This window comes from Panthera uncia, assembly GCF_023721935.1.
Source record: "Panthera uncia isolate 11264 chromosome A3 unlocalized genomic scaffold, Puncia_PCG_1.0 HiC_scaffold_12, whole genome shotgun sequence".
Taxonomy (NCBI): domain Eukaryota; kingdom Metazoa; phylum Chordata; class Mammalia; order Carnivora; family Felidae; genus Panthera; species Panthera uncia.
In genome coordinates, this window is record NW_026057579.1 from 16175184 (window position 1) to 16247066 (window position 71883).

Here is a 71883-nt window from a genome sequence, read left to right on the forward strand (position 1 = left end):
TGTTTGCATCTCAACACATGGAGGCTGACTTCCCCCAGGGCAAATGATTCCAGAAGCTGAAGTGGGAGCAGCCATGGCTTTCTGACTTGGTCTTCCGCTGTATTCACACTAATTCACACTGGCTGTGATTCGGTATGGGAGGAAACTACATGAAAGTAGAAAGTACGAGTGCCCGAGGGTGAGGCTCCCTGGGGAACCATCTCGGAGGCTGGCTACAGTAAGCATCTATCATGGGCTAAGCAGTGTATAAACAATATATAACAACAGCTGGAGCATACAGTTGGCAATTATCTCATGTTAAGTACTTTCCCTAAGTTAGCTCATTTATCCTCGCAACGACCTGACAAATCTGGTCCTTCTATTACACGTTGGAGAGATGAGGAAATTAGGGCTTGGGGAGGTTGGGGACTGAGGTCACACAACCAGTAAGTGATTGATTGAGCATTTAAGACTTTGGCCTGTGTTCACTGTGCCAGAATGCCTCCATCGGCGTTTAGAACTAACAACCAGAGACGTGGGCACAGATGAGGAAACTGAAACTCAGAGGTCAAACAACACGGTCAAGTTTACCAAATCAGTAAATGGCAGAGCTGGGGTTGGAGTAGAGGCCTGATTCCAGAGACCATGCTCTGTCCAGCCCATCGCATTGCTCTGGAATGGGGGAGAGACACACAGAAAGGAGAGAAGAATGCAAAGAACAAGGTGGCCAGCCCATCCAGTGCCTCCGTGTCTATCAGAAAGAATGCTCCCTCCTTGGTGACTACAGTTCTGCAGATGCTTCTGGGCTTGGCAAGCTCTGCCCCCACTATCCTCCTGGTCAGGGCAAAATGTGAGTGTGGCCACCCTGGGGCAGGAAGGTAACATGAGAGAGATGTGGTTAGAGTGTAAGAGGCAGTTGCAGGGGCTAGAAAAAGAGGGGAGAAAAAATAAGGAAGAGAGAGAGGGAGAGGGAGAGAGGGAGGGAGAGGGAGAGAGAGAGAGAGGGAGGGAGAGGGGGAGAGAGAGAGGGAGAGAGGGAGGGAGAGGGGGAAAGAGAGAGAGAGATGAGATTGTGAGATGAAGCAAGAGGGGGAAAAATGGCAAAAGAAAACCAGACCAAGTACATGGGGTCTGATTAGTCCTCCGTGGCAGATGCTTGGGACCTTCTCTCCCAGTGGCTGGGAGCTCCAGCATGGCTAGCTGGGGAAGCAGAAGATCTAGTGCATGGGGTCCTGAGACTCCAGTTCACAAGCTCCTCCTCACCTCCATCACTAGTTGGAGGAACGGGGCATCAAGAAGACACTCCAGCATGTAGCTGGCTGGAGGAACACCTAGTTTCAGGGAAAATGGGGTGGCTGCCAGGTCAGCAGCCTCCCAGGAGAGCCAGGGAGACCCAGTCCAGATGATAATGGTTATAGCATCAGAGAGTTGATTGACAGATTAACTAGAGCTCAGACTGGAAGGTGTAACTGGTGGCTTCACTATTGTGTGTCTGTCTCTCTGTAGTTTGATCCCCAAAAGGAATTGTTTAATTTGTGGGTTCAGCTTTGTTACTGACCACTGTTCAATTAACATCTGCTTGCCTTTGCATCTGAATTTGTCAAGTACGACTTTCACACCACACATGGAGTCAGAACCCACCCGGAGTTGCTGATCATTTGAAGTAGGAAGGTTATGAGACTCGGAGGCAGAAAGTCATGGCTTTGAGTCCTAGTTTTAGCAGCAGCTGTACATGAGGGATCCCCCACCCCAGCAGCCTCAAGTGCTCCCACAATCAAGCCTCACTGGGGCTGCCTGTCCTGAAAGTTCAGCAGCCTCCTGGAGGCCAGTATCTGGCAGGAGGGCAAAGAGGAAAAAACACTTTTTTTCCTGCCTCCAGCCTCTCTCTACTCCAGTAAGATCTTACGGTTGCCAACTGGTTTTCCAAAAAAAAATGTGTATTTCACCCTTCTGTGTTATACTCTTCCAATGCTTTCCATCCACTTACAGCTCAAAGTTTAAATTCCTGAGCACAGCAAGTTGGGTCCTTCCTGGTCCACCTTTTCAAACTTCAAACTGATTATCCAATCATCCTTCCAACCGTCCAACCATCCTGCATCCTGAAACTCGACTTCAATGTTTCCCAAGCTTATCTGCACATTGGTTCACCTGGGGAGATTTGAAAAACATACTAATGCCCTGTGTCCCACCTTCAGAGACTGTGTAACTTAATTCATCTGGAATGTGACCTGGGCTTGGATTTTTCAAAGATGGCCAGGTGATTCTTTTTAAAACAAAACTTTTTTAATGTTTATTTTTGACACAGAGAGAGACAGAGCATGAGCAGGGGAGGGGCAGAGAGAGAGGGAGACATAAAATCCAAAGCAGGCTCCAGGCTCTGAGGTGTCAGCATAGAGCCCGACGCGGGGCTCCGACTCACAAACTGTGAGATCATGACCTGAGCCAAAGTCGGACACTTTTTTTAAAAATTTTTTTTAACGTTTTATTTATTTTTGAGACAGGGAGAGACAGAGCATGAACAGGGGAGGGTCAGAGAGAGGGAGACACAGAATCTGAAACAGGCTCCAGGCTCTGAGCTGTCAGCAGAGCCTGACGTGGGGCTCGAACTCACGGACCGTGAGATCATGACCTGAGCCGAAGTCGGCCGCTTAACCAACTGAGCCACCCAGGTGCCCCCAAAGTCGGACACTTAACCGACTGAACCACCCAGGGGTTCAATGCCCAGGTGATTCTAACGTGCAGACAAGTTTCAGGACCACTGCCCCACCCTGTACCAAATACTGTAATAGCCCCTGAGGACTTAAAGGTACAAGTTGGTTTAGACTAGATATTTAGTATTGGAGAAATATATCAATAAATATATAATTACCCAACAATACGCACAAGTGTTATGACAGAGGTAAGCCATGGACGGTACTCTTGAGAAGGTAGAGGAGGTATACACAGCCCGCACTGGTGGGATTGAGGGGTGGCCAGAGCTGTTGAGTCTTCTGGGACAAGGAGGTGTGTTCCAGGCAAAGAAGGGGGTGGGTACCCTAGTCAGAGGGAAAACTGAGCATAGCATGGTGAGCCAGAGAAAGGTCACTTTCAGAGGTGAACAAAAACTCAGTAGGACTACAGCTTTGAGGCTCATGAGCCTGCAGAGTCAGACGTGGTCTTGGAGGGAACAGGGAATGGACAGTCAACAAAGGGGGTGTCAGGGATGTGACCTGGTCAGACTTAGTGGCTGTGAATGCCCAGGAGATAACAGCAGTTGGTGAACAGGGAGGGGAGACAGTAGGAACCAGTAGGAAGGCCTTCCCTTCTTCAGAGAAGTCTCCCTTACGTCTTCTCCACCTGTACACTCCAGCTCATCACAGACACCCTATCTTGGTGCCTCCGGCCCATGGCAAGGTCCTGGTGGAGAGTAAATGCTCATGCCTCACGCCACATGGGGAGGTAGAAACGCCACAGGCTTCCGAGTCAGGCCGACTTGATTCAAGACCCTGTTCCACTCCTTACAAATGGTGTGACGCTGAGGACATCAGCCACATTCTCTGGGCTTGGTTTTCTCCACTATAGCATGGAGAAAATGCCAAACTCATATGATTCTTTTGAGCATTAAAAAAAAAATGTGTATCAGTGTTTTTTATCGTGTAGGCCCCCCCAGAACAGCAGCTTCAGCATCACCTGGGAATCTGTTAAAATGCAAATTCTCAGGCCTTACCCAAGACCTGCTGAATCAGAAAGCCCGGGAGTGCAGCCAGCATTCTGTGTTTGAGCACACCCTCCAGCTGATTCTAATGCACGCTAAAGTTTGAGAAACACTGGTGCGTGTAAACCGCTTCATCCCTGGACTTGCTTTCTCGGAAGCCTACACTATTCCTGAAAAGTAGAAAAACCCACCCAGCCACCCAGCTCTGGCCTCTGTTCCAGCCCCTCCCTTTGCAATTCTTCCCAGGTTGGTCACTGAGGATATAAGGCTGAGGAGGCCAGGAAATCCGTATGTCTGAGAGGGAGTGCCATACCCCCTGCGTGTGCATTTGTGCATGCCTGCAGATGCAGATTTTTGACCTCTAAGGAAAGCTGTATGACCTTGACCTCTAAGCATGCATGTGTCTGTACGTGGGAGGGGTAACGCTAACAGGCTAGTCATTGCTCTAAGCACTTTCCACATTTTAACTCATTGTATCCTCACGACAGCCCTACGAAGTTAGTGCTGTTATCAGCACCATTATCATTACTATCAGATGAGGGAGTCGAGGCACAGACAGCTTAAGTAACTTGCCTAAGGGCACACAGTTATTAATTGTTAGAGCTGGGATTCAGGCACAGGGACTCTGGCTGCAGGGTCCATGCTCTTAACCAGTCTGCCTTCCAAGGCTGCTGTGAAAATGTTAGTGTGCTCAGGCTTTAACATACTCCTGTTGGGCTCTCTGTTGTGTTAAGATGCCTCACCCCGAACAGAGTCTTCTCTCTGCTACTTACAATGAGAACCTGGCTTTGTCATTTCTCCTCTCCTGGCCTTAGTTTCCAAATGTTTAAAATGTGCAGTTGGGCCAGATTAGGGATATAAACTGGAGCCCCAAGGCCCCAGAGAATAAGCTGTGTTTGGCCAGCTCTCTTGATCGGAGTTGAAAGTGATGGTCTTGAAGTGGTATACGTTCTCGCTCTCCACGCTGCAGCCCTACCTTCCGTGGTCTTACACGGGCCCACAGGCCTCACCTCAGTGAACTGTCCGGCATCCAAAGGCACTTGAGTTTGAGATCACTCATCAGAAAAATGCCTAAATCTGAGGGCCCATGAATTTACAACTTGCCCCAACCCCCCGCTCCTCCAATTTAAAGAACACTTTACCTGAGATGTTTCTTGTGCAAAGAAGGCCCTGAGGCTTGGCTCCCACCTTTACGGACATCCTCTACTTGGAATGGCTGTCAGATGTGAGCAGTGTCCTTTCTTATGGCCGCGTGCCCTGGAAATATTGAGTTACCCTTCTCCTGGTTTACCTCCTCCTGGAAGGGAGACAGATGAAGCTTGTTTTAGCATGGAAGGCCAATCCAATTTCAGAATCCATTGCACCTGCAGAGATGATTTCTGTTATTTGTATCTAATCTGGAAGGTTCTGTCTTTTCAAACTTAGGAATGAATCGATTCCTGGAAGAATGAAGGTGCTTCATCAGCTTTTGCACCCCTATGTTGGTTGCCTTTCATTTCCTGCAGGAGGGATACAGTCAGTATTGATAAAGTAGCTTGGAGCATTTTTACTGGGCTTCATCTGGGTGCTGGGAAGTGGGTGCCAGGTGCTGCTGAGTATTAGCATATTGTCTTACACGGGGAACAGGCACTCAAACATTGCTGGATGGATAAAGGAATGAGCGAAATACTTTTTAGCAACTGGAGCCTATGCTAAATAACTCATTGACTCTCACTCAATTTATAGGAATGTATTTTATTTTTGGACTACTATATGGCTTATAAAGAATTTTCACACACATTCCCCATAAATTTTTTTTTTCCATATTTTAACATTGAGGCAACAAGGCTTCAGGAGGTTAACCGACCTCAAAGTCACACTGTGGCGTTCAGTTTTCTGTGACTCACGTTGTCATTTCCAAAATAAAAGCTAATATTAAAAAATAGTTGTTGAAAAAAATACTGCTTGAAGCTGTGTAAGCTGAAACTTTAGATACTAAAACAAACATGGTAGAAAAAAATCACTTCTCCCCAAAACTAGAAACCAGACTATTTTTATAATCTTTGTAGTTTCCAAGCACGTTCTCACATCTGATTTCCTTTGACCCCCACAACAACTCTACCCTGTTGGAGTGAAGTCCTCTCGCATTTGGGGGCACTGTGAGACTGTCTCAGATGTTCTTTTCCAAGAGACAGGTCAGACTGGCAGTTAAGGGCTGAACTTCTTGCGTACTCATGCCATCTACTGGTACTTTCCTGGGATCATGAGTCCCAGCTGATAGTCTATTAAAAAATATTTTTTCTTCATTGTAAACTTCAGCAGGGGCCACTCAACTGTTTTACTCCTTATTACTCAAGTCCTTGAAAATACTGCCTCCTCTCAATCTTTGAAACTTGTTTTCTATGGAGACTACTTTAACACAGGACCTAAGGTTTACTCAGAAAGGGATTGGAAAAGTTTCTGGTTCCTCTTGGCATATCGGCAGGTTTTACAAATGCGTCTGAGCACCTTCCAGTTGGCTTGGAACCTGTGGGAAGGGAGATGGCTTAGCTAGGGAAGGAGAACTCTCAGAGAATCTTCATGTGTTCACACTAACACCTCCACTTTGCCCAGTATTTTCTGGGAGGGCTACAACCAGCTAGTGTTGGTTAGCTGAGAAGGTCGGTGGCCCGATGCTGACAGCTCACCCCATGGTACCTCAACAGTTCGTGGGAGGGGAGTGAGATTCTGGGGAACAGCTGAAGCCAACTTCCTGATGCAGGGACACACCGTGTGGGGTTTCTCCAACTGGACCAGATCCTGAAAGCCTCTGGCCAATCCTCAGGAACACAAATACCTCCTTTTTCAAAGCTGGGCTTTGCTCTGGATACGTTTTCTAAATTATTAGATGCAATTGGTCTTTGTACTTTGCTTTAAATCCAGGGACAAGACATGACGTGTTCGTTATCTTTGGGGCAAATCTACAAAGGAGGGTCAAAATGAGATGATTTGGTATATAAACCATTTTTGCCATAATCTTGGGACTCTAAAAATTGGATCAATACTATTATAGCAGTAGTGTGGAATAGGCTAAGACAACACAGGAGAAAGAAAATTAGGTTTGGAGTAGTCACTACCTATTAGTGAACATTCTTACAGGATTCTTCTCAAAAGTTATCTTGTCTGGCTGCGGGGGAAATGGAGGTTTTATTTTTTCTTTATTTACTTTATCATTGAGGTTATATTCAATGAGCCTTTTACCTTTTCTTCCTTCTGTTCCATGGTAGGAGAAAAATAGGAGCTTTGACAATTTTTGAAAGCAAAGTAAAATGTCTATTCTTTTGCCTATGAAAGGCAAAAAGGTCAAGATGATAACATTTGATAAACAGCAGATTTCTTTCCCTAAATTGTTATAAAGGCATATTAAGACCAGGAAGGATTTCAAGAGCTTCGAAAGCATTCTGGCCATTCTTTAATTCAGAGTAAAATTGGAGTAAATTGTGAAGGATTGTAAAGGATTAATGAAAAACAGCATAGTTATTCCATACATTTGCATAATACTCAACAGGTTTTTAAGCCAGGTATTCCACTATGTTTTAACAAGAACCATTAAGATAGAACTTGTGTTTGTAATTTATACTTAAGAAAGCGAAGATTAAAAGGTTAAAACGAAGGTGAAGCCAAGGAGCACTTGGGTGGCTCAGTCAGTTAAGTGTCTGACTCTTGATTTCTGCGCAGGTCAGGATCTCATGGTTCATGAAATTGAGCCCTGCATCTGACTGTGCTGACAGCGTGGAGCCTGCTTGGGATTCTCTCTCTCCCTCTCCCTGCCCCTCCCCTGCTGGCACTCTGTCTCTGTAAAAGAGCTTAAGTCACATACTTCCCGAAGTCACATAGCTAGTAAATCATACTCAACACTGAGTCTTTAAAGTTTAGTGATCTTTTAGAAACTTTTTCCCAGGAGACTCTTCCTCTCCTTAAAAGTTATTATCTGTTGGATTATTCATTTTAAGGATCACTGTTTTTAAGCAGGTGGCGATCTTATTAATCCTTTTTTCTCTCCTTCCTACTTCTCTATGGGCCTCTTGTGAGAAACACCTGTTTGTACCAGGTGGTAACCATAACCATACATTATAGTAGCCCCTCCCCACCCCCTTATCAGCAGGGAATACACCTAAGACTCCAGTCAATGCCTGACACTGAGACAGTACCGAACCCTACACATAGTATGTTTTTTCCTATATGTACAAAAGATAAAATTTAATTTATAAATTAGGCACAGTAGATTAACAATAAAGTAGGACAATTTTAACAATATACTGTAATAAGTTATGCAAATGTGGTTTCTCTCAAAATATATTGTACCTTTCCTCTTGTGATGATGTGAGAGGATAAAGTGCCAACATGATGAAAGTGAGCTGCATGACAAGGGCATTGTGATGGGAGTCACACTGTCAGAAGGATCATCTGCTTCCTGACCACAGCTGACCACAGGCAGTGATTGATTGCTCAGAAAGTGAGACCACAGATAATGGGAGACTACTATATCTTGAGTTTGAATAACCCTTTGAATAGTGATTATCATGTATTCACAGACAGGTTATGTTTGCAGTAGGGTAAAAACTCTGGGTTTCTTGGCTCCCCCTCAGAGACCAATCCAGCATCGGGAAAGGGAATGGGGGCATAATTCAGTTTAACAATCCTCCCAGGTGGTCAGATTACAGATGACGTCACAAGCCTAAATATGTAGAGTGTTGTCCAGGGTCACAAAATCCTTAATGGTGCTTTGGAACCTGTGTTTTACATACATAGTATAATATACAAGCTTCAATTTGTTAAGTCCCACTATTTTAAAACAAAGAAGCCATACAATTCACTCAACTTTAGATGGGTATCCATCCTAATTTTTCCTTTTAGTTCTGCTTTATTTCTATAGTAATTTTCGTATCAGTGCAAAGTGCTAGCCTTTAACAGTTTTTCAGTTTAATCTTGCTCTACTCCCAATTCACACCTTCCCTAGAAGGTTTTATATGGCTCCTGGTGGGAAGCTGGTGTTAAAACAGGCATGCAATAGTGGGTATCTATTTAAACTGAGATATTTTTATAACCAGTGTGGAAATGAACCATCATAAACATGTCTTTGAATATTTTACAACTGGTAGTTTCCCAATCCTGCCGGATCAAGATTACCTGTGGACTGATTTCAGCCTGGGCTGGGGCCACCTCTGTATTGAAACATCCCATGTGACTTTTACGAATAGGTAAATTTAGAAAACAGACATGGTACTACTATTTTTCTCCTCCAGTGCCAAAGTAGCCACTCACAAGGGAAACATAAATCATTACAATAATCACTAACAAATGCTTAACCTCAGAAATATTCACTTTAGGTTCTCTTTAAATAAAAGCACTCACGTGGCTTAAAATCAAAATAACTCATAGCCACTGTCACTTAAAATTAAGAGGAAGGGTTCTGGGGGCACCTGGGTGGCTCGGTCGGTTAAACGTCCAACTTCAGCTCAGGTCACGATCTTGCAGTTTGAGAGTTTGAGCCCCACGTCGGGCTGTGTTAACAGCTTGGAGCCCAGAGCCTGCTTCAAATTCTGTGTCTCTCTCTGCTCTTCCCCTACTCACATTGTCTCTTTCTCAAAAATAAACATTAAAAATTTAAAAAAAAAAGGATTCTGAAGTCTTCAAATATTAAAGCTTACTCTGTCCATCCCTCAGTGACCCACTGATTATGTGATATACTCCCCTGTATTTGGTCAACCTCCTCATCCCAAAGCAAAATCCTTCCCATTAGTGCTTTCCCATCTCCAGTGAACAGTGTGTTTGCTTTTCCATAAACAATCCAATTCAACTGGATCTTCCACGTTGCTTTTTTATTTTTGCAAAGATTTTAAGAGGAAGACAGAAGACCTTGTTGTTCATTGTGGTACCTGCCAGTCGCTTAAGTTAATGTAGTGATGGGTCATTTTATTTGTTCATATACACTATAGTTCATCAGTGCCTGAGACCAAGTCATCTCACAGAAGTTAGTGCTGGTAAATTCAGTATCTCCTGGTGGAGATTAGGTAAAGTTGAACCAGAACGTCACTTTATCACTGCTAATTGAAGAAAGCCACAGCTACTCAAAGGTATGACATATGTGTTCACGTTAAAACTAAGACAAGATGAGGAGTGCCAGGGTGGCTCAGTCTGTGAAGCATCCGACTTTGGCTCAGGTCATGATCTCGCAGTTTGTGAATCTGAGCCCTGCATCGGGCTCTGTGCTGACAGCTCAGAGCCTGGAGCCTGCTTCTGATTCTGTGTCTCCCTCTCTCTCCCTCTGCCCCTCCCCCAACTCAAGCTCTGTCTCTCTCAAAAATAAAAAGTTTTTTTTTTAAAACTAAGACGATTACTAGAGAAGGCTCAGTGGAAAATAAGTAATGTTGCACCAATGCAAGACAAAATATACTTTATTGTGACAGCAAATGCTCATAGTGCTGCAGATAAGGCAGGCTAGCGGGGATGTGCGTGTAATCCAAGGCCAGTATGGAAATGGATGGGAATGAAAGCTGGTTCTTAAAGCTTGAAGATTTATTCCACGGTGAAGGAAAGATCATTTGTGTCCACTTCTCTCAAATGCAGTATTATACACCTACTTCATCAGAGACCTATGCCTCTAACCAAAAGCCCGAAGGCAAAAAAGAGAAACTTAATCTTAACTGTACTCAGAAGTCACTTCTAATACCAATGACAGAAAGATTTTGTTAATTGAGGCAAATATCCTTTCTAGACAAAGACCTAGAGATTGAGCACGCAAACATCCATTCACACATTTTAAATAATTAGCCAATTTTAATGTTATTTATTCCACCAGAAACAAATACTAGAATATCTAGAAATAGTTTGGATAAAGAAACATTTATATTTTAATACTTCATAATGTTGTAAATTTGGGGCTAAAATAACACCCTGAGTCACATTTGATCCCTTTCTGCTTGAAAGGACCAAGTACAGTTTAAATTTCAATAGTTGAACTTCTGAGGGTAGATCTGAGAAAATAATGCTAATGACAGATCTAGTGCTTTGATGAAACTATTAGGTTCTACAGACTTGTCAAAATCAACACAAAACTGAGGACAGGCTGAAAACACTTTGCAAAGCAGTAATTTTAGATAGGCTCCTTCATTTCTCCCCTTCTTTTAAAACAGATGCAGATGAAATGCTTTCTGCACGGATGCACAGACATTCCGTTCAACTCTTTTCTTAACGCAGTACTAGGAGTTTAAACAGTATGCTTTAAACAAAGTAATCTCTACACACTCAATTTAGCTTAAGAGATGAAAAGAAACACTACCAGGAAAATTACTTATCAAATACTCTGCTCTTTTAAAAGGTGTTTTTAAAAGCAACACAGGACCAAAAACATCCAACTATCACTTTATTTATATTACTATGCTTAAGTTACATGGAAAAGACAACCAAGCAGTTCTGCCCCATTTCAGGAAAAGTTTCCAATCAACACCAATTACGTGGTGACAAATAACTAGGACTGGTGACATCTTTGGGTCAAGACTGACAAGGAAGGATGGGCTCTGGTGCTACGGTTCATCTCCAAGAATATGGCACAATGGCCAGCACAAGCCATACTAACACTGAACCTTTAGCGCTGGTCACAAATTCGGATCTCTTCCCTGAAGCTAGCAAATCAAGTGAAATAACTGGGTTTAAAAAAAATTTTTTTTAAATGAAGCCCAAATAAGTTTAAAAACCATGCTCTTGACACATTTTTCCTTTCAAAATTTACATACAACACACTTTTTCACTCTAATAGCCCAGATTTTTTTCCTCACATAGCCCATCACGTAGCTGCAGATAGACTATTCTGCCTCAAGATGTAAACACAGGGGAAAAAAAATTAACAGCATCTGCATAATATTCTCTCTACACACTGCTGCTGGATGGAAAATTGAAAATTAAAAAAAAAAAAAAAAGAAAGAAAGAAAGGTTCCATCTTAGATTCTCACAACCTCTTGTTCCGCAGTTCATGAATCCGACCCTGATGCTAAGGTGACAGTGTATGTAAGTAGATTTTTGTTTTCAGTGAAGGAGACCTGGGAAGAGATGGAGTTAGCTCTTTTTCTTCAAGAGTTATCGGATGGTACATGCTCCTCAAAGCCCTCGCTCTCTCGCACTAGAGCGCGCTCCAGGATCACACGGCCTTCCTTATAGCGCTGGCTGTCTTCAGTGGCAAACTCATAGATCCATCCCAGTTTGCTATTGCAGTTCTTGCAGCTCACGTCTCGAACCATGTGGCGGCCAGTGAGCATGACCCGGTCTTGAACTTCACTGTACTGCAGGTTAACTACCTAAGAAACAGGGGAACACAAAATTGCAGAGCCATGTGAGTTGCTGGCCCAAAAAGCACACACTATTGTGGTTGATGCAATGACAGCAACTTGAGAAAAGCAAACAGCAGTTGTTACTTTAGTCAAACCTACCATACCCTTCCCAAGGGCTATTTTTAGAAGCTGCTGGGAAAGGCAAATATCTGGAAATTGCACTGGACATCTAATGCAATCTTGAATTACTATACTATATACTAGTCCTAACCACATTATTCATATACACTAGTTACATTTCTGTGTTGCAGCGAAGAGTCCTCAACTTGGAGTTGTAAAATGTTGGTTGGGATCTAGCTGTCATCATTCACCATTCAACAAGGAGTTCAAATAAGGCTACCAATGTAAAAGAACCTAGTATGCAACTTGTATTCCATAAAAAAGGTTTGCCAAATCTGTTTCTGGAAATACATTTTATACACAAACCGAAAAAGACACACTAAGCCAACTATAGATCATACATGGCAATACACAGTTTTTAAGTGGATTCAAATAATCTGTGAAGAATTTCCAACGATTCTGACCATCCGAAAGTCCTCTACACTTTACTCTTCTGTAAATGGCCAGATAGTAAATATTTCTGGCTTTGAAGGCTATATGATCTTTGTTCTAACTATTTAGCTCTGCTGTTGTAGCACAAAAGCAGCCACAGGCAATACATAAATGAATGACTATGGCTGTGTTTCATTATTTACAAAAACAGGCAGCTGGCCTGCCATAGTGTACCAACTCCTGCTCCATCCCTAAAGAAAGATCAAGGGGTATACACTATCAATTCTTTGAGAGAAAAGCTTATTTCTAAGTGGAACAGAGGGGTGTCCACAGGGGAAGTTTAGTTGACCTTTTAAGAGCAGTACCTTAGACTAGTTCTGTCTCTTAGCCTAAAAGATTTGGAAATTCAACTCTGCTAGTACACATTAGAGATTTCCAGGAGACAGAATCGGCTCAACCAATTTTAAAGCCAGCCAGAAATTAGAGAAGTGGGCAGACTAGTCATTAATTAGTAAATCGGTAAACGCTCTTCCCCTTGGCATGCCATAAGCCACAACATAATCAGAAGGATGACTGGTGAGCATAAATTAGAGCAAGGGAAGTTGGTTAGATGATCTTCATTCAGTTGCACTGTCAAGCTATGAAAGCTTAATGCAGCTATCCCCACATAAGGACAAATCAGTAACATGGGTGTAGTGGCATTTCTATGTTCTTCCACAGTCCATGAAGTCACTACTAAATTCTTACACTGAATGTTTTCTAAAGCAATGGAGACTACCCTTCTTATTGTAACAGTCTTCACACTTTCATGGTAAAAAACTCACATTCTAGTAATCCCTTCCTAAGGTCCCAAAGGTAAGCTAGTGGGCACTCATTTGAACATGCAGATTATAGCTCTCATTTCTGGTATCTCCAAACTCTGAGAGGTATTCTAGTACTGCTGTCAAATACATTCACTGAACCCACTTAGGAAATGGAACTGGTCTTCCCACCAACCTTGTTAAAAAGAAATGCTCTGCCAGTGGCGCCTGTGAACCGAGTAGAGATGAGTTCTGAGCGGTTGGTCAGGATTGTATCGCAGTTTGCACAAGAAAACAGACGGGTACCACCAATGTGATCAAGGAAAATTCTGCCCATTTTTATAGCTGAAGTTCTAAAAACCTAGGAGCAAATGGAAAAGCACAAGAAAGCATTATGATTAAAAAAAAAAAAACTGCTGGTATCTACTTGGTGGGAGTCATTTATACATACATATATATGAGAACCATTTATTCATACATACATAAATTATATATATAAATAAAATATCTACTTTGTAGTAGGACTCCTTTGCAGCACTCATTATGGGAAATACTTGACTCTGTACTAAAGGATCCAAGGTTCATTCACTGAACAAATAAACAGGCAAACCAAGCTAAGAACCGTTTAGAAACAGTGAGCCAAGGAAGCAAACATGTTTAGGCGAGGCCAGAACAAGATCACTTCTCTCTTGGTTGGTATGAAAAGCACAGGAAAAAGTGGAGTATCAAAAACTGAATAATGAGAAGCACAGGCAGAGATGTCAGAAAGGCTTAGGCTAAGTGTTAAGTGTACATTCTGAGTATGTATAATTTGAGGAAAGACTTGTGGGGCATGAGTGGGATGATTCCAAGAGTAGAAAAAGGGGTGATCAGAAAACGAGAAGAGGGGAGTCTTGGCCCAGAGCATGGGGTGGCTCTGGTCATCAGGTACCTCTACAACCATGGAGGGGTGATGGCATTAACATTAGGTTGGAGTCTGTGGAGCACTAGGTGCTTATTTCAAAATTGTCACAATAACTCTGTGAGGTTATCACCCCCACTTCATAACTTATCCAAGGTTATTAAGTGATCAAAGGTTACACAGCTTTCAATTACAGAAAACCATGACTGGAGTGCAGTTCACCCAACCTAAAGCCAAAATTCTTCCACTGCCCTGGCATATGGCTAGGAAAACAAGAACAGAGAAGAAGAGAAAGAGAAGCCATTATTACATAACTTATGTTTAAGAAATCACACTGATTCAATTTATCACAGAAGTGCTGAAACATTGGGGGGATGGGGGGGAAGCTTTGAATCCAAATTCCAAAACAAGAATAATCACACTTCAGGATTTCAAAAGTTAGAGAGTGAATATATGCAACTCCTTCAATTTACAGCAATTAATCCCCTTAAATGCTATTTTTTAAAGATCTAGATATAGTCAAGAATACACAACAGCTCTCATTAAAAAAAGAACTTATTCCCAGTGTGGCTTTCAGCTCCTGTGTTTTAAATATTTGTATTACATATATTTTAAATGGCATGCAGAGTTGCTATAGCTGCCACTATGAAAAATAATCTACAATTTATGTTTGTAGTAAGAATCCACTGTCATTTTAAATTTGGGGAAATTTCATTACAAATTAAAAATTCCATTCCTTCTTACATCTGTGAACTTCTTCCTTAGTTATTAGGTGGTCCTAAGGTCATTATCACAAAGATCATTATGACTTCCATTAAATATTTTGATATGAAAGTTTAAGAAGAATGAAAAACAAATGGTAAATACAATTAAAATCTGTGGCTAGTGAAAGGAAAACCACTTCACTTTAAGCAAACATGCCAATGAATAAACCCTGGGTGAAAATGACACCACTTAAGAAATGGTATTTAACTTTTTGATTACATTTTTGCAAAATGACAACAGAAGGTAAAACTATCGTTTCAGCCTTTAAAATGATAGCTTTCCCTTTTCCAAAGACTTAAGAACACAGTATTTGTTACATAAAGGTCAGAGGTTGCAAATTTGAGGCCTGCAGGCCAAACTCGTTTGGTGGCATAGGGGACACAGCAATGAACAAGACAGGCAACCCTTTCCTTACAAAACATATGTCCACTGTGGACATGTTTAATGTGGCCCACACAGTTTATTAATAAAAAACAGCTGGGTCACCATTTAAGACTTGAGAGATTTCTAACCATAGAGCCTGTATTTTTTTTTTTTTTTTTAAAACAATGGGGAGATTTGGCACATGGGGCACCTGTTCTCATAAGGCAACAATGACTAGAGTTGAGTGGTAGCTGCAACTCCCCTGAGGTCATTCTGTCTGCTCAATCACCACTCTGCATCACATAATTACTTCCCCTGTAAGACATCGGAGTGTATGACTCTTCACATAACCACAGCATGCAACGGCTTGGGAGCAGGTGATCTGGGTCATGTTTCTTAATACCAGTCATCTACAGAAAGTAATCAACAGCAAGGTTTCCTGTCCTACGTCTTAAGACACAGTGCTGGGATTCTGTATTTCTCTGAAAACCAGTATTTGTGCAGTTCACCCCCCTGCTTGGGCTTCTGGGACTCACTACTTTAAGGCCAATTTTTCTCCAAACTTTTAAATATAATATTCATAGTATAACTTATTTCAACCATAATACAGAAGTATCTAGATGTTTTTGAATTGGCCATGGCAGACACAATGCTGTTGTGGAAAATGTACTGGGCTTCAAAACAAACTCTGCCTATACCCTACATCATTCTATCTTTGATTCAAAATTACAATATAGCTTGACTATTTGCTACTGGCCTTTTATCCTAAATGGGGTAAAGAGATTTAATATGCTTTCTCTTCCCTGCTTCAAATTCAGTCTATTTTTTACTTTTACCCAAGTATTTTTACTGGATTCAATTATATGATTCATTACCAAAACCCAAAATATCTGTGCAGAGTCACTATTTCTAGTTGTGGTTTCCATTTATAGAGTACTATATATGTACACAAAACTGTAAAATGTAGTTCTTATTTGCCAAAAAAGCTAAGTTGGAATGACATGGAATCTAGCAAAAACCAGCAAAACATCATTTTCTGTCAAAAGTCTTTAGGAAGTAGAAAAACCTGTGCAGGGTGGGGTCATCAGGTTCTAGGTGTTAAACCTTAGCTTTGCAGGGCTAGGAACAACCTACTACTGACTCACACTATCCAAATTCTCAAGAGGCTGGTATCAATCACAACGCCACTTTATTATTTAAGGAGGAAGGTCATTAAAAAGCTAAGACGTAACACCTGAGTCAGGCTTCTTGGGATCTGGGGAATATATTAAACTCTGCCTTACACCTAGTAATTACTTAGTGTCTACACTGCATGGGACACTGCACTTGGTACTTTACATACCACATTTAATCTTGACTTTTCTTAACTAGGAATTTGTCACCCTCCTAGGTAGAGGAAGAAATAAAGTCCTGACACTGGCCAAGCTGGGGCCTGAATGAAACCTTGCCCCAGTTCTTTTGACTCTTTATTCTCTAGTGACCACTGGGCTGCCAGATTCAGATTTACCATGTACCCTTCCTGCCTCCATGCTGATCCCTCCTAGATTTCCTTTCTTGGTTGGTGGCCAATTCAAATGACACACTCTCCTAAATGAGAAACCCTGGCAACCTCTTAGAAAAATTGCAAAACCAACAGTACTTCCTAAATCACTTTTGGAGGTCTTTCCTCCTTCCCCATCAATGTCTTAATTCAAATTCTCATCCCTTCTAAATAAACCTCTTGTGGCTAGGGACTGTGTTATTATCAAATGCAACACACATTCACGGGTGTCACTATACTTGTGCTAAACTTAATAGCACTACAAAAATAAGGTCAAAGGCATGTGCTTTAGCCATCTCTAAGAGCTCAAATAGACTACTCCTTCACAAACTTTGAAACTTTTTGTCTGACAGAATATAGCTAATTCTTTTAAGAACAACCCCCCCAGATTTTTAAAGGAATAAATTACACACCATAAAATCTAGCCACTGTAAGTTTACAACCAAATGATTTTTAGTAAATTTATAAAGTTATGCCACCACTGCATATCACCACAAACCAGCGTTAGAATATTTCTATCACCTCCCCCAAATTCCCACAAGCCCCTCTTCAATCACAGGCAATCACTGATCCATTTTCTGGTTTTATGTTCAAAATATTTCCCAGATATGCTAAGTCCCTTGCTTAAACTTAGAAGAGTCCCCAAAACCCTTCAGCCACATATTTAAAAAAAAACCTTAAAACTGAGCTTTCATAGATGACTAACAATTTCTGTGTCAACTGTAGGGACACCTTATCGTATCTTAACTAGTAAAATGCACGCTTTGGTCTCTGTCAGTGTTGAAGTTCAAGTTTATAACCAAAACTAAGGTCAAATGCATCACAGCTAAAGCTTTAAGATGTGTTCTTTCTTTTTAACATTTCAAGCAAAACACAATTTTAATAAGTACTATTCCCCCAGATAATTTAATAAATAAGGTCTCTTTGGTACTCCTTTTCTTAGTTCCAGGTTATTAAAATCCTTAAAAGCTTGAAAGAACTACCAAACGTGGTTGTTTATTGGTAGGCTATTATCAGTTTAACTGAAGTTACTGGAAACTTGAGAAGCCAAGTTGAAAATACAAGTGAAATTCATAGATGATCTATACATCACATTTAGTAACTGTTTCAATTTCCTTCCCCTTGAAAATTTAGCTACTTAGAATTTCCATTTTCTATTTTAATAGGAGACCCTAGTGAAGCAATCACATTTTTAGAAACTATACCTTTTTAACAGAATTTTAAAAAATTTACACGATTTACAGAACTTGTAAGAGAAAAAAAGAAACGTCTTTTTCTCTTTGAAAAATCCATGAAAGACATCTCCAGGAATGGATTACAAGTGACTCTTGAACAAAATGGGGGAGAGGGGGATGGTTAGGGATGCCAACCCCCGCCCCCACCTTGCACAGTTGAAAATCTGCAAATAACCACAGACTCCCCCCAAAACTTAATAGCCTATTGTTGACCAGAAGCCTACGGACAACATAAACATAACATAAACCACAGCCAATAACATAAGCATCAAATAACACCTTTTCTATATTAGATGTATTACATACTGTATTCTTACAATAGAGAACATTAAGAAAACTATGAAAAAATACATCGACAGTATTTATTGAAAAAAATGGATGTATAAGCAGACTCATCAGTTTAAACTTGTGTTGCTCAAGGTCAACTATGTTAAAAATTAGACAATATGGGGGTGCCTGGGTGGCTCAGTTGCTTAAGTGCCCTACTCTGGATTTTGGCTCAGGTCACGACCTCACAGCTCCAAGCACAGAGCCTGCCTGGGATTCTCTCTCTCTCCCCGCTGCCCACACATACTCTAAAATAAATAAACTTAACGTGTTAGACAATATAGACTATGTAATTTCCTAGTTTGAGGCCAAGTCAATAAAATATCTTCCTAAAAATGGCTATTTTTAGGTCAGATTTAAGTTTTGTTTTTAGCAGTTTTAGGTTCACAGCAAAATAAGGCAAGATTTTTGTCTTTCAGAAATGTGTGAAAGGCAGGTTTTGTATGGATAGAAGTTTTCAGCCCCTTTGGAGAAGTACCAAGGAGTGCAACTGCTGGATTGTATGGTAGGTTTAGTTTTGTAAGAAACCACTGTGTCTTCCATTTTATATTCCTACCAGCAAGGAATCAAAGTTCCTATTGCTCTACACATCCTTGCCAGCATTTGGTATTGTCAGGGTTCAGGGTTTTGACCATTTTAATAGGTGTGTATTGGTATCTCGTTGTTTTAATTTGCATTTCCCTAATGACATATGACATGGAGCAGCTTTTCATATGCTATTTGCCATTTTTCAATCAGGTTGTTTTCTTTTTGTTCAGTTTTTAACAGTTCTTGGTATGTTTTGGAGAAATCCTTTATCAGAAGTCTTTGGCAAATATTTGCTCCCAATCTGTGGCTTATCCTCTTACTCTCTTGACATCTTTTGCACAGAAGTTTTTAATTTTAATGAGTTCCAGGTAATCAATTATTTCTTTCATGGATCATGCCTTTGGTGTTGTATTTAAAAAGTCACTGCCATATGCAATACCATCTAGATTTTCTCCTATGTTATCTTCTATGAGTTTTATAGTTTTGCCTTTTACATTTAGGTTTGTGACTGATTTTGAGTTAATTTTTGTGAATGCGTGTACAGTCTGGGTCTAGATTTTTTTTTTTTGCATGTGGAGGTCCGGTTGTTTTAGCACCATTTATTGAAAATACTATCTTTGCTCTGCTGTATTGCCTTTGCTGCTGTGTCAAATATCAGCTGACGATCTTTACGTGGATCTATTTCTGGGCTCTCTATTCTTTCCCACTGATCTATTTGTCCATTCTTTGGTCAATACCATACTGTCTTGATTACTGTAGCTTCATATTAAGTCTTAAAGTCAAGTAGTGTCAGTGTTCTGACTTTATTCTTTTCCTTCAATATTGTCTTGGCTAGTCTTTTGCCTCCTTATAGAAACTTTAGAATGCATTTGTTGATACTCACAAAGGAACTTGTTGGGATTGGGATTGCACTGACTCTAAAGTTGGGAAGAACTGGTATCTTGACAACATGGAGTCTCTCCATTTATTTCATTCTTTATTTCATTCATCAGAGTTTTGTATTTTCCCTCATACAGATCTTGTCACATTTTGTTAGATTTATACCTAAGTATTTATTTTGGGGTACTAAATACCATTGTTCTTAATTTCAAATTCCACTTGTTCACAGCACATTTCTATACATACATATATATAAATCAGTAACAAATATGGTGTCCTGTTGGTTAGTCTGGCTCATTGCTACATACTTTCCTTAAAAACAGGGGTCAGGCCCTCAGCTGCAGCAACTTCCTACTCGACACATCTCTGAAGGCAAGGGAAATAAATGCAAAAATGAACTACTGGGACCTCATCAAGATAAAAAGCTTCTGTACCGCAAAGGAAACCATCAACAAAACTAAAAGGCAACGGAATGGGAGAAGATATTTGCAAATGACTTATCAGAAAGGGTTAGTACCCAAAATCTATAAAGAATTTACCAAACTTAACACCCAAAAAAACCAAATAAGCCAGTGAAGAAATGGGCAGAAGACATGAACAGACACTTCCAAAGAAGACATCCGGATGACCAACAGACACATGAGAAGATGCTCAACATCACTCATCATCAGGGAAATACAAATCAAAACCATACTGAGATACCACCTCACACAGGTCAGAGTGGCCAAAATCAACAACTCAGGAAACAGATGTTGGCAAGGATGTGGAGAAACGGGAGCCCTCTTGGCACTGTTGGTGGGAATGCAAACTGGTGTAGCTGCTCTGGAAGACAGTATGGAGGTTCCTCAAAAAATTAAAAAGAGAGCTACCCTATGACCCAACAATAGCACTACTAGGAATTATCCAAAGGATACAGGAGTGGTGATTCATAGGGACACATGTACCCCAATGTTTATAGCAACACTTTCAACAACAGCCAAGTCATGGAAAGAGCCCAAATGTCCACCAACTGATGAATGGATAAAGAACATGTGGTATGTGTGTATATATGTGTGTATACACACACACACACACACACACACACACACTGGAATACTACTTGGCAATGAGACAGAATGAAATTCTGCCATTTGCAAAAATGTGGATGGAACTGGAGGGTATTATGCTAAGTGAAATAAGTCAGTCAGAGAAAGACAGATACCCTATCATTTAACTCATATGTGTACCTTGAGAAACTTAACAGAAGACCATGGGGAAAGAAGGGGAAAAAATAGTTTCAAACAGAGTGGGAGGGATGCAAACCCATACGAGACTCTTACATACAGAGAACTGAGGGTTGATGGGGGGGTGGGGAGAGGGGAAAATGGGTGATGGGCATCGAGGAGAGCACTTGTCAGGATGAGCACTGGGTGTTGTATATAAGAGATGAATCACAGGAATCTACCCCCAAAACCAAGAGCACACTGTATACAACGTATGTCAGCTAACTTGACAATAAATTATACTAAAAAAATAGTAACAAAATATAAAACGTAAAAGAAAACAAAACAAAACAAACAAAAAAAAAACCCCAACCAAACAAACAAAAAACAGGGGTCAGGCAACTAAGGCCAGTGGGCAAAATTCAGCTCACCACTTGTTTTTATACCACCCACAAACTAAGGATGGTTTTCACATTTTAAATGGTAAGAAAAAAACAGAAAAATAATCAAAAGATTATTTTGTGACACATGAGAACTATGAAACATTCAAACTTTAATGTCCATAAATAAAGTTTTATTGGGACATAATCACGCACATTTGCTTATACTTGACAGCTGTCTCACCCGAACAGCAGAATTTGAACAGTTATGGCTGAAACCTTATGGCTTGTAAAATTCACAATATTCACTATCTGGCCCCTGACAGAAGGTGTGCTGACCACTGTTAAAAACTCCTTCAGATGGCGAACAGGGTTTTTCACTTAGAAAGCAGATAGTCTTTTTTAATTAAAAAAAAAAAAAAAAAAAGTAAACTTAGTTGCCACTCAGGGTTAAGGATCAACAGGAATACCAGACAAGATCAATTTTATCCTGCTCCCCTTTTCTTCAGATTTCTCTAGCTAAAATCTTTAACTTTCTATAATCAGATTAGCTCTAAAAAGATTACAAAAATAAATAATATATTCCTAGCTGCTGCCTTCCATTTCCAGGATTTAAATAACGTGGCCCAGATATTTGAATTCTGGAGTCAGACAGCCTGGGTTCACATCTCAGCTCTGCCCCTTGTAAGCTGTGTAAACTTTGGATAAGGTATCTTCTGCTTCTTCAGCTGTGAAACGGAGACAGCATTACCCATCTCTCAGTTGTGACAATTAAATGGAGAGAATACATTAAGAGAACAGTGCCTGGCACATCATAAATGTTAAACAAAGGTAAATGCAGTAAAACTAGCCCACCCCAACTTCCCCTTCCTATTAAAGAGGAGAAATCAAAACACAGACTATGAAACAAACAACTGGCTTCATCTCCTGTTCATCACTGCAAAGCTAAGTGATGAGGTGACAGAAATTAAAAGCAGAAAGAAAGTTAGAAACCTTGTGAAGCATCTCAAATTCTCAGTGTCACAGTTCCAGGTCTTAAAATAGGTACACGCCCTCCCTGTGGTTAGTAATCCAGTTAGGATCCAACCCTGGCAGGCAGAATTCAGCAAAGAAAGCATTTTACTGTCCAACCCTAAAAACTCCAGAAAGAATAGTAAGCATTGATAAGTCTCTAAGGATCCACTGATGGGAAAACCCCCCATTCACAGATAAGATTCTTCCTCAGTAGAGAGATTAGTTTCTTAGGGCATTTCCACAGACCACAGACCACACAATACTGGGACTCCACCTACTGCTGGGCCAGTAAGAGGGGCTTTTCCAATGCCAGAAGGTGGTTGGCAAATACAAGGTACAAAGACTCTCTCCAGCAGGGAATGGTGTAGGAGCCCAGTACAGAAAGGGCTGAAGAAATCTGCCCTTTTAGAGGAGACTGTGTTTTGCAATAGTTCTGGTAAAATGAAAACATGCTGGAGCATGTTTATCTACTTTTCAGTCTCTCCCGTCTCCAAAACAAAGGAGCAAAATCTAAAGACTTTAAATAGTTGATTACTATAGTTAACATTTAATGCTGTTATCTCATCAACTATTTTCATACTGATTTGTGATGGAATTCTACTTAAAAACTACAAGGGAGAAAATACGTTAAATTCATAATGTATCATAAAATCAATTTACCAATTTTTGTACAAAATATTTACCAAGCCAAGGTTTCAGGGACAAAAGCAAGCTGTGTTTTCCTCTTGTTAATTCTCTTGCGATACCCGATCAGTTTTCTTTACTGTGTCGAATGATGTTCTAGTGGTGGAATCAGCTCTTCAACTGACAGTAACTTCACTATTTTGGTTCCCGTCCTTCAAATAATGCCTTTGTTGTTGTTGAATGTTTTCCAGGTTTACTATATTTCTATAATACATATTTAGTCATCACTAGAAAATAGGAGTAGTCATGTAACTCAGTGAGTCAGCTAAACAATCTGAGTTGGTAATCTCCCCAAAACACCCACTGGCAAGACAAATTCAAGATCTCTCCTTTGTTGTGATGCAATACCGTGAGTCAAAAAAGCCTCTTATTGGATAGACTAGAGTATAAATTAACTGTCTGGTTTCCTAATTCAGGTGTCAAGTAGCAAGTTCATGTCATAGCTAAGGTTCAGTTCCTACATTACCCAGCCATTACTACACAGGATTACCAGAGAAACAGATGATTTCTACAGCCATTCAGGCTCTATAAAACCTAAAGTGATATTCTTGGTGCAAATATACTTAGGACTATGTTCATATCTCATGAATATATTTAGAACTAACTTTCACATCTCGTGAACATATTTAGGACTGTTAGGCCTGTATTGGAGGGTACTGTCTAATTTAACATCTTTTTAGACTTATTTTGGTTTTATTTCCCTTCACTTTTTAATGGTTTCTAAACCTTTTTCTCTCTCCTACTACCTAAGTAGAACAAAAGGCAAGTAAGTCTAGGGAAAAGTCCTTGATAATCCAGAGACTATGTTTAGAAACCACATGTATGTTACCAACCTTACTTTTCTAAAAATCCAATTTCATTAGCTCCCCTGTACAGAATTAAATGGTTTACTTGAGCACATTTTATCATCTCCCTCTCTCATAGAGAAGATGGTTGTTAGAGATAAACTTCAAAAACAAGTCAACCAGTAGGCCTGCATTGGGCACTGAGCTGGGAGAGTATGATAAAGGTAGACATCAGTCTTTCCCAGGAAGTACATTCTACCTGGTGTTCCAGTACCTACCCAGAAAGATAATGGGAGATGGAAAATTCACTGTGTGCCAAATTCCACCAGCTCCACCTTCTCACTATTTGTAAATGGTCCAGGCCTGTTTTTCCTTCTAGGCCTGGATGTCCCCCAAAGACTCCCGTTTTCCAGGTCGGGGCAATACCGGTCCAGTTCAAAATGCTTCCTACTTGACTCTTACCCATTTTTTTCACTGCCCCCGTTTTTCAACTTCTATAACACTTATTTCGTATTTGACTAACGTTTAAGTTTACATGGTTACTCAATTTCATTTGTTCATGACTTTTTACTAAGTTACAGGCTTCTAGAGAAAAGACCATGAGTTCTTGGTAATTTCCATCTTATCTAATACAGTACATATATGCCATAAACTTTCAGGAAGAGAATACACCTAGACACTTCACATCTGGCACAAATATTTACCCAGGAAACACTTCATGTATTTTGGTTCAGCTGTGTGCGAATTTGGCTGCAACACTGTATGCGCGGCTACGCAAAGTGAGCTAATATCCTATTACCCCCCCCCCCTCCGCCCCCAGTTACTTCACCAGCAAGGCTAATTTTCCAAAAACACAAGGTTAGCTAGCCTGAGGTTACTTCAGGTTTTCCATCTGTCAGAGAGACCTGGAATAAAAATCCTCAGATTACCAACAAGGCCCTGTAAACAGAAAAAGTTTAAAAATAAATGAGCTGTACACCTTCCCAGCCTCTCCCTTGAAGGGGGGGATTAATAAGAGTCAGGATTAAACAGATCTTTGTAGCAGTTCCGTTTTCCAACTCCCGCTGTTCATAATACTCATTGTCTTACCTAGCTGCCTAAAATAAAAGAGCTGCGAGAGCACGCCCACCCCCCAGCCGGCGGCGGGGGCGGAGGAGGGAACCGGGAGGAAGGGCGCGGCCCCCTCCGCCGGCAGCCTGCGACCGCGCGACCCGCCAGCCGCCTGCGGCCCCAGCTGGCCCCAGCTGATTGTGGGCACGTGACGCCGCGGGCCAATCGGGAGGGGCCGACCAAGCGAGGCGGCCTCCTCCCGCACCACAAACACGGGCCGGAAACAGCTGAGCGGGCGGCGGCGCGGGGTCCCGGGCGGCCCGCCGCAGCCCGGGACGCCCGACGGCTGCCCAACAGTCCCACCCCGCCCTCCGCCAGCCCGGCGGGGCCACACGCTCGTTCCTGGGGCCAGCCAGCGAGCTGCAGGGCAGGGTGGCCGGCAGTCACCCGGGGGGGCAGACACAAAGCCAACGAGGCCCCCCCGCCCGTGCCTAGTGCCGGGCAGCCGGGACAGCGGCCCTTTTTAAAGACGACCCCCGCCCGTCGCCCAGCAGAGCTCGGACTTCACTTCGACGCCGGGGGCGCGGCGAGGCTGCAGAAGACCAGGCCTCCCGACGACCGCGGCGGCGCGGAACCCCGGCGCGCCCCCGACACTGCGGCGGGGACGCGGCCCGTGGGGGCGGGGCAGCCGGGGCGGGGGAGGTTGCCGGCCAAACTGCCCGCGGAAGGGCCTCCCAGGCTGCGCCGCGGATACTGGCCGGGCGAGAGACTGCGGCAGGAGGGCGCGGGCGCCGAGCGGAGGGGTCGCGGCTGTTGCGGGCGCGCCGGTCGCCCCGGCTGCGCGGCGGGGGCGGGCCGACGGCGGCCGCCGCGCCTGGGCCTCACAAAGAGGAAACAGCCCAGCCCGTCTACCCGCAGCCCCGGCGCCGGGACCCGCCCAGAGGGGTCGAAGGCGGCCGCGCTGGGACCCCAGAGGGAGCGCGGCGAGAAAGAGGCACTTCCTGCCAGGGTCCCCCGCCCCGGGCCGATTCCCGAGTGCTTCGAAGCCGTCGACCTGGAGGGCTCCTCAGCCTCCACCGGGCTCCGAGCCCGGCCCCCGCCAACCGCACTCACCCCGAGCGGCTGTGAGATCCGCGGCCGCCGGCGGTTCTTCGCTCCTCAACTGGGATGAAGCCCCTCGGCCACCCGAGTCTCCAGGTTTAGTCAGGCCCTGGCCTTGGCCCCGCCTCTCCCTGGTTGGGCCTCAGCGTCAATCACTCGGTGTAGCTCCGCCCCTCGGACAGTGGGCTCTCCCAGTTGGCCCAGAATGCCCTTCATTTCTAGGCCCCGCCCTCATTCCCGGCACCCTGCCCCTTCCGCTGGGCCCCGCCCCTTTTCTGGCTCACCCTCCCCCACTCCCTCTCCCCTCCGCGGCGCTGCCCACCCCTCCCAGAAGCCGCAGATCCTGAGCCAGCTCCCGCAGCTCGCCCCGCCCCTGACTCTACTCCTCGTACTCGTGCAGCCAATCAAAGAGGCTAACTCTGCCCCTTCTCGGGAAGAGGCCAATGTGAAGAGACTTAGGATCCACCTCCTTCCCAGCTGAGAGCACACAACACAGCATCCACGTGAGTCAGCTTCTTAAAGGAGAAGGCTCAGCTTTCTAATTGCGGCAGCTGTAGGACATCGCGCGTCATCGGCGTCACCAGGTGGTAGCTAAGGCCTAGCTTTTTGAGGCCCAGTAATGACAAATGAAAACAACAGGCTGTTTTTCTAGGCAAAGGAGGTACCTAGATAGTTAAAACGTACCGTGTAATTAATTTCCTTGAGACTGCTTACTCTAGTCACTCCTTATAGAGCGCCACCATTTACTTACAAACCCCGAACCCTTTGAATCCTAGCATATAGGAAATCCTGAAGAACATCTATGGAAAACGGCATTTTTCAAGTGTGCTCGACTTAATTTACAACTCTCTGAGTTTTCTGTTGGTAGTGGAAGTGATTTTCAAGAAGATGAGAAAATTCAGAATCTTTTACATGGAGATTGTCTGCCTATGAAAGTCTGAGGTTTGTTGAAAAGGGTTGCTGTTCCTATAACCATCATGAACACTTGAGATAGAAGGCTTTGCGTCTCATTTCATTAGCATTTCCCAGGTAATTACATTATGATCTTTGCCTGATTTTCAGGATGAAGTATAAATATTTGATGATGCCTATTTCTCAGACAAAAAATAAAGGCTAACATTTGAGGTTAATCTGCAAGGTGTTTAAAGTCATCAGGGGCGCCTGGGTGGCTCAGTTGGTTGGGCGTCTGACTTTGTTCAGGTCATGATCTCACAGTCTGTGAGTTCGAGGCCGGCGTCCGGCTCTGTGCTGACAGCTCGGAGCCTGGAGCTTGCTTCAGATTCTGTGTCTCCCTCTCTCTGCTCATCACCTGCTCACACTCTCTCTCTGTCTCTCAAAAATAAATAAACATTAAAAAAAAGCCATCTTTAGTGAGTAAGAGGTTTTGAAGCAAATACTAGCAATTTGACTTCTCATCAACCTCAAAAAAACCACAGGTATTTTCATGCAGTTCAGATAAAAACCTGATCATCAAAGGAAAACAAGCAGATAGGAAGTTTTTTTCTTTTAAGTTTTATTTATTTATTTTGAGAGAGACAGAGACAGTACAAGTGGGGAAGGAGCAGAGAGAGAAGGAGAGAGAGAATCCCAAGCAGGTTCTGCACTGCTAGCACTGAGCCATGAAACTGTGAGACCATGACCTGAGCCGAAACCAAGGGGGTCCAATGGTTAACCAACTAAGCCACCAGGTGCCCAGAGATAAGGAAGTTTTAAACATTTTTAAGTTTTTTTCTCATTGTTTTATTTTTACTTTAATTACAAAGTAACACATGTTCATTGTAGGAAGGTCATACAGCCTCATTTCCTAACAGAAACCTGTGTTCTCTGCTTACAGTTTCATGTACATCCTATTCTTCCTGAAAAAAATGTATATGAAAGCATATTGCACCTCTTACTCCGTGCATCTAAAAGCCAATGCAACTTTTATCTACAAATTTACTTTTGTCTATATCCACAGTTTTCTGTGGTATGACTTCACCATCTTTTATTAAGCATTTTTTTTTCCTACAGACATTCCTCAATCTTTTTCTATTAAATGTAGTGCTGTAAGGAACATGTGTGTTCACTGATAACCTGTTTGTCAGGTATTTCTGAATATAATCATTTGAAATGGACATATAGTGTCTAAACCCACAGGAATGAGTTGTTCTTAAAAGTGAGCACTTTTGAGTGCCAGGTAAAACAGTAGGGAAGACTATTTATTTAACAAATACATAGTGCTAACTGTTCTAGGTTCTCTCACATTAACGCAGTGAATTTTCATGAAAACTCTGAGTTCAATACTGTTATCCCCATTTTACAGATGAGTCGACTGAAGCACAGTGATTAACAAATGTGTCCAAGGTCGCCTGGTGGATATAAATTACAAATATTAAGCACAGCATTTAAAAGCTTGGAAGGGAATGATGAAAATCATATTTTAGAAAGATTAAATGATAGTCATATGCAGAGTTAAAGCCCAAATGTGAGGTAAGGAGGGCAGGTAGGAAAGGAACAGAAGTTGCAGGTTTGACTTTAACAGAAATGGCTGCACTGGACTGATTGATTGTTTATAGGTGGACTAAGAATTTTCCCAGATAAGCCAGAGATTTTCTAGGTGACTGATGGCCTCCTGTTGCCGGGTATAGGGCTGTTGGGAAGGTCAGTTTGGGGTGGAAGACGATGGATCCCCCTGATGGTGGCACACCCATTAGAAATAAAGAATATACAGTTGAAGATAATATAACAAATATGGAAGAGAAATGAAAAAAGGTAAGAGATTTTTAAAGATGGTCTTGTTGGGCTTTTGGTTACAGTTGTGTTACACCTTTTAATTTAATTAAATTTGTTTTTTTTAACGTTTATTTATTTTTTAAGACAGAGAGAGACAGAGCATGAACGGGAGAGGGTCGGAGAGAGGGAGACACAGAATCTGAAACAGGCTCCAGGCTCTGAGATGTCAGCACAGAGCCCGATGCAGGGCTCGAACTCACGGACCGCGAGATCATGACCTGAGCCGAAGTCGGACGCTTAACTGACTGAGCCACCCAGGCGTCCCCCTTTTAGTTTAATTAAATTTGGGACAAATTGGGGCGCCTGGGTGGCGCAGTCGGTTAAGCGTCCGACTTCAGCCAGGTCACGATCTCGCGGTCCGTGAGTTCGAGCCCCACGTCAGGCTCTGGGCTGATGGCTCGGAGCCTGGAGCCTGTTTCCGATTCTGTGTCTCCCTCTCTCTCTGCCCCTCCCCCATTCATGCTCTGTCTCTCTCTGTCCCAAAAATAAATAAAAGACGTTGAAAAAAAAATTAAAAAAAAAAATTGGGGACAAATTAGTACTTTATAATACTGAGACTTTCCCACTAAGAACATGGTTTGTTTATCCATTCTTTTATGTCTGTATAATTTCATGGTACAGCTACCATCCGTTTGGTTGTTCATATATCTTCTTAGGGCTCTATTTAGGTATTATATATTTTCTGAGGATATTATGGGCTGAATTATGCCTCCCCATTCATATGTTGAAGTCCTAACCCCCAGGTATCTCAGAATGTGACTGTATTTTGAAATCCAGCCTTTAAAGAGGTGATTGAGTTAAAATGAGGTTGTTAGAGTAGGCCCTAAAACAATCTGACCGGTGTTTTTATAAAAGGAGATTAGGGATGTGAGCGCAATCTGGCTGTGACATTTGTCACCCCTTTGATCACCATGGTTGATTTGGCTGATCTGGCTGGCTAGGGAGGTGTCCCCTTCCTCCCTCACCACTGCATGTGCCTGTGTCCCTCTCTGAAGCTGCATACTTGATGGAAGAAGACGACCTTCCCTGTTAGAGAAGGACCATTCTTCAGTCAAGGGGAGACAAGTAGCTGCACTCCTCTGCTAGAACCTCCAAACAAGTTCTCCAGGTCCATTCGTAGGAGAATGTGGGGCAGTCAAGCTTCCACAACTCCAGACACCTCCAAATGAATTACAGCTTGTGGACGTTTGCCTTTCTTAAAAAAGACAGAGATTACTACATAAAAAGGGATACCAGGGATGTGTGTACATATAGAAAAGACCATGTGAGGACACAGAGAGAAGGCTACCTGCAAGCCACAGAATAAGGCCTCAGCAGAAACCAACCCTGCTGACACCTTGACTTTGGACTTCCAGGCTCCAGAAGGGTGAGAGATAAATTTCTGTTGTTCAGGCTACCCAGTCTGTGGTATTTTGTTGCATCAGCTGTAGGAAACTTAACAGAGGGGTTGCTGTGAATGGAACTTCTATTATATATTATAACTCTTCTTGGTTATTTATTTTGTAGGAAAAATAATGATTTTGTAGTTTATTTTCCCAAATATTCTAGATTAGTCTGTCTTCAAATGATCATAATTTTGTCTACTTCTTTCCAATCATTTGCCTTTTATTTGTTTAAGTTTCTTTGAGCACATGTGTGAATATTTTGGTCAAAACTTCCTTTGGGGTACCTGGTGGCTCAGTTGGTTAAGAATCTGACTTTTGGTTTCAGCTCAGGTCATGATCTTGTGGTTGGGGAGTTCAGGCCCGTGCTGGGCTCTGTGCTGACAGAGCCCTCGCCCTTTCTCTCCCTCTTTCTCTCTCTCTCTTTCACACACACACACAGTAAATAAATAAACTTAAAAAAAAATCTTTTATTGCTCGTTTGTAAGTTTCCTTTTTTAAAAATAAAAAATGGGTGTGAAAATTTATCAAATACCTTCTTAGTGTCTATTAAGATAATCATGTTTTTCTCTTAGCCTATTTCATTATATGATATATTACAGTAACCCATCTCTAACATTAAACCAGCTTTGCATTTTGGGATAAAAACTTTTTTATCACTTGATATGTGCTAACTCTGACATTGTTCCAATACATAAAATCAGAAACATGAGCATATCAACAAACACCAACATACTCTGTGCATTATTCTGGTTGCTGACTATGCTTTCTGGCGGAAACTCTCTGATATGCCCCAAATAGGTAGTTCAGTATCACAGCTACAAACCTGGGGTCTGACTTTCAGAATGCCCTTCTGTTGGTGCTTCCATGGACCTCTCCTTTGCTCTGATTTTCCTTCTCTTGGTTTGAAGAACTCTTACACTGAAGCTGGGCCCTTGGAGATAAGACCACCTTTCAAGTGCAGGCTTCATGCCCAGCTCTAAGTCTCTCTGCCTCCTCACACTTCCCAAGACCTTGTAAATCTCTTTGCTGGAGAAACCCTGAAACACTTGGACCTCCACCCACCTCTGTTACTCTCTGCAGAAAATCATGCAGACAATTTAGAGTCAGATTAAGACTGCTGGAGATGAGCTACCTCAAAGTTTCTCAATCTCAATATTTCCTCCTCTGTTTTCTATTTTCTTGGCACTTTCTCCAGTTAGAAGAAAGACAATCTCAAAAAAAAAAAAAAAAAAGGAGGAGGAAGAGGAGGAGGAAGAGGAGGAGAAAGACCATCTTTTTTCCTTTCCAAAGCCTGATGGACACCTATACCTGGAGAACAATTCTCGATCTTGAAACTCAGGCAATCTTTAAGAGAATCCACATCTTGTCTTAATAGTACAAACAACACATATTTCCTTTTTTCTTTTCTTTAAGTTTATTTTTATTTATTTTTGTTTGAGAGAGATAGAGCATGGGCGAGGGAGGGGCAGAGAGAGGGAAAGAGAGAATCCCAAGTAGGCTCTGTGTTGTCAGTGTAGAGGCTCAAACCCACGACTGTGAGATCATGACCTGAGCTGAAATCAAGAATCGGATGCTTTACTGACTGGGCCACCCAGGTGCCCACAACACGTATTTCCTTAGGCGTAGGGTTGTCACTCCCCTCTTGTGCCTGTTAATAGACCACAATCCCCCTGGCTCCTTCAACCGCTGCAAGTACTTACCATCTCTCTCTTGTTGGGACCCTACATACAAGTAATTTGCCCTCACATCCAACACCTAGGTTTAGCCCCAAGTAACCTCTTAAAATAACTTGTCTATCATTTCCCTTGTTTTATATTAGCATCACCTTCATTCCTCCCACCCCCATCCTGTTGCCTGGAATGTGGATGCCGCCTGGACCACAGGACCAGGACTTTGCCCTAAGGATGGAGGAGCAGACGGCTGGAAGGAACGTGGACCCCAAACACTGCATAGAGTAGAGCTGCCATACTAGCCTGGGACTGCATGATTTGGGTTTTGTTTTGTTTTGTTTTATTTTGTTTTGTTTTGGTGAGGGGAGGGGAGGGACACTGCATGTTTTTTACTTTAACCTGAATTTATGAGAACTTTGGGTAATTTAAACAGACCAGCTCCTTTAGGCAGAAACATATATGTAAGTGCAGTCACAACTTGGTAGTTAAAATATCAATGTTAATTAAAATATTAATAACTTTCTCTTGAGTTGCAGCCCTGCCACTTTACTAAAAGCTGTCTCAAAAGTCATTGTTCATAAAATTCAGCTACATCTTTTTGGACTGCACAGATTCTATGTGGTATTTGAAATCATCAACCAAACATTCAGTCTTCCAACTTTTTATTCTCCTGGCTTTGGCAGTAGAGTAGTTACTTGTGGTAGACGGAATGATGGCTGCCCCCCTCCCCACCCTACCATCCTCCACAATGGCTATGTCCTCACCTCCAGAACCGGTGAATGTGTTACATGACAAAAGGAATTTTGCTGGTGGGTTAGTTTAAGGATCCTTAAATGGGGAGATTATTCTGGACCATCCAGGTGAAGCAATGTCATCACAGGGTCTTCATAAAAGAGAGGTAGGATGGCCAATAAGCATATGAAGATGTTCAATGTCACTAACCATTAGAGAAATGCAAAGCAAAGCCATAGTGAGAAATCACTTCATACCCTTCAGGATCATTACCATCAAACAAAACAAAACAAAACAAAGATGTTGGCAAGTACTTGGACAAATTGGAGCCCTGTACATTGCTGGCAGAAATGTAAACTGGTACAGCTGCTATGGTAAACAGTATGGCAGGTCCTAAAATGTTAAAAATAGAATTACTGTATGATACAACAATTCCACCTCTCGGTATATACCCCAAAAGAATGGAAAGCAGGGTCTCAAAGACATACTTGTTCACCCACGTTCATAGCAGCATTATCCACAATAGTGCAATACAATGACTTATAAGAAATATGTATGTGGTCATTCGGCCTGCTGGTGTCCAAGAATTGCTTGGTGTTGTGTGTGTGGGTGGGTGGGGGGGGGAAGTTAGGTCTGGGAGCCTAAAAAATAGCCAAGAGCTAGAAGCACCTGAGTGGACTTCAGTGGTTGAATGGATAAATGAAACATGGTACATATACAAAATAGAATATTATTGAGCCTTGAAAAGAAATTCTGACATATGCTATGACATGATCTTTCAAGACATTATGCTAAATAAAATAAACCAGATACGAAAGGACAAGGATTGTATAATTCCCGTTATACACAAAGTCTAGAGTAGTCCCAATTCATGGAAACACAAAGTAGAATTCTGCTCCCCAGGGGTTAGGGGGAGGAATTGTTGTTTAATGGGTATAGGGTGTAAATATGCTTACTAATACCAGGCTGTACCCTCAAAAATGGTTAAGATGATCAACTTTATGTTTTGTGCATTTTACCACAATTAACAAGTAAACTAGGTTTTCTAACAAAAATAACAGTAATAACAAACTGCAAAAGGGAGGTAGAAGAGTCAGTCAGAGAACATGAGGGATGCTAGAAGTAGAGGTTGGAGCAAGCAGAACCTCGAACCAGGAAAAGGCAAGGAAATGGATCCTCCCTAGAGCCTCCACAGGGAACACAGCTCTGACGACACCTGGATTTCAGCCTTGGGAGACTCATTTTGAATTTGTGACCTCCAGAACTGTAAGTTAATAAATTTGTATTGTTTTAAGCCACTGGGTCCATGATGATTTGTTACAGCAGCCAAGGAAAGTTAATAACATCCCCCGATTTTCCTAAAGCCATATTTTATATTGAGTTTTCTTACTAATGACCTGGTGCTGTTTATAATCAGGATTAATTTTGTTACCGCACATAACTATATTCTTTCTAACGTATGTTATTTTCAGAAGTCTGACTCAGCAAATGTTGGAGGTGTTAGGGAACAGAACCTCAGCCCACAAACCCCTAAGTCTTTTTTGCAACAGATTGTATCAACCAAGAGGATCTTGTAATATCCTCCCCTAAATTTCTTGTAAACCACCAACAACGGTGTTCATAAAATTTCCACAAGCTTTCTCAACACTAAGACCTTTTACACCTCAAACCCTGAGTCCTGGGGTAAGGATAGGTATGTGTCCGAAGTCAGGTGGGGGCAAATTGGAGGGGAAAATAAATGGTGGTGAGGAGCATGGGTGTTTGGGTTATGTAGCCTGAGGTCAAACCCCAGCACTGCCATTTGCTAGCCACCTGACCATGGGTGAAAACTTCAATTTAATTACTAAAAATAGAGGTAATCTTAGGGTTATTGTGAATATTAAAGAACATAACTAATGTCAAGTGCTTAGCCAGTGTCCCCGACACCTATCAAGTGCTCAATGAAAGTTGCTGTTGTGGGAGTTCTTGTTATTATTTTCATGACTCTTGATTATGAAGCTGAGGCTAGAAGTCCAGAGTGAGCAGGCTTTGCTCTGTTTCCCCTGTACTGTCCGCATTGCAGAATGGTAAGGTCACCTGGCAGACTGCCAGGCAAATGCCTGCTAGCTCTCTCATGTGGTTCAACCCTGAATCGAGAGAGTACTTGAAATACTGCCAACAGTCTGACATGCTTTATATCATGGAGATGACAAATGAGCCATTCAACTTCTTTCAAAACCTACCTGCCCACAAAAAGTCAATAGCAGGGGTCTCTCTGGGCTATAAGCTAGAATTTCATCAATGAGATAACATGCACTCTTAGTGACCGCCATTACTAATGATAGTCATTTAGGAGTCACTTTGAACACAAAATAAACATTGACAATGCCACCAAATACCAAGAAGATCTATATGAACTGATATATTACGGTGTCCAAAATACATTATTATGTGGAAAATGGCAAGCTGTGGGATTACATGCATAGTCTTATCCAATTTTTGTAAAATAATAAGAAAACTCTATGTATTTATATATGTAGAGATAAAAATCTGAGATACTCACTTTGTACACTGCCCTCATTTTCATAAGCCTATCTTACAATGCCTGTGTTTAACTTGAACAATCAGAAAACTGATAAAATGTTATTGCCAAAAGCATTTTTAAGTTTAGTTTGTACTCAGCTTTTATTGAGGATGACACAAAAGATGATCACGTGAAGAATTTGCATCTTCTGCTAAACTAGCAGTATCAGTCAACTCTGGTAGGTTGTGAGTAGCAGGAATCCAATTTGAGGTAGTTGAAGCATAAGAAGGAAGCATACTGGCCCACATCACCAAAGAACAGAAAAGGGTGGTTTGATCCAGCCTTAGGGAACTTGGATGCAGCCAAGACTGGCTGATTCTGTCTCTACTTCTGTTTCTCTTTGCAAATTGACTATTTGTACTTCCCTACCATGGCATCAACCAGCTCCGTGTTTGCATCATTAAGGCTTCCTGACCAGAAAGGAAAGAAAGCTCCAGTTAGAAAAGTCCCAGAGAAGGATTCTGACAGGCTGGGTGGATCAGGGACCTGTCACCGTGGTCAGATGTGTGGGGTCTTGTGATCCCATCCTTCCCTAGTACCATGGATTTGGAGCTGGGGTGATGGCTCTCTTAGTCAGAACAGGCCACTATAGCAAAGTCCTATATATAGGTGACTTACAAACAACAGAAATTTGTTTCTTGTAGTTCTGGACATTGGAAGTCCAAGATCAAGGTACCAGCATAGGTTCTGGTGAGGGCTCAGTCCTGGGTTGCAGGCTGCTGACATGTCATTGTATCCTCACATGGCAGAGAGAGAGCAAGCTAGCTTTCTGGCCTCTTCTCATAAAGACACTAATCCTGTTATAAGGGTTCCATCCTCATGACCTAATAATCTACCAAAGGCCCCACATCCAGCTACCCTTACATTGTGGATTTGGGCTTTAACATACAAATTTTAGACAAGCCTTCAGCCCATAACAATGGCATTCCCCAAAAGAAGAGTGGTTCTGTTCTGGGCAGACAGCTATATGTTTCTGTTGCTGGAGACACTGCCAACATGCATTCCAGCATCTGTTGTAAAAGTTTATCAGTGACTAATGTGCCCTTAAACAAAGGCTTAGAGACCAGAAGTGTCAGTGTGCTGCGGGAAGAAAGACTGAGAGACTCTGTTTAACAGAATAGTATCTGTAGAGGGCAGTGTCCAGAGACAATATTGGAAACCGAGGTTGAGAATAAAAGGTAGATAGACCATCAGCACCAGTCTGAGAAATTTGGCCAGACCAATACATTTATTTTAAAGGGTTTTGTTTTGTTTTTTTTTTTTTTACAGGTAAGTTTTTTTTTTAATCTCAAAGATTTAAAGGTCTTAAGATCCCCAACTTCAAGTTATTCAAAACCTACATTTTCAGGGACAGAAGCCTCACTATTGACAAAGGAATACTATATGCAAAGTTTTATTGAATGTCAATTAAATGAGTCTGTTAAACACATAGGTGATAGGACTGATGGATTTAGGAGTTCTATAAAGATACCTGTGTTAGGGCTCACCAACCAATAGGACATGGATAGATTACTAGATAGATAGTTATAGAGGAAGAGATTTATTACAAGGTATTGGCTCATGTGATTATGGAGGCTGAAAAACTGCACACTTGCTATCTGCAAAAGCTGGAGACCCAGGAAAGCTGGTGGTGTAATTCAAGGGGCTGAGAGTCAGAGAGCAGATCATGCAGATTCCAGTGTGAGTCTGAAAGCCTGAGACCAAGGAACACTAAGGGCGGAAGAGATCCATGTCTCCGCTCAGTCTGGCAGAGAGAGATGGAATCCAACCTTCCCCTGCCTTTTCATTCCATTCAGGTTCCAATGAATTGGATGATGCCCACTCACCCTGGGTAAGGGCAATCTGATTTATTCAGTCTTCTGATGCTCAAATGCTAATCTTTTCCAGAAACACTCCCACAGACACACCCAGAAATAAGGTTAACCAGAAATCTGGGAATCCCATGATCCAGTCAAGTTGACACATTAATAGTAACTATCACAATACCTTTATGTCCTTACCATAATTCTGAATTTTCGTTGAAGCCAGCTGAATAAGCTTTGATTTGAAGAGATGTCATCTTACGTAGTTCATAGAAAGCCCTTTGTTTTGACAAAGGTTGTAATTATATCAGTAATCGGGGAGGTGGTTCAAGGCTAGCACATTTTTACCTCTGCAGATATGTTCTCTGGCTCCAAAATGGACTTTGGAGCATGGGCAAATTAATCACTTCTTGGAAGAAATAGAGAGAGAGAGAGAGAGAGAGATACAGAATTTCAAAAATACAAAGATAATGACTATATAATAGATAGCTGAATGCTTGTTTATCAGATTGTAAATAGCCATCTCTTCCCCAGTGCCATGGTCGTTGTGTTCCATTGTGTCCTGGGAAGCCTCATGTCATTTAGCACTCACCAGGCAAAGAGGTTAACTGTACCCACTGTAACAGCTCTGTGTCACTCATGCATCTTAGCCCAGTGAGAATTCTGCAGAAGACATCAAGTGGGGCCGAGCATTGTCTTTCATGGATGTGCAGTGTCAATTTCCAGGTGAACACACCATGAATATTAACCAGTGCCTTTTGATGATGGAACATGGCAGTTCAGTACACTGGCAGCCTTCCTCCCCGCCTCCCCCCAGAGCAACACTATGTGTTTATTTTCTAAAAATCATTGAGAGATATTAGGCTTTTCTTTTTTTATCCAGTTTTTGAGTGCCATACATAGAATATAGAATAGACTACATGTAGACACATGCACCAGTTGAAGAGGATGACAAATTTAATAAAGGGTGAGAAGGTGCAGGTAAAAGGGATAAAATAGTGAGAGAAACTTTTATAATTTATGAGAATGTGATGCCTTTTCTGTAAACAAAAAAAGGTATCAAGACGTATTTAGGTAGCTCTGTTCTTCATAAAGTAATGCTTTCTGTGCTCACAAATAAATCACAGCAATGACAGTATGACAGTACTTACACAGCGTTTACTATGTGCCACTCAGTATTCTAAGTATTTTACATATATTTTGATTTATGTAATCCTCGCAACAACTCTATGGGATGGATACTATTATTATCCCCATCTTATAAGAAAACGGCGATAACCGGGCAGGTTAAACAACCTGCCCACAGAACGCAGGAAACCATGGTAGTGGTGCTTATATTAGCCCTGGTGAATGGGACCCATGTCCTTACAGAAAGAGGTCAGAGAGCGAGCTCTCTCTCTGCTGTGTGAGGACACAATGACACTCAGCAGTCTGCATTAGCACTCAGGCAGTATGGCTCCAGAGCCCATGCTCCTGATGGCTATGCCACGCTACCTGATGAGTCATTTTCCCATTTTGTGCAGAACTTTGCATCCTAGAAGAAGCTTATACATCTAAACAAAAACCTGGAAATGATCTGAGTGTTTGAGAGAAATGGTTTCAAATATAGTATAATATCTTATATAGAGAGAATGGGGTTTCTACACATGGACATAGAATGAGGTTTGCATAATATACTTTAAGTGAAAAGAACAGGGTGAAAAGAGTAGATATAGCATGAAACCATTATTTTTAAACTCATAGATACATATATATGTTTTTATTCTTTATTCAGTAACTATTTACTAAGGTCTTACCATGTACTATGAGCTGCTTTAGAAACTAGGGATGCAGTGCTGGGTCAGACCAAATCTGTGCCCCTCATGAGGGTTGAGCTGTAGTCAGAGAGTCGTGGAACAAGTATATAACTAAATACTTGCAGATTATTTTTACTGCCTTGAAGAAAACTAAGCACCATCTAAGGGAGGGGTGGGAAGACTTTTTGAGGCTGTGTAAGAAGGGATATTTGAGAAGGAAGCGCCATGTGAAGATGCCATAGAAGAATGTCCCAAACTGAAGGGACATAAAATTGAAGGTCCCTGTGGGGAAGGAGCTCTGCATAGCCTAGTGAGCCAGGGGCATAGGGAGAGAAAGGGGGGCAGGTCATGCAGGGCCAAAGGGGTTGGATTTCATCCCAGTTGTAATAGAAAGTCAGAGCAGTCGTTTAAAGCTCTTTTTTGGGGGGGCACCTGGGTGGCTCAGTTGCTTAAGCCTCTGACTCTTGGTTTTGGCTTGGGTCATGATCTCATGGTTCCTGAGTTGGAGCCCCAAGTAAGGCTCTGTGTTGATAGCTCAGAGCCAGCTTGGGATTCTCTCTCTCTGCCCCTCCCTTCCCCTTTCTTTCTCTCTCTCTCTCTCAAAATAAATGAATGAATGAATAAAAATAAATAAATAATAAAGCTCTTTTTTAAAAATTTATTTTGGAGAGAGAGAGAGAACCCCAAGCAGGCTCCACTCTCAGTGTGGAGCCTGATGCAGGGCTTGATTCCATAAACCCTGGGATCATGACCTGAGCTAATATCAAGAGTAAGATGCTCAACTGACTGAGCCACCCAGGCGCCCCGGAAGCTCTTTTAAGTGTCCACCTGGCTGCTGTTGGAAACATGGAGATCAGTCAGAAAGCAAATACAGTCATTTAGGTGAGAGTAGAGGGTGGCTTGCACTAGGGCCATGGCAAGAGACACCATGAGATATGGCAGAATTAGGGTTGTATTTTGAAAACAGAGTCAGTAGGACTTCCTGATACATTGGATATGGGGTGCAAGGGAAAGAGAGAAACCAAGGCTGACTCCCCGATTTTAGCCTAGATGAGATGAAATTTGTGGCCCTGTAGTGACAGGGAAACTCTGGAGCATGAAGTTGGGCCAGTAGTTAAGTGGCCCATCTTGGACTTATTGTATTTGAGCTGCTTATTTGGAATACAAATCAAGATATCAAGTAGGTAGTTGTACATTCAGGTGCAGGTATTATCTCCTGGGAGTTGACCTACATTGGTAAAGCAGACCTTACTTTGTAAGCTCTGAATCTTCTAATAAAAATTTTTTTGCATTAAGCTTCTGGGTTTTTTGATAATTTTTAAAATGCAAAAGAGAAAATGTATATAAGTGCAAAGATAAGAGTTTGTGTAAAAGAGAGAAAGGTCTGGAAAGAAACACATCATGGTCAACGATGACGCTTAAGCAGTTTACCTTTTAAAAAGTTTTTTTTTGTTGTTTTAAAGTTTATTTATTTATTTTGAGGGGGGAAGGAGCAGAGAAGGAGAGAGAGAATCCCAAGCAGAATCCATGCTGTCAGTGCAGAGCCCGACATGGGGCTCTAACTCACGACATTGAGATCATGACCTGAACCGAAATCAAGAATCAGATACTCAACTAACTGAGCCACCCAGGAGCCCCACGCAGTTTACCTTTTACAGTTATGTATTAAAAAAAATTTTAAATATTTATTTATTTTTGAGAGGGAGACAGAGTGCAAGTAGGGGAGGGGCAGAGAGGAAGACACAGAATCTGAAGCAGGCTCCAGGCTCCAAGCTGTCAGCACAGAGCCCAACGTGGGGCTCGAACCCAGGAACTGTGAGATCATGACCTGAGCCAAACTCTGACAACCGACTGAGCCACACACGTGCCCCTACACTTATGTATTGATTAGATCTTTTTAATTAAATAAAGAACCTATAGACTTTTTTCAGTTTCAAAAAGAAGTCCATGATAGTAAAGGCAGGTTGTGATCTCTGTATCACCTCTCATTCCAGAAGGAACCAGAGACACCATATCCATTTTGTTCCTGCTCGTCTGCCTGGGATTAATAACTGCACCATTCATGAGAAAGACTCATCCTAGGTGTAATTTTATCAGTTAATAAAGACAATCCATCTTTCTCTTTGATGATAGAGGCCACCTCCACAAATTTGAAATCTTAACGAATTCCTGTGATAGTCTGTGACACTATGGAGCTGAAGAGACCTGGAGCTTCTGTCCACCTCTCCCATTTGCAGATGAGGGTGGAGGTCTAGGCTCCCTGCCTGGCTGCCTCTGCTGAGTGGGTGCATGGGGCACAGTGTTTCTTCTCTGTTATCTGGCTGAAGTTGAGTGGTTATTGTGTAAAAGTTCCTCTTATGCTAGACTGGACTTTCCTTGGTTCTGTGGCTGGAGGAAGCAGGCTTTTGTGGCTGGTTTTTCATGTGTGCTTGTTGCCATTTCTGAGTTCCCGATTCTTCAGCTCCAAGTCTGGGATCTATAATGGAGAAAGAAAAACCCAAGTTGCTCAGCACTGTGTTATTCCTTGTGTTTCAAGGTCCCTAGCCCATCTTCCTTCCTCTCTCCACCTTCAGAGTCTTCTTTTGTTTGTGGTATATAGCATGTCCATCATATAGTTGAATTTAGCAGGAGAGATAGGGAAAAGTACACCTATTCCATCCTTCTGGAGGCAGAAGTCCTTTGTGACATTTTTAAATTACAGAATGGAAAAATAAAATCTGGAGTCAGCTCAGTCCTTCGTTTCCTCAGAAGACCTCCAGTCTCCGCAGCAATGGCTGCATGGGGGGGTAGGGAGGAGGGGAGCAGGCAAGGCTCCTGTCACAGGCTGGCTTCTCTCAGAAGCAGACTCTGAGATGGAGTTAGCATGTGGAATGTTCAGTAGGGAGAACTGTGAGATTGACACCCATGGAAAGGGAGGGAAGGGAAAGAAGCAGGATTTTGTAGAGGAAAGATGTCAAGTCTTCACCTCCATGGAAGCTTCAGCTGACCTTGCAGGGCATTCTGAAGATGTCCCAAGTTGGACAGACAGGGTCAGACCTTTAGGCTCCCACGTCATCAGTCATGGGATGTGGGTCACCAGAAAAAGGATGTGACTTTTTGCAAGGCAGTTTTCTTTATTGAGGTCATCTCTGGAGGGGGCTGCCGGCAATGCTCCTGGCAGCTGGGGAACTAAGTCTGTCCTTCTGAAGGGCGCTCTGGGTGATACATCACAGCTTTTGTCACACGTGACTTTCTGCAATCAGCTGGTGACAGAGAACTCCAATCACTATCCTTAAGTTGTGGCTTGACTTGGAGGTTGTTGATTTCCATTGGTTTTCTGTACTTTTGATGACTATTTTCAAGGAAAGGGTAAGCCTCGGATATGGGAAATTTCTCTGGCTACACAAAGCTAGATCCTAGCAATGAGAGCAGAGAACAGACTTCTTACCCTGTCCTACCCCATCTCATCTGGCTCTAGCCAACCTTGCTTGTTAAACTCTCTTTCTTTAAGACTGAGCAGCCACCTCTAAACATGTTACTGTGAACAGCACTACTCATATGACCATACTTTATTGTGCATCACTGTGTTTCTTCAACTCACATGTTTTATTTTGAGTGCTCCCAACCACTCTGGGTGGTAGGAATTCTTATTCCTTATTTTCCTCTGCTTTTCCCACTATACTGCTCTGTCTGCCTCTTATGCATGAGGGCCTCAGGCAGCTTAACAGAGCCATTATTTCATAGCCTGTGTACCTCATGCTCTGTACAATATGAAACTGTCATATGCAGCTTCAATTTTAAAAATAATTTGAAACTGGGTGCCTGGTTGGCTCAGTCGGTTAAGTGCCTGACTTTGGCTCAGGTCACAATCTCACAGTTTGTGAGTTCAAGCCCCGCATCAGGCTCTGTGCTAACAACTCCAAGACTGGAGCCTGCTTCAGATTCTATATCTCCCTTTCTCTCTGTCCCTCTCCTGCTGGCACTCTGTGTGTATCTCTCTCAAAACTAAATAAACATTTAAAAAAAGGTTTTTTTTAATAAAAATAATTTAGAAGAAAATATTTCAAATATTTACTTTGGCTATCTCCAGATTATTAGAGTTACAGGTGATTTTGTTTTCTTCTATACTTTTCAGTGTCTTCTACCATTTTTATAAGAATACATATTACATCATAAAGTAGAAAAAAGCCTTTGAAAAAAGAAAATAAACAGTCCGATAGAAAAGACGGTTCAAAAGTGAAGCCAGCTGTCAGTGGGCAAAGTGTGAAAAAAACACAACACAGTCTGAGAATAGACACATCTATATACTCTGCCCTCATTTGTAGAAATGATTCCATTTATGTATTAGATGAGTTTCTGAAATGTTGACTCTAAATCGGTTTTTTCTAAGTTGAAGCCTACTTTAGAAAGGATAGGGAAAGTACTTATATAAGTAAATATTGTAGTAACTCCCTTTGTATAGTTACAATAATACATTTAATTGCACTTTACTGTTTACAAAACATTTTAATGTACATTGTCTGGTTTCACCCTCCCAACACTGATGTATGGAGCACTGCTTTTTTTTAAAAATAATTTTTAATAGCTTATATATTTATTTTGAGAGAGGCAAAGACACCACAAGTGGGGGAGAAGCAGAGAGAGAGGGAGAAAGAGAGAGAATCCCAAGCAGGCTTCATGCTGCCAGCACAGAGCCTGACATGGGGCTCAAACTTTTGAAACCACGAGATCATGACCTGAGCCAAAACCAAGAGTCGAACGCTTAACTGGCTGAGCCACCCAGGTGCCTCTGGGCACTGCCTTTTTCCTTTTGTGGGTCCAAACGTGTCTGAGACTCAGAATTTTCAGTACATTGGCAATCACAGCTAGAAAAAAAATCCATCTAGGACTTAAATTCATGTCTTATGACCACTCAATCTGGCTTTCTTTCCACTATACCAGCCTTGAATTCAGTTACTTACAAACACTGATTTCCATGTCTACTTGATGTGAATTTGTTTATAAGGCATTTCTTTCATTAACTCATTCTGAAGCTACTGAGTGCCTGCCATGTGCCAGGCCTCCTCCCTTGACTGGGGACACAGGTATGTACGAAACAGACACTATCCTAGTCTCATAGAATTTAGAGTCTGGGGGCAGGGCTTAGCGGTGTGGGAGAAAGAACTGACCAGGACCATGTCAGGTGGTAGCTGAGTATGATGAAGATGACAGGCACGACACTAGAGCAGAGAGACTCAAGGTGTGTGTGGGTGTGGGGGTCACTTCAGGAAGGGTCATCTGAGGGCCCTTTCTGAGTAGGAGGAAACTAGGTAACTCAGGGGATTAGAGCATTCTGGTGAGAGGGAATCATAAAAGTAAATATCCTGAGGTGGTAGGAATAGACTTGGTTTGTTTGCAGGACCAGAGGAAGGTCTGCAAGACTGAGGTGGGGGCTTGGGGCACCTGGGTGGCTCAGTTGGTTAAGCGTCTGACTCTTGACTTTGGCTCAGGTCATGATCTCACGGTTCGTGGGTTTGAGCCTCCATATCAGGTTCCACACTCTTAGCATGGAGCCTGCTTGTGATTCTGTCTCCCTCTCTCTCTACCCCTCCCTTGCTTGCTCTCTCTCTCTGTCAAAATAAATAAAAATAAAACTTAAAAAAAAAAAGACTGGAGTGGGGGCCCTTTATGGCTGGTGGACTATAGCTAAGAATTTGGCACGTGACTTGTGATCATGGGACAGAGCCCAGCTCTTTCTTGAGGCTATTGTGTGAGCAATGGCCAGTGTGGTCCGGTGGGTTCCAGGCCTGACCCTGGCACTGACTCATTCCATTCTTGGGCAAATGGCTCCTTGCATTCCCAACCTCAGTTTCTCTACCCATGAAGTACAGAGGTTGTCACTGTCCTTGTTTCCTACTGAATTCATTCCCCCTGCCCCCTTCCTCACAAGATTATAAGCTCTGTGAAGACTGGAATGAGGTCTCTGTTTTAGATCTAGCTTCTTCACACCACAACCCATCCGTCCACCCACACCCAGAAGCACTGAGGCCATTTTTGTTAAATCATGACAGATCAACTGTTATAGAAGGTAGAGATTTAAGAAATATCCAGGGGTTAGAATAAGCTGGATTTGTTGACCAATTGTGAAAACTAGCAATCGAATTAGCTATAAAAAGAAAAAGGAGGCATGTGTAGGCACTTGCAGCTGGTTTCCTGCTAGCTCCCAGCAGCCCTCACCATCTGGGACCTGAGGGTAGAGCTCCACACCCCAATCCTCTCCCTCACTCAGGGGTGCCTTGCCGGGAAGAAATGTGCCATCTTGCCTGATAGGCTTTTTGGAAGTCAAGTCTGCTAGTCTGGAAGTCTTCTGGGAATGAGATTTACCTACCTGAACAGCCCATGTTTCATATCGATGTCTCCACCCCAACCGTACCTTCTTTGAAGACATTAGTAAAGAAAGGGATAGAAGATATTTGCTCAGCTTCAACCTTAGGAATAAAAGGGTGAGTCTTCCAAATTCAAAAGTGATCATTTACTCCCAGCTCTCCCAGGGCTCCCCATCACCCTTAGAAGGAAATCCAATATCCTTACAAAGACTTTCAAGGTCCTGCAAGTTCTAGATCTTACCTCCCCTCCCAGCCTTACCCCACACCATTCTGCTTCTCTCTGTCTTCCCACCTTCTCTTAGTCCCTGGGATTGGCCATCCTGACCTCCTCCCATGGCTGGGAACTCTCTCTGCCTTTCCCCTTGCCTTTCTCATTGGCAGGTGAACTCATTCCTATGCTCATCCTTTGCATGTCTGGTGGAATATGACTGCTGGGACACAGGCTCTTCTAGTCGAAGTCCCACAGACCTCTAGGGCTCTATCTATCAGACCTCATTGTAATTTACCTTTAATGCCCTGCCTCCCCGAGGGCAAGGGCTGTGTTGTCTTATCCAAAAGGTGGCCTTCCTGCCACACCCAATGTGTGGCATAGAAGCCAAAAATCTTTGTTGAATAGATGAACAAATGAACCAGAAAGGCCTTTGAAACTTGTCAGCATTAGATTTTAAGGTGAAATTTGGGGGATTGCTTGAACTTTTGTTTTTTTGACTCTGGCAGTTGTTGAGATGAGCAGAGGTTAGGAAGGGGAAGGTAGGAGAACAATAATAATGAGAAAAGCATTTTTGCGCTCTTATGTCAGGCTCTGCTCTAGGCTCTTTACATGAATTGGCTCATTTAAACCCCACAATAAATATTATTATCTCTACTCTGCAGTTAGTCCTGGTGGGGAGGGTGGGGAGGTGGGCAGTATGTACTAGATGGGCAACTTTAAATAGAAAGAAAGGTAGGATCAATCTGGGAACTGCTTTAAGAAAGGGAAGAAGCCCTAGGACTCTGGCTTCAGGGCTGGGAACTGGCTCTGGGTTGCCCACTCAACAATAGACAGGGTTTACGGGTTCTCGCCAGTTGCTAGGCACCAGGCTACAAGTGCTTTCTATGCACGCTTCATCCAGTGTGCCCAGCAGCCCACTGAGGAAAAGGAACTTCAGAAAGTTCAGGCACTAAGGTCACCTGCTTAGTGTCACACAGCTGGTTGGTGGCAGAGCTCTGTCATCGTCAGCTAGGACGGCTATAACAAAATACTGTAGGTTGGGTGGCTTAAATAATGGACATTTATTTTTCACAGTTCTGGAGACTGAGAAGATTGAGATCAGGATGCCAGAGTGGTGAGGGTCTGTTGAGAGCCCCTTTCCTAGCTTGCAGGCACCTGCCTCTTTGCCATGTCCTCACATGGCAGAGAGAGAGAGAGAGAGAGAGGAGTAAATGCTGGTCTGTTCCTCTTCTTATAAGGGCAATAATCCCATTAAGGGGCTCCATTCTTGTGACCTTATCCAAACCTAATCACCTCTCAAAGGCCTCGCCTCCAAATACAATCACACTGAGGTTTGGGTCTTCCACATTTGAATCTGGGGGCGGGGACACAAACATTCAGTGCATAACAACCCTGAGGTCCACTTGCTCACCGGGAGAGTCCCAGATACTCAATGAAGCGCCATGTTCTGGTTCACTTCTTGAGTGTAGCTGAATGTGTTTCCTTGGAGCACTGAAGCTGTATTAGGGATTTATACAAACAAGGTACTGCCCAGGTCAGCAAGTCTAAGTTTGGAAGGGCAGATGCAGAACTCACTTTTGCCTCAGTAGAAGACAGATGATTTTAACTGAGATCCCTCAGTCTGGAGGCCCCCAGAGAATCCCCTAAGCTCAGTCTGGTATCTTGATCCAAGATATTTTTGGCTGGTGCTCCAAGTACTTTCTCTGTTCCCTGGCTGAGCCTCCTCCATCTGATACCCACAAAGCCCAATCTCTTCTATAAAAGCAAAATTTCTCTTTCTCAAGCCGAGTCTTCTGTCCTGAGCCAGATGCCTGAGGTCCCTTCTGTCTTATAGCTTCTACTTCCAGAGTCATTTTATCTCTCCATGTAGGCTGACTAACTCATCTCTGTTTGCTGGGGACTTCACTGGTTTTATTTAGCACTTACGGTCTTCTGCCTTATGTCCCCTTTCAGTCCTAAGTAAACTGGGATGGTAACTTTACACCAAGATAGGGAAGAGGAATGTGTTTTGTCATCCACACACCATTTACTTAGCCCCTAGTATATACATCTTGTCTGACTGTGTGACAAACTTTCATCCCTGGTCCCAGAGATTGGCAGGTTAGAGACAAAACACTTGTGCAGACATAGCAGATTTCTTTCACGGCTGCATGTCCCCTTTCGGACACTAGATGGCAGCCTCACCCCCTTTGTTTAAAGAAAAGACTGCAAATACCACTTACCAGGCCTCTTGGAAATGCTAGCCATCTGGGAAAACCACGGGGCCAGAGGATTAAGAGAGAGAGAGAGCGAAGTGAAATATATATGCTTATGGGACAGACTGGAATGAGCAGATTAGTGTGAGATGGCAAGTAGTGAAAAGCAAAAATAATCAGATTCAGCACAAAATCTTTCAAGCGTTTAGAATTGAGGGGGGGAAGAAAGGCATGCTGTTTCACTGCGGGGTAGGTCTGCTTTCACCATCTGATCCAAGCAACCTGTCCCTGTGAGCAAACTGTATAAAAGAGGAAAGAAAAGCCAACTGGAGTGAGAGAAGCCAAATGCAGGGGATAGACCATCTTCTGGGTCAAGTTAATCACAGCTTTGGTTCTCTAGGAAATGAACAGCATAATACAGGAGACGTCCCTTGAGGTGTGTTTAACCGGACCCGGCTGACTGGCCGAAGACAGGCTGGCAAGCCTGGGGAGAGGCCTCTCCGGAGGCGTGACTCAGACCTCCTGCAGAGAGCACCGTTGCCATGAGCCCGCTCATCATCCTCGAGGAGCTAAATTTATATTCTGAGAAAAGAACATTGTGGTGCTGGAGCTGGCAGGAGGGAACAGGGAGGAGGTGGGAAGGGAGAGCTGCACCCTCTTGGGGTGGGTCTTTGTTGGCTTTAAATGGATTCACATCATAAGGGCTTCTGGGAGTGAGCCCGGGGGATTTTTCACGGAACAAGTAGTGTATGAGCAAATCTAGTTTTCTCTGTAAGCATCTTCCCCCTTAAATTTCAGCAAGTGCTAACAAACACTGAGTGTATGAGGCACGCAAATTATGCCACTGACTTCTCCTCCCCATCTCTCAAGGCCTTATTTGAATTCAAGATGCATACACTGCCCTTCATAAGCCATACTTGTTAACCCAGACAGTGGTGGAGCTGGACGGGCCTCAGTGGCCTCAGTGGTCCCGGGGCTTTTCAAACCGTTGGAGAGTCCTAGCCACCCAGGGTTACTGCAGGGGTTCCTTAAACAGAGATGCCTTTGACTCTTCACATAGAATAATGTAAAAATGTCTGAAGAAACAGTAACCACTTTCATCTCTTTTATTATGGGCTCTGGAAAAATTTGGTCTGGAAAAAAAATCCCTTATTACAAATAAAAGAAGCCCACAGATCAAGTTTTTTGGGCCCAGAGTGGCCAAGTGGAACAATGGCCTTGTCTGTAGCTGATCGTGCTGGATGATTAAACCCATGTGGACACAGCTGGTCCTGGCAGAGCCCAGTCAGAAGACACACTTTCCCTGTCCTGGATCCCGAGGAGCAGGTCAGAAGAGGGATCCGAGGCTGGGAGTCTGGAGTGGAGTCGCCAGTAGGCAATGAGGCGTTTTTGAGGAGAAAGCTGAGGAGAGGCATCATGGAAGGTGCTTCCGCTCAGGCGTGGGAGCTGCTCTCAGTCCATCAGAGGGAATCAGATGGCTGAAGAAGTTGTATCCCCTTTTGCTTTTAGGGATCAGAGGAATGTTTTTATGCTTGTGTTCTCAGCATGGGAGTCTGACACGCCAAGAGTTGAGGACAGCCCTGAACTGCCTGGCTGATGGGAATGTCCCCAGCTGGAGGGAAATGTGAGCAAAAGGCGGAAGGAGCCCTGAACATGGGATACGTTGGCCTCTTACCTCTGAGTCTCAGGGTCTTCAGCTGTAACATTAGGAGTTATATTAGAGGTTCCGTATTACCACAGAACCTCTAGTATACGATCACAGGGTCGTTTGGAGAAACAAGTAAAATGGTAAATGAGGCAGGTGTCTTCAAATACAAAGTCGAATAATAAAAATGGCTGATAGCTTTGGGGCACTATGTTCAGCATAGGACTTATACAGCCAGTTCTCACGGAAGGACCTGTAGAAAGCAATGATGCCTTAACACAAAGGACATGGGAGTCCCCCATTGTACCAGCTAAGAGCAGGGAGTTTGGCATCACACAGGCCTGGGTTTGGTCCTGCCCCTAGCAGTTCCCGACTAACTGTGATGCTGAATGGGTTACTTAACACCTCTGAGTTTCACTTTCCTCAAGGTAATTCCTGGTGTATAGGATTGAGGTTGTATAGATTAAATGAGATCGTGTATATAAGACATTTAGCAAAATGCTTATCAAGTGCTTGCAAACATCAGCTTAAAAAGGATGTTTTTACATGAGCTTCTGTAGAGCTCCTATCCTAGTCACTAGGGGTACACTAACATTAGTAGGGCATCGTGTCTGCACCTGCCTTGCAGTGTTTACGATCAAATTGGGAGGTAAGATGTAAATGTAGGCAGATCACTCAAGTATAAGACAGTTGACAAAAGATAACAAATAAGTGATCCAAACTTTATATATTTTAAGGAATTTAGACTAAGGAGAGCAGTAACTTCAAGGTGGGGGCAGGAGGTAGGGCAGGAAGATTTTTTGCAAAGCCAGATTATATGTCCATGTAATTGATATTTTGTCACTCTCAGGGCAACCATGTAAGGTAAATCATGGGTAAACTCGACATTTTGTCCTTTGGGGATTAGATTTCAGCATATGAATTTGGGATCGGGGCACAAAACTTCAGTCTGTAACACTTATGCATTTCTGAGAACAGTCCCCTCCAGATGTTTTCACACATAGATATATGAACTCTGCGAACCCTTCTTGATTATTATAGTTAAGACTGGTGTCCAAAATGACCCAAACCTGGAAAGTTCTATTTTATAGTGAATATATGCCATTTGGCTTTCTCTCTAGCTAGCTACAGAATGAGGACTGAGCCAGGCCAGGCTTGTCATTGTAGTTTATTCTCTTGGCCACAATAATTGGTCAGTGGAATGAGCATTGACAAAGGCTAGGTAAGTCAATATTATTCCCTGGGATTTTTCATACGTAATTAAGAAAATCTGGTATCTCAGGTTATGGGTTGTGGTAGATTGTTATTTTCAAAGATGTTCACAACAATGTCTCCCAGAGTACAGCTCTTCTTACAATGTGACTTTTTCACTTCTATTGGGAAGTAGGGTTTATGTTCCCTCTCCTTGGATCTGGGTAAATTTGAGACTATGGTGGAAATAATCCTTTGTGATATCTGAGTGTATGTAATTAAAGATAATGCACTTTCCACCTGGTTCTCTTGGGGTACTTGCTCTTGGAATCCAGCCATCATGCTGTGAGGAGGCCCAAGCAGCCATGTGGAGAGGTTATGAATATATGTTTTGGCTGATAGCCCCAGATGAGGTCTCAATCAACTGCTAACATCAATCATCAGACAAGTGGGTAATCTCAGATGATTCCAGATCCCAGCTATTATCATTCCTAGTCTTTGAGACCCAGATGATGCCACAAAGACTAAAGATGAGAGCCATGCCCAAATTAAAGATTATAATGGTGATAATTAGTACAGGTTTGTCAGCAAAATAAATGATTGTTGTTGTACTGAGCCACCAAGTTTGGAATGGTTTATAATATAGCAATAAGTAGTTGAAACATGGAACCCGATAATAAGAATTTGGAGTGTCCAACAACAGTGTCCTCTATAGCAAGACAATTTACTGGCAGTAGGAGAGAACAATGCCAAGCAGAGGTCAAAGTGAAAAGAGAGTTCCAATGATGATTGAGTCCCCAAATTCAGTCCCTGAGCTTCTCAGATCTTCATCTGCTTCTACTCCTTTTCCACTCACACTGTTGAGCTACCTACTTCAGCGTCCTTCCAGCACATCCATTTTCTTGCTTAAGGTAGTTGGACTTAGGTTCTACCATCACTTTTATGAAGAGAGAGGTCTTAATGCCTCTTTCTGTCAGAATGTGCTACTTGGGATGTGGTGTGTAGACCAACAGCATCAGTCTCAATTGGGAGATTGTGAGATATGCAAATTTCTAGGGACCATCCCAAACCTGTTTGTGGGGGCGGGGCCCTGGAATCATTTTTAACAAGCTCTCTGGGGAAGTCTTACGCTGTTAAAGTTTCAGAGACTCACTCTACATTCTAGCAGTGCCTCACTGTTTTTCTCACTCTCCCTAAAGTAGGGACTAGGGAGTGATGTAAGCGACATGAGATCTGAAAGTTTAACTCCTGACTCTGTCTCTCCACTGTATCCCTCTGAAGCTGCCTCCCCGGGGAATGGATAAGGAAGTGTGGCCGATGGTGACACGGCACGAAAATAATTTTCCCATAGAGACTATGCATTTGAAATTGTGTATTCATAACCATTCATTTGCTGTATAGAATTTGCCAGGCTCTGCCTAGTTGTTGGGAGTACATCTAGGTATTGACACAGTTTCTGTCCCCAGGGTAATTAAAGCTCAGCTTTGGAAAGATGATCTGAAGAAAAGAATTTAATAACACACTGTAGCTCATGCCAAAAGCCAAATGACAGATACAGTCATGCATCCTGGACACCCTGTATATTCACCATTTCAAATATTATGTTCCCTGGCCCCATACACTATCACACCATCCTCCAAAGTCCAATTTTTGAGCATTGGAGCCATGTTTCCCAGACTGTCTCTCACATCTGTCAACAGCACAAAACTCCACATCCACGTGCCCCAATTTTGGGTTCAGAAATATAGGCTCTATAGATAGGTTTTTAATGGAAGGGAAGATAAATTAACATCTAGTGGTGAAGCCAAGAAAGGATTTGCAGAGGATGTAAAATTAAGCTGGGTCTAATAGGAGGGGCAGCGCTTGGATTCTAGGGGAGAAGGGGGAGGGGCAGCCTAGGGGGTGGAAGAGGAACCATGTGACGTGAGGAGGGCTGAGGAAGTGCTGGGAGAGCGGCCAGTGGGTCTGTTAGGTCAGACTGTAGAGAAGAAAGGTGGAGAGAAGGGGTGGGTATTGTACTTGTGCACATAAGTCATGGAAGATGACAGGATATGGGAGAGCAAGGGCCCGCCTGAAAATGATCGCTGAGAAAGCTGATTTTAGCCGCAGTATGCAGGATAGGCTGGAGGAGACTGTGGTGGGCCTTCTCTTAAGGCCCTGCTGTGTCCCATGTCATTTTTGTTCCATTCTGTGGGAGGATGGCGCTGTGCTTTTCAGGGCCTTTAACCCCATATGAAAACGGTCCCAGGTTTATTTTGATTGCAGTCTTGACCAGTCATTTGCCCAAGGAGGTGTGTTCCTTTCTGCATGCATTGCAAAATACTAAAGCTCTCTCTCTTTTCTTTTTTTCAATATATGAAATTTATTGTCAGACTGGTTTCCACACAACACCCAGTGCTCATCCCAAAAGATGCCCTCTTCAATACCCATCACCCACCCTCCTCTCCCTCCCACCCCCCATCAACCCTCAGTTTGTTCTCAGGTTTTTTTTTTTATTATTTAAAAAAAAATTTTTTTTTTGACATTTATTTATTTTTGAGACAGAGAGAGATAGAGCATGAATGGGGGAGGGTCAGAGAGAGGGAGACACAGAATCTGAAACAGGCTCCAGGCTCTGAGCTTTCAGCACAGAGCCTGACGCAGGGCTCAAACCCACGGACTGTGAGATCATGACCTGAGCCGAAGTCGGCCGCTTAAGCGACTGAGCCACCCAGGCGCCCCTGTTCTCAGTTTTTAAGAGTCTCTTATGCTTTGGCTGTCTCCCACTCTAACCTCTATAAAGCTCTCTTTTTAACCTGTGCACAGTTGTCTGGCCTTTCGGCCACCATCCATCCCCTCCCCCACCCCCACCATGCCATCCAGTCCAGCCTTCTCTGCTTGGATCAGTGTTTGGCAGACTGTGGCAATGAACAGAGAGTGTTTAATGAGAAACAAACCAGCTTCGTTGAAGTATAATTGGCGGACAATAGATTGCACATATTTGAAGCATACAATTTGATGTTTCGACATATACATGTATATATAATGATTTTATATATATGGTGTATACATATACCCTAGGTATATACACATACACAATCATTACCATGATCAGGACAATGAGCATATACATTATTCCTGGAGGTTTTCTCATGCCAATCAGGGGACAATTTTAGCTGCATTTTATAGATGAGGAGACAGAAACATAGAAAGAGATTTTCTAAGGGGCCAACCTGATTGGAAATGGAAATTGGTAAACCAGAGTCTTCCAATTTGTAATGGAATTTTATGCTTTGGTGCTCCTTAAATTGTCATATTTTTGATTATTTAAATTTTTTAAATGTTTATTCATTTCAGAGAGAGAGAGAGAGAGAGAGAGAGAGAGAGAGAGAGAGAGAACATGAGCAGGGAAGGGGCAGAGAGAGAGGGAGACACAGAATCTGAAGCAGGCTCCAGGCTCTGAGCTGTCAGCACAGAGCCAGATGCGGGGCTGGAACTCAGGGACCACAAGATCATGACCTGAGCCAGAGTGGGACACTTAACTGACTGAGCCATCCAGGCGCCCCTGTCATATTTTTAACTGTATAAAATAAAAATCAGGTAATCATTGTGTTTTAAAAAACGTTTGTATGTACCTGTATTTTTACTCGTCTTAAGCTACAAGTGTATACCTATAGGAAAACAAAACCACATTAAAGTAAGTATTAAATTTTGGGCTTTTGGATACTGTTTTCCCTTTTTTAGGGAAAAGGGACTGCTACTCTTCAGGCGGTAACACAGATTAAGGAAACAATGTTTTAATCATAGCTGCTCCAGAGTTAAGTGGTTCAGGAGAAAGTTTAGATTGGATTAGGCCAAAGATACTTTACATTTTTTTTCCAGAAGGGAAACATTTCTACATACAGCCTATTTTAGTTTTTAAACTCCAAATCAATTCAGAGTCCTTCAGACTAAGGCATTTATTACTCTGGGTGCCAATTTAGCTTGTACAGATATTTGTACAATTAGCTTGTGGATGAAAAACATACTTCCTTCTCAACCTCCTTCTATTATAAAAAGCAAAGTAAAAGAATAGAGCCTTTTTGGTAAGTCAGCTTTTTTGCCCAGTGTGAAAGCTCTTCCTTGGTTTTGTTCCCTTATTCAGGCAAAGGCAGCAGAGGTGGGTTCTAATTCAGCTCCAACACTAACTGGGTTTTTAGACTGGCTGCTTTAAAATCCTTGTTGGACACCTGTGTCATCTTGGTGGTGTTTTCTCGATTGTCTTTTCTCAATCATGTTGAGATCTTTGATGTTGAGTACGTTTTTAAAAAACAATTTGTTTAACATTTATTTATTTTTGAGAGACAGAGCATGAGTGGAGGGAGGAGCAGAGAGAGAGGGTGACACAGAATCCGAAGCAGGCTCCAGGCTCTGAGCTGTCAGCACAGAGCCTGATGTGGGGCTCAAACTCATGAACCATGATATCATGACTTGAGTCAAAGTTGGTTGATGTTTAACCGACTGAGCTACCTAGGTGCCCCAAGTAGTGTTTTTTTTTTTTTTCTTTTTCTTAATTGAAACTAGGATATCTTGAGTATTATGTTCTGAGACTCTGGATCTTAATTAAATCTTGTATGTTAGCAGGTCTTTGCTGATGCTGCTTTGGTGGAGGAAAGGGGGCATTGCCTATTCCTGCCAGGTGGGGATGAAAGTACAGGTTCCCCTCCTGGCCTCAGTGGATACTCGAGGGGGAGAGAGACTCCTTGTCACTGCTGGACAGCAGTGGGTGGGAGTTAGGCTCCCCACATGGGTTCCGCTGACACCTTGGGGTGGGGGTTTACGTGGTGAGTCTCATTATTGCTGAGTGGTGGCCAAAGTCCCAACTCTCCACTGGGCCCCGTCTGATCCTCCAACAGCACCCCAGCAGAAAAAAGGAGGGGTGCCTTGCTACCACCTGGTGAAGGAAGAAGTCCAGGTGTCCCGCAGAGTCTCCACTGACCCTTCCACATGGCCGGGGATGCTTGTTGTTGATCAGCAAGAAAGAAAAGCCCAGTTTCTCACTTGGCACCATACCAGCGAGGGGGTGGAAGGAGGAAGGGAGTTGAGAGTGTGTTATCACAGTCTGCAAAAGTAAAAATCTAGGCTTCCCTTTGACATTTACTGGTAAAGGTGGGAGTGAAGCTGCAACAGTTTTGGGGGATATTTGGCTGGAGCTGAATCATTTTTGCCTAAAAGTTTTCTGTTTTGTTAGGCTGTCCCTTTCTTGGGAGGGAGCAGGCTTTTCTTGGAGTTTTTTTTTTTAATTTAAAAAATTTTTTTATTGTGGTCTACGTTTATTGGCATTTCTAGGTTGCCAACTTCTCCAGCACTTAGACTGGAGGCAAAAAGGAAAACTCAGAGAACTCACTACTGTGCGGTTTCTTGGGTCCTGAGGTTCCTAGTCTGTCTGTCCTCTTCTAACTTTTAGAGTCTTCTTGAGTTTATTTTAAGGTCAAGGGTTTTTATCTGCACTTAGCAGGGAAAAGGGACAAATATGTCTACTCCATCTTTCTGTAAGTGGTAGTCTTAGGGTCAGTTTTAACTCTAGCAGCCTGTGACCCTGGAGCCCTCTGGAATTCCTTATGGATTTGGTGAGCCAGTGGTACCCAGTGGCTGAAAGGTCGTTCAACCCAAATGATGACTCTGCTCTGACTGCTGTGTGACCCTAGTCAAGTGACTGCCTCTTTCTGGTCTGGATTTCCTACATGTCCTGACCTGCGTTGCTAGAAATGTAGGGTCCTCAAATTCAGAGCGCTCTATTCTCTTTCCTTCTTGTTTTCCTTCACCATTAACTCTGGCCCTGTTCCTTATCTCTTTTGTCTTTTCCTTCTCCTCTTGTCTTCTTACCCTCTTTTCATTCTTTCTTCTTGTTCTTCTGACTCGACCTGTAATGTAGAGACAAAGTGTCAGGCAAGCCCCTGAGAGAGCACACCTTTTTATCTTCCGGAGGTGAGCAGAGTGGAAGGAGGTTTTTCTGGTGTGATACTCATGTTAGTTCTGTCCAGTGTCTTTCAGGGTACTTACCAGCAAGTGTCCTTCCTAGCAGGTGCTCACAGGAGGTTGAGGCATTGAGACTCTTAGGTCCCAGCTAAACAGAGCTGCTGTACCTCTAACTTTGTTGACTGTTGCCACCTTGTGGAGTGAGAGGGAAAGTCAGATGAGAGGAGACTGGAGAGGATATTCCAATATGTGATAAAGATGTCCCCTGAGAAACTGCCCTTCCTGCTTGATGACTTTCTTTCCTTGAAGTTATATAATCATTTCAACCGGTTTGTGATTCTGACTCACATACATCCTTTTGAAGGAGAGTGCTGTGGGAAGCATAAAATGTAGACTTTGGAGTCCCAGAGAATGAGGTTTGAAATTCAGCTAAGCCTTTGTGGGAGCTATGTGACCTTGAGAAACTCACCTGACATCTCTGAGCCTCTGTGAAAGAGGGAGTCATCCCAGAGTGATCCTAAGAAGGGTCAGGTAAGGGGGAAATGCCTGGGAGATGTTAATTTCCTTCATGCAGTGATGAAAGAGCATTAAGAGAAAGGCTTCCACTTCGTTCTGGGGGTCATGGCTGCAACTGAATGCACTGGGTCAGAGGAGGAGGGGCACTGACATTTTCTGAGGTTCAAAGTGCCAGGTACTAAGCTACTTAAATAATTTCCTTTAGCCCTCCAAAAACCCTGAGCAGAAAGCACTTACTTTATAGGTGATAAGGCAAGCTTGTGTGTGTGTGTGTGTGTGTGTGTGTGTGTGTGGTGGAGGGTGTTTAACTCAACTCTGCTACCTCTCCTTCCACCAGGTTCTACTTCTTCCTCCAGCATCTGCTAGGGGGGTGACGTTGGGGTTCTCTAATGAGATTTGAGTCCCTGGCTGGAGTAGGAAGGAGTAGGAAGGCAGCCCTGGAGCTGAGGAGCTGGGCTGAGCTGGAGACGCCAGGGAAGGTGACATGGGGAGTGAGATTAGAGCTGTTAGAGATTCCTGAGACCTGCTTCCATGCTGGGAGTAGCCCTGGGAGATACTGGTTGATAAAAACTGTTGGGAGAATCGTGACTTAGATGGTCTAGGAGATCTCAACTGTGCTGGAGGATGTTGGAGCCACTGTTGTCCTTGACTGTGGGTTGGTTGACTATACCCCTGGGACATCACACTGGCCAAGGAGGCCTGGGGGAAACTTTTAGGTTGAAGAGGGGGGATTGTTTCAGGGTCATTGCTGGAGCAGTAACAGTGGGGAAGGGAGGGAGAGAACATTAGTCTTTACCATTTGTGTACTACTTGCCATTTTAAAAAAGGTCTTTCGTGTCTGTCACTTAAGCTACCATTTAGCCAACAATGCATGTTGGGTTTACTCTGAGCCCAGAAGTGTGCAACAGTGAACTGTGCAACCATTGTGAACGAGGAATGGATAACATAGGAATACCCTATCCACGTAAGGAATGGGATAGACACACCCTCTGCTCTCCTAGAGCTTACAGTCATCATCACAACCTTGTGAGGTGGACACATCAAGTACGATCCCATTTTGCAGGTGGGAAAACAACGTTGGTGACTAGTGTATGGCGAATTGGGACCTGAACCTGGGTTTACTTGCTCTGGGGACCAATGCTCCTTCTAGTGCTCCATGCAGACTCTATTGTCATCTGAGTCTGTTTTGAATGTGGGTCTGCATTCGAATGTCTTCACTGTTCATTTTCTATTTTTATTCCCTTCAACTATGTTTGAATAGCCTTTCTGAAGTGCCCCAGAGTCCTGCAAATAAACCACCTAATCTCTCTTTTTCATTTCTCTCCTTCAGTGTGAGCTGGGAGTTTCTTAAATTGGCAGTTTAGTACAGAAAAGGATGGAAATCTTAAGAGAAAAATAAGGAATTCATCACTTATGTTTACTGATATTGTCACTGCAAAATTACCTGTATATTTATATATACACTCAAACACAAATATAAACAACCTTAGCTGACTCACGCCCTTCTCCAAACTTCATGGCCTATCAGCATCCTCTCGAGCATACACTCTTAAGTATCTTGCCCCTGTTTTGTTTTGTAGTATTCTCAGAGCAAAACTCAAACTTGGTTGAATGTAATTCTTTGGTTTCTCTCTGCATGTACTCCTGCAGTCAAAGATGGCTGGAAAAATACACAGAACCATGCTGATCAGCCTTCCTCTAAATTCAGTACTGTAGTCCTATCATGTTTTCATAATGTTTCATAACCTGTTCAGTGTTTCCCACTTTTAGAGGCAATATTTTGTTCAGATTTTCTATGATGATGATGATTATTAAAGAATATTCGTAGCAGCTTTATTTGTAACAGCTCAAACTGGAAACAGCCAAACTATCCATCAATAGGTAAATAAAATGTTGTGCATTCAAACAATGAAATATTACTTATTTATCCATAAGAGGAATGAAATATTGATACATGCAGGAACACGGATGAATCTCAAAGTAATTAGGCAGAGTGGCAGAAGCCAGATACTAAGAGTAAACACTGGATGATTCTATTTCTAAAAAAATTCTAGAAAACGCAAACAAATCTGTAGTGTCTGCAAGTAACCCAGGGGCTGCCTGAAGGGTAGGGGGAAGATGGAAAGGGCAGGAGGGAGGCATTACAGAGGGACACAGGAAACCTTTCAGAGTGCTGGATATATTCACTGTGTTGATGGTAGGGATGGTTTCATGCGAGTCTCGTATCTTAAAACTTATAAAATTGTACACTTTATCTATGAGCAGTTGTTTACATGTGAATTACATGTGAATTAACCTCAGCTAAGCTCTTAATTTTTTTTAAAAAAAAATTTATTTATTTTTGAGAGAGACAGAGACAGAGCATGAGCAGGGGAGGGCAAAGAGAGAGGGAGACCCAGAATCTGAAACAGGCTCCAGGCTCTGAGCTGTCAGCACAGAGCCCAATGCAGGGCTCGAACTCACGGACTGTGAGAACATGACCCGTGCTGAAGTCCGACGCCCAACCGACTGAGCCACCCAGGGATCCCAGCTCTTATTTATTTATTTATTTATGAACATAAAGAGTAATAAGTCAAATTAAAAAAAAAATCTATGTAACCAGTAAGGCCTGTTTCATGTTGATCATATTTCTTTTTTGCATCTGCGTAAGGAACTAAAAGACCTCTACGAAATTTGATCTGCTACTTAGAAGTATCAAAATATACATTAATGTCTTAGATTTGGGATCCTTTGGGGGGTTTTGTTTTGATAGGGAAAAATCTATTGTAAGATGGCAGGTAGGATTCATAGGGGAACTCCAGTCCCCGAACCAAAGATTCCCCTTCCTGGTTCTTCTTCCTACCCCGCCTGCTTGCGCAGGCGCCAAATTACTACTAATACGGAATGCGGAAGTAACAGACTATAAAGTGTACCTTCTGCTTCCCCTTCGGGGCTCAGACCTGTGGAGAGTGATTTCTGAGCCCCACGTGGGAATAAACCTGCCTTCCAAGATCTCCGAGTGTCGCTTGGTTCCTCCTGTCTTCCAAGATCTTGGAGTGCCGCTTGGTTCTTCCGTCGGGTGATCCAGACCAGGTTCCGTAACAGTTTATTTGTTTATTTGTTTTCTACAGTTTTAATCTGGTACACTGGAAAGAAAATGTCACATGATTTTGGTAAATGACAAAGGAGACTGTTTCAAAACAAAATGGTATAAACGAGGACACTGTGAGAGGCACACCGACATCTCGGGGGGCTGCATGGCAGGAACCGGATTGCTACTGTACCCATTTCACAGCCCACTGAGGATGGAGAGTGCGAGGGGAGGGACCGCTTGCCCTGAGACCTACCCCATTTGCAACAGGGAGTCCAAAGACAGAACCTTCCCCTGGTTTTCTGTTAATCCTTCACGGAACTTTACCCCGCCCCCGGTTTCTCATTTTCCTGCTATATTGTAGATCCAGACTGCGTTTGCATCTAATTTAAATTTGGAGGTTTTCTTCTCGTTAGTCTCTCTGTTCCCCATTTGACCAGTGCACAGATATTGGGATTTATTTCTGCAACGATGTTCACCGCCGGTGTCTCGAGAGCCTGTCCCAACAGGAAGAGCTTGCCCACGGTCAGGCGGTCCAGAGCTTCCGCTGCCTCCCCAAAGGCCGAGCAGGCCGGGGCGGCGCCCCTCTTCCTGGGCCTGGGTCTGTGGGCTGGGGCCTAGGAGCTGGGACCTGGGGGCTGGGGCCTAGGGGCTAGGGGCAGTGCACTGGTGACTACTTTGCCCCCTTCCGCCCCGCGACATTTATTTTAGCTCCTTACTCTAATTTGGAACACCACTTTCTTAGAGCAAAAGATCTTGCCTCCTATTTCAGTGACAGTTGAAGAAATCTGAAGGAAACTTCCCCACTACCACATTGGCCCTCCATGGTTTGTCCTCTTATGCTGGGTCATCCTTTCTGTTACTTTGAGTTTAATTCTCAGGCTGCTAAATTTGGCCGACTTTGGCATTCTGTCCTGTCTTCTCAGGTCTCAAGGGGATTGCTTCTGAAGTTCTCCTTCATTTCTCATCCAATTCCTACATCTTCTTTCTCTCCACTGGATCATTCTCGTTAGCATAGAAGAATGCTATTCCTCCCCACCCTTCCTGTTTTTTTTTTAACCCTGCTTTTGACCCCACTTCTCCCTTTAATACTGCCCCATTTCTGATTCCCTGAACAGTAGAACTCCTTGACCGAATTTTTGTATACTCATTTTCTCCGTTTCTCTCTTCCTGTTCTTTCCTAAACCAATTACCAGAAAGGCAGTAAAATAAAACAAAGTACCACTTTGTGAATCCTATGGTCAATTTTCAGCGTTATCTTACTCTATTATTAGTGTCCCCCTTGAAATATTTTTTTTTCCCCATTTGTTTCCAGAACCCCACGCTCTGACATGCCTCCAACCTCACTGCCTGTTCTTCAGTGTCTTTTCTCCTCAACCTCTCAATGTTGGAACGCCCCAGAGCTTAGCCCTGGAACCTCTCCTCTTTCCATACTACTCTCTTCATGATTTTCCAATCCCATGTATTAAAATGCTATCGACTTACAAATTTTCATCTCTAGCCTAGACCCATCCCATGAACTACATATTGGTGTATCCAACTGCTGAAAAATATCTCAACTTGGATGTCCAGTAGACATTTTAAATTTAACATGCTCCAAAGGATTTTCCTGCCCTAAAACATGCTTTACTTTCAGTCTTCTGCATCTTAGTTAATGACAACTTTAATCTTTTAGTCCCCGGATAAAAATCCTTGGGGGTCATTTTTGATTTCTTTCTCTCACATTCCACATTCAATGTCAGGAAGTTATATTGGCTCTGTCAAAATAGATCCAGAATTTGACCATTCTTACTGTCTATACTGAAACCACTCTGATCTAAACCTGCCTCATCTCTTATCTGGATTATTTTTACAGCCTCCTAATAGGTTTCTATTTGGGTGACTTTGTGACCATACAAGTTATTCTGAATACAGCAGTCTAAGTGATCCTTTAAAACATGAGTCAGATGATGTCATTCCTTTGCTCAAAATTTGCTAGAGGCTCCATTTCCTTCAGGGTAAAAGCTAATGCCTTACACTGGCTGAGGAGGGTCGATACCCTCTGGCTAATTTTACCTTCCAGACCTCTCCCTTACTGGTTTCCTCTTTTTCTCTGAGGTCATACTGACCTTTTTGCTTTGACTTAAATATGCTAGGTAAGCTTGCACGTCAGCCTTTGCAATGACTGTTCCCACTCCCTGGTATACCTTCCCCCAGAAATCCATGTGGCTCACTTCCTTTCCTTATTTAAACCTTTGCTCAAATGTCATCTTCTCAGTAGGCTTATCCTACTGACCCTTCTGTTTAAAATTACTACTCCCTCAACCTTAATTCCTGGTATCCTGTCTCCCATTGTCTGCTTTATTCTTATTCATGTCATTACCACATTCTCTAATACTAAACACATCCCTTATTTATTTTGTCCATCTTCTGTCTCTGTTAGAATATAAGCTCCAGGAGGGCAAGACTTTTGACTGTTTTATTCACTAATATACCCAGGACTGTTGCTATGGCATGGCAGGTGAAACTTTCAGGTAGCTGTTATGATAGACTCCCAAGCCCTTGTGTGGGACAATGGGACATTCCTTACTGTAATACATTTGGAACACAGTGTGAACAGTTGCCATAGAACTTATGCCATGTAGCATCTTGGATGCATTTCCAAGGCTAGAAAAAAGCCAAGTCATGTGGTAGGTGCTCAGAAATATTTGTTGAATGAAAGTGACTAAATGAATGGATTTATTGAGCTTTTTCTTCTAGCCTCATACAAGGTCTATTTTTGTAAATGTTGCATATCTGCTAAAAAAGTGATATTCTCTGCTGTTGAGTGTAAAGTTCTAAATACATCCAATAGCCAGCGTGACCATATACTTTATTGTCCCAAGTGTGACAGGCTTGAGAGTAAATGGGGCCACTATTAAATTTTTTTTTTAACGTTTTATTTATTTTTGAGACAGGGAGAGACAGAGCATGAACAGGGGAGGGTCAGAGAGAGGGAGACACAGAATCTGAAACAGGCTCCAGGCTCTGAGCTGTCAGCACAGAGCCCAACGCGGGGCTCGAACTCACGGACTGAGAGATCATGACCTGAGCCGAGGTCGGCCGCTTAACCGACTGAGCCACCCAGGCGAAAGGGGCCACTATTAAAAAGGAGCCAGGACATTAACTAGTACTGTCTGGGACAAATGAGGACATAGAGTCATTCCACTGATAGCTCATACTTATTAATTGTATTGTTCTAATCTTGAATATGTTTGCTTATTTCTGTCTGCTTGATTTATCAGCCTCTGAGAAGAGTATACTAAAATCTCCAATGGAAAATGTTACTTTATTTCTATTTTGATATTCTTGTACTTCACTATAGTGTTTGGTGCTCTTTGAACCCTTTCAAATTTGTTCATTTTCTTTCATTATAGGAAAGTTATTATTTATTCAAATATTTCTTTGCCTTTTTTCTCTTTCTGGATACCCTGTTTTTCAGATGTTGGCCTACAATTATTGTTATTTTTTTTAATACTTATTTTGATAGAGAAGGTGAGAGAGAGAGAGAGAGAGAGGGAGCATGTGCAAGCGGGGGAGGGCCAGAGAGGGAGAGAGAGAATCCCAAGCAAGCTCAGCACTGTCAGTACAGACTCCGACACGGGGGTCGAACTCACTAACTGTGAGACCATAACCTGAGCTGAAATCAAGAGTCAGATGTTTAACTGACTGAGGCACCCAGGTGCCCCTGGCCTCCAATTATTATTTACTTAGTAGATAAGTTTTTTTTTTTTTAATTTAAACCTTTATCTCCTTAATTTTTCCTGCTTGATTTTAGAACAGTTTCTCAATCTAATTTTCAAGCTGACCAATTACTTTTTTCAATTGATTCCATCCTTTTATATATTCTATTTTTATTTTTATTTCAACCATTATAATCATCAAATCTAATACTTTTTTTTGTTTTTAAAAAATCATTTAAAATTTTTGCTTTGCATTAGTAACACCTTTACTTACTATAGTTTTCATACTTACTTAAAAAAACAATCTTAGTTCATCTGTTTTAACATTTCTTTCTCAGATGGGTCTATGTTTCTTCAGTTTGTTGACCTTCCTTTGTGATTGTTCTAACTCTCAGGAGTCTAGTTATTTTTGCCTCTGAGCGCAAGCTCCACTGGGGATATCAGCTACTCTGTTTGGTAGTGTGCATTTTATTTTATTTTATTTATTTATTTATTTTTCAACGTTTTTTATTTATTTTTGGGACAGAGAGAGACAGAGCATGAACGGGGGAGGGGCAGAGAGAGAGGGAGACACAGAATCGGAAACAGGCTCCAGGCTCCAGGCTCCGAGCCATCAGCCCAGAGCCTGACGCGGGGCTCGAACTCACGGACCGCGAGATCGTGACCTGGCTGAAGTCGGACGCTTAACCGACTGCGCCACCCAGGCGCCCCGGTAGTGTGCATTTTAAAAGTGTTTTTGTTTGTTTGCTTTTGGTGTTTTTGAATTAATTGCATTGTGATCAGAAAATGTGAGCTGTTTCATATATATATTCTTTGAACTTTATGTTTTATGCTTGTAGTGATGTCTCTGGTACTTTGTCTCACAGGATCCCCCTTAGGATCTCTTGTAGGGCTGGTTTAGTGGTGACAAATTCCTTCAGTTTTTGTTTGTTTGGGAAGACCTTTCTCTCCTTCTATTCTAAATGACAGACTTGCTGGATAAAGGATTCTCGGCTGCATATTTTTTCTGTTTAGCACACTGAAGATCTCGTGCCAATCCTTTCTGGCCTGCCAAGTTTCAAAAGAGAGATCAGTCACGAGTCTTATAGGTCTCCCTTTATATGTGAGGGCACGTTTATCCCTTGCTGCTTTCAGAATTTTCTCTTTATCCTTGTATTTTGCCAGTTTCACTATGATATGTTGTGCAGAAGATCGATTCAAGTTATGTCTGAAGGCAGTTCTCTGTGCCTCTTGGATTTCAATGCCTTTTTCCTTCCCCAGTTCAGGGAAGTTCTCAGCTATTATTTCTTCAAGTACCCCTTCAGCACCTTACCCTCTCTCTTCCTCCTCTGGGATACTAATTATGCGTATATTATTTCTTTTTAGTGTATCACTTAGTTCTCTAATTTTCCCCTCATACTCCTGGATTTTTTTATCTCTCTTTTTCTCAGCTTCCTCTTTTTCCATAACTTTATCTTCTAGTTCACCTATTCTCTCCTCTGCCTCTTCAATCCGAGCCGTCGTCGTTTCCATTTTGTTTTGCATTTCGTTTAAAGCGTTTTTCAGCTCCTCGTGACTGTTCCTTAGTCCCTTGATCTCTGTAGCAAGAGATTCTCTGGTGTCCTCTATACTGTTTTCAAGCCCAGCGATTAATTTTATGACTATTATTCTAAATTCACTTTCTGTTATATTATTTAAATCCTTTTTGATCAGTTCATTAGCTGTTGTTATTTCCTGGAGATTCTTCTGAGGGGAATTCTTCCGTTTGGTCATTTTGGATAGTCTCTGGAGTGGTGAGGACCTGCAGGGCGCTTCCCCTGTGCTGTGGTGTATCACTGGAGTTAGTGGGTGGGGCCGCAGTCCGACCCGATGTCTGCCCCCAGCCCACCGCTGGGGCCACAGTCAGACTGGTGTGTGCCTTCTCTTCCCCTCTCCTAGGGGCGGGGTTCACTGTGGGGTGGCGTGGCCCGTCTGGGCTACTTGCACACTGCCAGGCTTGTGGTGCTGGGGATCTGGCGTATTAGCTGGGGTGGGTAGGCAAGGTGCACGGGGGCAGGAGGGGCAGGCTTAGCTCGCTTCTCCTTAGGTGATCCACTTCAGGAGGGGCCCTGTGGCAGCGGGAGGGAGTCAGATCCGCTGCCGGAGGTTTGGCTCCGCAGAAGCACAGAGTTGGGTGTTTGCGCGGAGCGAGCAAGTTCCCTGGCAGGAACTGGTTCCCTTTGGGATTTTGGCTGGGGGATGGGCGAGGGAGATGGCGCTGGCGAGCGCCTTTGTTCCCCACCAAACTGAGCTCTGTTGTCGGGGGGCTCAGCAGCTCTCCCTCCCTTTGTCCTCCAGCCTTCCCGCTTTCTGAGCAGAGCTGTTAACTTATGACCTCCCAGACGCTAAGTCCCGCTTGCTGTCGGAACACACTCTGTCCGGCCCCTCCGCTTTTGCCAGCCAGCCTCGGGGGCTCTGCTTGGCCGGCAGGCTGCCCCTCCGCCCCGGCTCCCTCCCGCCAGTCCGTGGAGCGTGCACCGCCTCGCCGCCCTTCTTACCCTCTTCTGTGGGCCTCTTGTCTGCACTTGGCTCCAGAGACTCCGTTCTGCTAATCCTCTGGCGGTTTTCTGGGTTATTTAGGCAGGTGTAGGTGGAATCTAAGTGATCAGGATGCACGGTGAGCCCAGCGTCCTCCTATGCCGCCATCTTCCAACCGCCCCCCTATATTCTTTGAACTTTATAGGGACTTGCTCTATGGCCTCCCCAATACCTAGTCTATTTTTTAATAGTTGAACAATTGAGAAGAATTGTGCATTCTGAAATTATTGGGAGGAAAGTCCTATAACTGTCCATTAGATCTAGCTTGTTAATCCACTGTTCACATCTATAGCTTTACTAATATTTGACTGTTTGATCTTTTCAGTAACTGACAAAAGTGCATTAAAAGATTTCACTGTGATGTTGTGGTTTATTAATTCAGTCAGTTTTTGCTCGATACATTTTGAAGGTAGGTTGTTAGCTGCATACGGATGTAGAATTATTGTATCTTCCTGAGAATCGAGATTTTTATTACTAGTGATCTTCTTTGTCTGTAATAATATTTTCTGTTGAATTATATTTTGTCAGATGTTAGTGTGGAGTGATCTGTCATATCTCAGTTATGGTAAGTTTCTCAGTTTTTTACTTTGAAATATTCTGTGTCCTATTTTAGGTGTATATTTTATAAGCAGCATACAGTTGGATTTTGTTTGCCATCCAAAATGATGATCTCTTTATTTTAACTGCTGAGTGTGCGTAAAGTTTTCTTCTTTATAATCACTATTCTGTATTATATGTGTGTATGATTTTGGGCCTTCTATTTGCCCCCTTTTTCTTTTCTTTTTTTTTAGTAGGCGCCACACAGGGCCCAACATGGGGCTTGAACTCATGACCCTGAGATCAGGACCTGAGCTGAGATTAACAGTCAAATGCTTAACCAACTGAGCCACCCAGGCATACCTATTTATCCACATTTTCATTGCTTTTCTTTCTCCTTTTTTAAGCAATCTTAGGATTCATTTACATTTTGTTTAATCCCCTTTGTCTATACTGTTTTGGAAGTTGTATGCTTTGTTTTTAAAAAATTGTAATGGTTTTGGGGTGCCTGGGTGGCTCAGTTGGTCAAGCATTGGACTCTTGATTTTGTCTCAGGTCATGATCTCACTGTTGTGGGATTGAGCCCCACGTTGGGCTCTGTGCTGACAGCATGCAGCCTGCTTGGGATTCTCTCTCTCTCTCGCTCTCTCTTTCTTTCTCTTTCCTCCTGCCCTTCTGCTTTCTCTCTCTCTCAAAAAATAAACATTAAAAAAAATTTAAAAAGCCACTAGTGACAAAAACCACTTGTATTTATTTATCTGAAATGTGTGTGGTATGTTATATGGATCAGGAGTCTCAGTGTTAAAGAGGGAACAAGTACAGTTGCCATCCCTAAAGCTGGGGGAGCAAAAGCAAGGGGCTAGATAGAATTATTAAAACTCACAAGCTTGGAGGAGGGGCGTCATGATGCTGAAATGTCAATCTTTGGGGCGAGGGTACTTATTGCTTATCTGGTACTTATCTGCTTCTGGTGTCCGTGAGCTCAGGGGAAGGGCCTCCTGGGTCTGAGATCCAGACCCCAGAGGAGGGGGCCCAGCTGGTAGATGCTGATGTCTCTGAGGGTGTGCAGGGAGGCTTGCTCTGCTAGAGCTGAAAAACTGTGAACTGAAGTCAGCTGCTGCCTGAGTTAAGAAATGTGGCTATTTCTTTAACTTTTCCCTTCATGATAGAGTGTCTCCCAGGCAGTCGTAACCTTCTTGAGCTTGATGAGGATGCTGGAAGAGCCAAAGCAGGCATTGCAGTAGTTACAACCCTACTTCCTTGGTTTTGGATGCCCTCTGGAGCCCTTACCTGGCTTTTCATCCAATGAGAGTGTGCTTGAAGAACTGTAGAAATAATTTGAGGCTGTGGATGGTATCTCTCTCCAAAGATGATTAACTTTTGCCTCAGTCGGGCAGTTGTGCTAGGTGAAGACTTAATTCATTTTGAAATTCAGTTGATTTGATACTGGTTTTGGCCTCTGTGGGGGCCATCACTCTTATAGCTAGGGTGTAACTCAGCTAAGTCCCACCTGAAAGCCTGGGGTTACGTTACAGGGTTCTGAACTCCACTGTTTATCTCCCCAGCCCGTAAGACTACCAAGAGTTTGGCTTAGCTTCTCAACTTGTTTGTTGCCACTTTCTTCCTGACCTCCCATATTCTCATTTGGTCACTTTCAGCACATACTCTAAGAGGAAAAAAGCACAGCTAAACATATGGCTCTTGTCTCTCTTTGTCTCTTCTCTTAGAGGTCTTAGGTTCACGTTCTCACTGTTTTGGTAGCTCTTCAGCGTTTAAAAACATCTTTTTTTTTTTTTTTAAATGTTTATTTATTTTTGAGACAGAGAGAGACAGAGCATGAACGGGGGAGGGGCAGAGAGAGAGAGGGAGACACAGAATCGGAAGCAGGCTCCAGGCTCTGAGCCATCAGCCCAGAGCCCGACGCGGGGCTCGAACTCGCGGACCATGAGATCATGACCTGAGCTGAAGTCAGACACTCAACCGACTGAGCCACCCAGGCACCCCTAAAAACATCTTTTAAAATAACAACTATGTTCTCATGGCTCACTTGGTTTAGTGTCTGGCTCTTGATCTCAGCTCAGGTTCTTGATCTCAGGGTTGTAAGTTCAAGCCCTGCATTGGGCTCCATGCTGTGGGGGAAGCCTACTGAAAAACAACAGCAACAAAAACAAAACAAAAACAACCTAACTGTATTCTTCTGCTTTTTTAAACATTCTTGATGGATGACTTGGTCTGATATAAGTCTTAACTTGAAACAGAACCTGTTCAGTTTTTGAATTCAATGATTATGTATTTTTATTTCTAGAAGTTCTTTCTGAATCTTTTGCAGATATTCTTGATTACTTTTTAATGGGCTGGAACATGATTTTCATTCCCTCTTTCATTAAATGTGTCTGTGTATGTATTTTATAAAGGTGTAACTAATATACAATAAAATGCACAAATCTTTACAGTACAGTTTGATGAATTTTGACAATTGTATGTCCTGTGAAACCACTATCCTAGTCAGCATATTGATATTTCCTTAATTCCACAAAGCTCCCCCATATATCTTTTCAGTCAATTCTCCTCCTACTCCCCCAGATGTTCTGATATTTATCATCCGTAGCTTACTTTTGCCTGTTTTTGAACTTTATATAAATTGAATCATACACTATGTATGTGTGGCTTCTGAATGTGCTTTCTTTTTCTCAGCATCATGTTTTTGAGAAAAATCCACGTTATATTTCATTCTTTAATTCATTTCCATTTTATTGTTGAGTCGTATTTCATTGAGTGAGTTATACCACAATTTGTTTATCCATTCTTATGGATGAACATTTAGGCTGTTTCTGGATGTTGGCCATTATAAATAAGGCTGCCATGATCATCTTTGGACAAGTGTTTTTGTTGACATGTGTTACATTCTATTTTTACTTATTTTATATTTTGTATCTGATAATTTTAATATCTGAGTCATTTGGGTTTTAAATTTTTGCTTTGTTGTTGTTGGTCCTTCCCTGGTGGTTTGTTTTTTATGTATTTGGTAATTTAAAAAGCTTATTTATTTATTTTGAAAGAGTGGGGAGGGGCAGAGAGGGAGAGAGAGAATCCCAAGCAGGCTCCACACTGTCAGTGCAGAGCCCAATGTGGGGCTTGAACTCATGAACCATGAGAACATGACCTGAGCCAAAGTTGATGCTTAACCAACTGAGCCACCCAGGTGTCCCTGTTTTTGGTAATTTTTAAAAAAACATTTATGTATTTATTGTGTGTGTGTGTGTGTGTGTGTGTGTGTGAGAGAGAGAGAGAGAGAGAGAGAGAGAGAGAGAGAGAGGAGGACAAGGAGAGAGGGGGAGAGAGAGAATCCTAAGCAGGCTCCATACTGTCAGCACAATCTCACGAACTGTGAGATTGTGACCTGAGCTGAAATCAAGAGTCGGATGCTCAACTGACAGAGCCACACAGGAGCCTCTGTTTTTGGTAATTTTGATTTAGTCATACTTTGCTGACTGCGGGAATCCTGAGGGGTTTGAGTGATTTTGCCTTTGTGTCTGCCAGGTGCCTGGGGTGATTTTGATGAGAAGCACTTGAAATTAATTTTCCCTTTGGAGTTCCCTGCATATAGATAGTGTATCTTCAGACCCCTCCCACAGGAGGGAAGCCTTGTGCTTATAAATTCCCAGTGAGCCTTTTTTCAACCCTGAGCCATGTCCTGAGACAGACAGATTTCCTTCTGCTCCCACGTTGACATTTCCCCCAGCTCACCCCTCTCCAACAGTGTAGCTCTTCAGAGATCCTGGATGCGTGCAAGGTCCCACTTCTAGCCTCCACCTTGGGTCTCTCAGTTGGCATCTGGTCTTGTATCTTCCATGGAGCACTGTTAAAACAGGGCTCCTAGGTTCTGGGCAGAGAACTCCAGAATAGCCCAAGGCTCTCTCCTCAGACTCCTTTCTGTTCCCCCTTCATTTTGAGACCTTGTGGATTTCTCTTATTTTCTTGTGAGCTTGGCTGTGCATTTAAAAGATTTTTTTATATCCATCTCATACTTTTAGATATTTATAGCACGAGTTCCTCCCCTCCGCTGTCCACCCCAGCAATGTCTGGTCACTTGCCCCAAATACAAGCCCTTGAAATACTTTTACACAGACACTGCTCTGCCTTCTGCGGAGAGTAGGTCACTACTTCATGTTTTCCATTCTCCATATTTCTATTTTCGGAGTGAGCAGCAAGTCTGCTTACTCATCATAAAATCCTGCATTGTCACAGGGTTTCTGAATAGCGTTTTGGCATTTCTTTCCCTTCAGCTGTCTTCAATCAGAAGTGGCAGAGTTGTTTGCTACCTGGCCTCGCTGAGGGCTACTAGCTTTTTCATAAAGAGTTCTCATTTGGCTTCCTGTTTCCCCTGTCCTTGGGTGGTGCCAAGCGAGTGCCAAGATGCCCCTGACCTTGCTCAACTTGATGGTTGCTGGTTTGGCCTTTCGTGGTGTGTGCAGACTTCTCCAGAACTGTTCTAGGGTTCTCTAGAAGTTCTCTAGAACTTCTCTAGAACTGTTCTAGGGTTCTCTAGAAGTTCTCTAGAACTTCTCTAGAACTGTTCTAGAGTTCTCTAGAAGTTCTCTAGAACTTCTCTAGAACTGTTCTAGAGTTCTCTAGAAGTTCTCTAGAACTTCTCTAGCACTTCCCAGGGCCATTCTGTGCCTCTCCCCCTGACTTGGCCCAAACGCCATTACTGTCCATCCACTGGGCTTTGGCCTTTTGGCTGATTCCAGTTTCTCTGAAAGTGAAGTTTCTTCCCCATTTTCCATCCTTTTTGGAAAGAGAGTGGTGTGCAGAGGGGTTTGGTGCACAGAGAGCACTTACTGAGCTGCCCAGGGCCAGAGGCCCACGCCTTGTGTCTAGAGCAGAAGTGACTCCAGGGGCACCTGTGGCTCAGTTGCATGTCTGACTTGATCTCGCTGCTCGTGAGTTCGAGCCCCGTGTTGGTCTCTGTGCTGACAGCTCAGAGCCTGGAGCCTGCTTCTGATTCTGTGTCTCTGTCACTCTCTCTGCCCTCCGCCCACTCATGCTCTCTCTCTCAAAATTAAACATTAAAAAAAAAAGAAGTGACTCTGTACAGTTCTTCCTACTCCTCTGGAAGGCTGTGCTCCACCTGCACTTGGGCCTGCCTGTCACAGTCCTATCCCACCCTCTGTCCTTGTGCTTATCAGCCTCCCT

The 71883-nt window shown here is 42.9% G+C and overlaps 2 protein-coding genes across 5 annotated transcripts; one reads left to right on the forward strand and one right to left on the reverse strand.

Moving 5' to 3' along the window:
- Positions 1-10071: 10071 nt before the first annotated feature.
- YPEL5 (yippee like 5) lies at positions 10072-26163 on the reverse strand. 4 transcript variants are annotated; one of them, XM_049652359.1, is made up of 4 exons: positions 26077-26159; positions 23128-23332; positions 13507-13671; positions 10072-11985 (listed from the first exon to the last, which is right to left on the reverse strand). In XM_049652359.1, exons 3-4 carry the CDS (start codon positions 13645-13647, stop codon positions 11761-11763), a joined length of 366 nt encoding a protein of 121 aa, XP_049508316.1. In that variant the 5' UTR covers positions 13648-13671; positions 23128-23332; positions 26077-26159; the 3' UTR covers positions 10072-11760. The 4 variants fall into 4 exon arrangements, with proteins under 4 accessions (XP_049508316.1, XP_049508315.1, XP_049508314.1 ...); XM_049652358.1 differs by lacking the exon at positions 26077-26159 and adding an exon at positions 24618-24980; XM_049652357.1 differs by lacking the exon at positions 23128-23332 and having other exon boundaries at positions 26077-26163.
- On the forward strand, positions 24129-32414 carry LOC125937796 (translation initiation factor IF-2-like). Its single transcript, XM_049652721.1, has 3 exons — positions 24129-24137; positions 25007-27093; positions 32041-32414. The coding sequence occupies exons 1-2, from the start codon at positions 24129-24131 to the stop codon at positions 26132-26134; spliced, it is 1137 nt and encodes a 378-aa protein (XP_049508678.1). The 3' UTR covers positions 26135-27093; positions 32041-32414.
- The last annotated feature ends 39469 nt before the right edge of the window (positions 32415-71883 follow it).

What these genes read in the sequence shown, in the direction of transcription:
- YPEL5 (XM_049652357.1), bottom strand. Translation starts at nt 13,647, where the DNA reads ATGGGCAGAATTTTCCTTGATCACATTGGTGGTACCCGTCTGTTTTCT. An exon ending in GAGCATTTCTTTTTAACAAG is followed by an intron (nt 11,986 to 13,506) that starts GTTGGTGGGAAG and finishes CCTGTTTCTTAG; the next exon opens with GTAGTTAACCTGCAGTACAG.